A 72089-nucleotide genomic window follows, 5' to 3' on the forward strand; every position below is an offset into this window, starting at 1 on the left:
AAGAAAAATTTGAACAGAAAGCAGATGGACTATACCTTTCCGACTGCCTTCTTTCTCGAACTGATCTTCTCACACTTAGAGTTTGTGGCTCTTCATCTTTTGATCCCTCCTCTACTGTAGAGTCTGATTCTTCCTCCTTAAGCTCAAACTCTATCTTCTCAGGTTCCTTTGGTTAGACTTCACGTTTAATAAAATCTTTCACCTCTCTAAACACCACATCTCGGCTATACACAACCTTCCTTGTTACTGGGTTCCAAAGCTTATAACCCTTTAAACCATCCTTATACCCAATAAAGATGCACTTTTCAGATTTACTATCCAACTTGGTTCTTTTCTCCTTTGGAACATGTACATATGCATCACATCCAAATACCTTCAGATGTGAAAGAGAGGGTTTATTACCAGTCCATACCTCTTGTGGAGTCTTATACTACAAAGCTGATGAAGGTGATTTGTTGACCAGGTAGCATACTTTCTGCACCGCCTCTTCCCAAAATTCCTTTCCTAACCTGGCAGTAATGAGCAAGCTTCTTTCCCTTTCCATCAATGTCTTATTCATTCTTTATGCAACTGCGTCTTTCTCAGGTGTGGATGGAGTAGTCTTTTGTCATGCTATACCACACTTCTTATAGAATTCTTCAAATTCCTTGTTGCAAAACTCTCCACCATTATCTTTCCTCAACGCCTTTATCTTCTTCTCTGTGTGGTTTCCCACCAGAGACTTAAATTCTTTAAACCTATCAAAGACTTCAAATTTATTCTTAAGGAAATATATCCATGTATTCCTTGAGAAGTCATCTATAAATGATACATAGTACACAGACTTACCCAGTGATGGAACCTTCACAGGTCTAAACACATCACTATGCAAAATTTCTAATATATGTTTTGCCCTCTTACCACCAAAGGGGAAACTCACCCGATTATGCTTACCATATACACAATTTTCACATAAATAAAAATCGAGAGAGCTATTACTCATTCCTTCTACCATACCTTTACCATGAATTATTCGAAGGCCCTTCTCTCCAATATGTCCAAGCCTTTGATGCAATAGAATGGTCTTCTCTCCAGAGACCACTAGATTTTCTTCTCCTCTTTCAGGAACCATAGAATTGTTGCACCCATCAACAACAATGCTACCTTGCAACTTTTACAGAGTTCCAATTCGAACTCCCCGCATCGATACCAGTGCCCCCTGAACCATCTTGCAAGTATCCTTCTCGAACACTATTTTTACACCTGCATCATCCAGCTTGCTTACAGAAATCAGATTTCTGGCTAATGTAGGAATATGCAGAACACCCAGAAGTGTTCTAACCCTTCCACCTTGTAACTTCAACTTTACTTTTTCGCAACCAATGGTTCTAGCCTTCCCATCATTGCCCAAGAAGACATTACCACCATCATATTTCTCATACTCACAGAACCACTCTCTATGGGGAGTGAAGTGAAAGGACACACCTGAGTCAATCAACCATGCCTCATGATCTACATGTGTACTTGATGGAGCCAAGTACACATCCCCACCTTCATCTGAGATGGTTTTTTCCTCTGCATAAGGACCATCATCAGATCCCTTTCCTTTGTCAGGAGCTTTAGATTTACAGTCCCTTTTGCAGTGCCCTTCCTTTCCACATTTCCAGCACACCACCTTTACAGGTTTTCCTGGAGATTGAGATCTCCCTCTACATTTAGATCTCCCACTTGATCCCTTATTTTTGTTTTTGTTCTTGGACCGTCCTCATATAGACAAGGCATCACCATTCTACCTCTCCATATTTTTCCATCTCATCTGCTCCATCCACAAGGATGAGACTATTTCATCAAACTGCAAGGCAATTACATTGCTACCTATTGCAATAACCAGACTATGCCACAAATCTGGTAGAGAACACAACAAACTAATGCACTTATATTCATCTAAAATTTTAATGTCAATTGATAATAATTGACTTACCACAGTATTAAATGTGTTCAGATGCTTTCTCACCGAGTCTCCATATTTCATCCTCAGGTTATACAACTTTTCCCGTAGGAACAGCTTATTCACCAGAGAATTAGATTAGTACAAAGTCCATAACTTGTCCCACAAAGCCTTAGCCGTAGCTTTCCCTAATATATTCGGAAATACTAAATCTGAAACACACAATCGTATTGTATTGTTTGCCTTTTGATCAAACTTCTTCCATTCTTCATCAGACACTCCTGTTGGTTCAGTACCCAGATCTACTACGATCCACTGATCTTTGTCCACCAACAAATCCTCCATCTCGAGTTTCCACAACTCAAAACTCTGACCATCAAATTTCTCGACCCCTATCTTTCCACTACTCGCCATCTTCTTTCACCACCAGAATTGATCATGCATATCTCCCACTGAACAGGGTCTACCATAGGCCCCAGCGAAACCTCTCAGCAACAAAGGCGTCCCCTGGAAGCCAAAACAACTCTAATGCCAAATGCAGGTTTTAACCCCATACAGAAATTACCCGCACATGAATTCTAAAACAAAAAAAATAAACAATGCGAGAGAATAACACATAAAATGCATATACACAAAGATTTTCGTGTGGATCCCAAAACTGGGACTACCATCTTGATTTTTCATTATGTTCCTTTCAATGCTATAATACATATTTATACATGTCGAAGCATCAAATACCATGGACTGAAAACCATCGCGTCTGAAACCATGCACTAAAAACCATTGCGTCCAAAACCATGTGCAAAAATCATTCACTAAACCATAGGTAGGTCCACCCAAACTAATATAGGTTCCAAAAAACAAAATTTTCTGGGTGCAACGCCATAGATGGGGATTACCTACAACCCTCAAACCCCCGTGACGCCCTCGATATGCAATCGGCGCAACGAATGGGGGGCTCTGCCTCCCCTCTAACCCCCTAGTTAACTACGTGGGATAGTCATGGAAAGCATATAACACAACCCAACAAGTCTCGTCTAGAGGCTTGTAATTAGAGTGTCTCCTAGCGGGTTGCATCTAGGGACCAAAATGAAAAATCTCATTCAAAGATCTTGTGTATCTAGAAACGATGATTCTTGTTGAAATATGATATTTTTTTTCTCAATTTTTCATTTCTTGAGAAAATTGATCAACAAAGAATCTCCTAGCACAAAGTACTAACATTATTTTCCACTCGTGTTTCTTATTCTCATTCCTTTATAGATTATTTTTGCACAATCGGGCATCAAACTATTCCTTTATGTTGTAACATTATCTCCCAAAACTGTATTAAAGAGATAAAATATTTATAATCTGTGAGATTGAATACCAAATGAGATCTGTGTCTGAGAGGTAAGAATGAGATTGAGAAAGTTCGGCATGCTTAGGAAAACTATAGTATGTGGGTAGAAACCATGATGTTGGAAAATGTAACTAGGTTTGGTCTTCATTTAATGTATTTGAGTCATCATGTAATGTACTTGTCAAAGGAATAATGAAAATAATAATTATTATTATTGTGACTTATTAAATCCGAGCAGTCAGGCATTCAAGTGGAATGTAGAGCAATGGTTGTTCTCCTTAAGAAGTATATCATACGGGAACAGATACAATCAGACTTGAGATTTGAGGTATCAAGGTGACTAGAAGTCACAGATCAAGGGCATGGATTTTTTAGGTTTAAAAGATGGAAAGTGGCATTGGTGAAACAAGAGGAGACCTTTATTTCAATATGCCTATTGATTGAGGTTGTTACGTGATCGATATCTCCATATTCCATATCCCATACATCTCATTCAATTGTCACCAAGTGAAGGAGTATGGTCATTGTCTTGGCTTGTGGGTCCATATACATTTGATTTATATCCCCTTCCAGAGCCAATTTTGAGACTATCATCTTACCTAATATCTTCTCTAGGGCCTTTACACTAGATTCCCTCATTTTTTCTAGAGGTAATCCTATCTCTCTTATCTGGATCAAGTGTATGGAAACATAGGCTAGATCATGTCCTCAAAATGTGTTCCATCAGGGAAGCATTATTTTCCTTGTTCCTTATCAATAAATGTCACCAAGAAAAAGTTTTATTTGTCACCATTCTCTTCTTCATTCACCAATCCAACATATTCATCAATTGCCTCAAAGAGACACATTTTCTCAAGGTGAATATCTACCACAAAGTTTTCTGTGTATATTTCATTGGTTCCCTAGAACATGACTATAATGAAATTAATGTTTTGTTGACTGTCACACCCAGTGTCGAAGATGGACATATCATCAAATCAAAATACATAGGATAATGCATGTGTGAGAAATTTTTATTTCATCATTTGCAAAATCTGGGCTATAAGAAAATAAAAATCCACCTTATGGCATGTGTCAATTTTTATCCCCACTTAAAAAATATTAAAATAATTAGTATGTTTTCATATCCATGAATAGGGATAAATTCTTTATTTTTTTAATGTATAATACATCTTGAGTAGGCTCAAGTCTACTGGTTGAGGTTTCACTTCGATTGTTTACAATTTCTTAACTGAAATCGATTTTCAGAGGGGACAAAACCATCATGTGATAAATTGTTATCAAAAATTCCCAAATTTGTACCAAAACCATCATTTAAGGAAATTTTGTCATAAATTCTCAAATCTTTACCAAAATTACTCAATCCCTTTATGAAAATTGAATCTTGGGTCTACTCCTCAAACAAAAGACGGTTTGTATTGCGGATGAACATGGACATGGGTTGTGCAACATCTACCTTTCCTAAGAATATTTCAAGATCTATGCCGAGAACCAGAATTTGACATTGCATTGAATTTGGAAATTTTTCTTCAATTGCTTCTTCATCACTTTAAAATGGAGAACCAAAAATGATTTCTTCTTGACCTTCCATTTAACATGGAAATTTTTCTTCAATTTCTTCCTCATCACTTTCAAATGGAGGACAAGAAATTGTTTCTTCTTGACTCATTTTATAAACTTTAAGGCTAAGGGCCTTCTTCGACATGGTGAAATTTTTATTTCTTTAAACATGGGGAGACATCACTTCCTTCACGACCATCCCTTGTCAATGTTATCAAGTGAGTCCTTTGTTATAACAAACTATAATAATGAGCAGAAAATGTACAATAAGGAGCCTCAGTTATTTGGGGTTTATCAGGGTAGGGTTTCAAGGGCAATGGATACAGGTTGCTATTTTCATTTGAATGATTTTCAAGGGAATGAGGGTTTGGTCCGTATTTCATAGATTGCAAGTAGGAGAGTGGTCTTGTAAAGGAATTGTTAAGAGAGATCAAGAGGTTTGGTTCAAATTCATTTATATATCGGGAGAGAAAATGAGCCTTTCCTTGAGGGATGTTCATCAGAAAACTAGTGAGACTTGTTTCCAATGAAGAAAAGCACCGATGATGATGTCCTAAGGCTCAATCCTCTTAGTTACAATCAGCCTCCTAAAAAGAGGACCGTATTTTCGGGTATTGCCATTGTGCATAAGGAAAAAAACATTCATTCCTTAATGTCCCTGAAGAGAATGAGCTCTCCCAAGAAGAGGGAACAAAAGAAGTTAGTTGCATCCGGGGTCTTGGATGTGAGGGGACATCTTATGTATGATGAATAGGGTGATGGAATGATTTACAAAGGAAAGGGCACTACTAAGGAGAAGCTCGAGATCGAGTTGAATGAGGACGAGCATGCTTTCCTGTGGGAGGAAATGTGTTACTTGATTGATGTTTAACCTATGAATATTGTGAAGAATCCAAATAGTTTGATTCAGAGAGAAGCGATGATGCAATTAGTGCTTGCGAAGGAGTGAAGGGAGCTTTAAGATCAACAATGGAGGACCATACTGGATTGCATTTTGAAGGATTTGAATTAACTATGGGAGGATCCAATCCAAGAGACAGGTGAGAGGAATGTTACACAGGAGTTGAAAGGGAAGGGGATTTCTTCTTATGATATGCCTAAGTGGAAAAAATATTCTTTTGGAAAAGAACCAACATTGAGACATTAGTAAAAGCTTTCAATTCAAAAATTGATGAAGATCCTTCCCGTCTACAAGTTGAAGAAGTAATTGATCCATCCGGTGAATGACAACCAGGTTCTGGTTTTCATCGAGGATACTCGATCCAAAAAACCACTCAAGTGACCCAATATTTGGTAGAGGTACGCTATGCTACTAGAGGTAAGATTAGTTGTGCCCAACCTCACAGAGTGAAAACTATGTCTATAGAAAAAAAGTAGTGAAGGAATTTGGATGTCATTTAAGGGAGGAGGTTGGCTATGTCATTTGTTTCGAGGATTGTACTAGGCCAAAGACAGGGATTAAGTACAGGATTGTCGGTATGCTTCTTAGAGAGATTTTAGCTGATCAATAACTATCTCAATATTTAGTAGTCATGCTAGATGAGGCCAACGATAGGAAAATTCACATAGATGTGTTGTTTGGGCTCTTGAAGAAGTTGGTTAGACACAAACTCGATCTTTGGTTAATTGTCACTTATGCCACTATCCTTGGGAGGATTTTTCCCATAGAGATATTGTATACCAAGCAGTTGGAGAGTGACTCTTTGGATGTTTCATTGAACACTATCATGCACATTCACTTAACAAAAATGGAAGGTGATATTCTTCTCTTCTTAACGAGACATGAGGAGATTGATACTGCATGTTAGATTCTTTATGAATAAATGAATGGATTGCGAAATAATGTTCCTAAACTCATCATCTTGTGGGTATACATTTCTATTGTTAGCGAGATGAAGTCAAGAATTTTTTAGCCTGCTCCTCCAGGTAAAAGTAACATGGTTGTGGCCACCAATATCGCAGAAGTTTCTTTGATGATTGATTGAATCTAATATGTTTGTAATCATGGATTTTCAAACAAGAATTTATACAATCCAAAACTTGGTCTAGATTTGTTGATAATTACACCAATTTCTCAAGCATCAACTAAGAAATGTGTTGGATGTGTTGGTCATATAGGTCCTAGTAAGTGTTATCTTCCATACATAGAAAGTGCATATCACCATGTGAATATGCCCACCATTGTGTTAGAAATATAAATGATTAATATTTGACTCACGACACTCACAATAAAAGCCATGGCATTAAATGACCCCCTCTCCTTTGATTTTATGGATCCCTATCCTCCTCAAGCACTCATATCTGCAATTGAACAACTATATAGTTTAGGATATTTGGATGAGGAGGGTCTTCTAACTAAATTAGGGAGGAAAATGATTGAATTTCCACTGGAACCTCCTTTCTCAAATATGCTCCTTTCAAATATTGATCTTGGCTATAGTAATGAGACATAGAAAATTTTCTACAGGCCTTGAGAGAAGCAAACTTAGGCTCACCAAAAAAGGGAAAAAAAAATTCAACCAAAAGGGGGCCACTTAACATTATTAGCCATGTATGATTCCTGTAAGGAAAAAAACTTCTCAGGTCCTTGTTGTTTTGAAAATTTTGTGCAATCTCACTATTTAAGGAGAGCCTAGGATGTGAGAAATAAATTTTTTGACCATTATCGACATGTGTATTTACAAGCTTTTTGGTATTCTGTATTATTCACTTCCTATTGAAATTTCAATACAGTCCTTAGGTTATTATTCTTTCGATTGTTGTAAAATACCCAAAGATTTCTTTCCTATGGTATGCTAGAAGGGTACCTCCTTGCATACAAATCTTTGTTTCTCACATATGCCAAGTTTTCATTGTGCTTTGATATATTTCTTTTAGTGACATCTAGGGTATGCCTTTCCATGCAAGTTATCACTTGATTTTCCTTTGATTTTCAACTCCACGTATTCTTTTAAGTTTATGTTCTTTATAAACGCCTTCAATTTATGCCCCAAGCAAGATTCCTGGTTGTGTCCATGTATTAGAATTTTCTATCTCCAAATATTTAATCCATGGTATGATGTTGCTAAATCTATACGAGTCATTCCTAGGCTACAAAATCACAAGTTGTCCTCAAGGAATTGGCATAAAGACCTCATTCTGCTGGAAACATCTACTCTAAGTGCTCATGGGAAAAAAATAAGTTTATTCCTTATTGAGAAGAAGTATGAAACTTGATCTCATTAAGACTCTCATCCCATCAAGACATGAAAATGGTTATGGAGAAAGTCAAATATAGAAATGAGAATAACCACCTTACGCCTAGAATGAGATATTATTTATGTTTATCCTAATTGACTTATATATCCCTAGTGTATTGTGGCTTGACGTCTCTAGTTTTATATATTTGGAAAGAATTGAGAATATTGTTACCTATCCTTTCTTAAATATATCTAAATAAGGCAAGTGATTTTACTTCTCCTTCATGATCCCTATGATATTTACTTCTATATTTGGATGAGGGAAAAAATGGGAGTATTAATCCCCCTCTAAGAATACACGCTTCCTACAACAATTTAACTCTCTTGGAAAATACCTCAACAGGTATATAAAAGGATCTTGCTTGGAATGTTGAATATAAATACTATAAGTGTCCATTGCACTGTTGTGCAAAGTTCCTTAGAAAGATGTGTTTTGAGGGGTAATAGTTTCTTAGATCATAAATATATGGAAGCATCAATGAGCATGATTATTCCATGAACGCACTTTAAAACATGTATCAAGGCATGGATAGTTTAAATATATATGAGCGATCAATGTTATTTACTCATTTTCTCCGAAAGAAAGTAGTGCAAGAATGTTAAGCAACTATAAAATGGCAAGATATCATGAGCATATCCACATGGAGGAAGGGGAACAAGATGAAGCTCACATCCAGTCACAATACTCCCAAATTGAAAGCAACTTGAGAGGCCACTTTATTGAAGTCAGGGAGAGGATAAAGTGGAAGTTTAATACCAAATGAACCAAAGCAAAACTTGAGGTTATTTAAAATCTTAAGAAATAGATAGAATCCTCTAGTCTCCAATGCATAAGCCATCCAGACAGTGTTTCAAGGGTTGAAAGTAATGTACCCAAACAAATTCATTTGCCTGGAACAGTGAATCAGTAAGAGTATGTTGTGATAGGTCATGAGTACTAGTTGGGAAATATGCCTTCAATCTGTACAATTGTCTCACTGGTATCTAAAACACAACACAAAGTGTTGATTATTGGAATGTTGAAAAAATGTGAAACTATGCACATTGTTATCTAGTGACACAGTGGGCGCACATTGCAAGTTGTCCCAGATGTTGGAGGAGGCATCCTAAGGGACTGACTCAAATCACTTGGATAACTTCCTTAGAATTTTACTCATTCAAACCTTACAAGAGACCTAACAAATGGAGGAGGTATTATGGTGTTACATTTTTTGGTTGTTTTTCCCTTTTAAGTAAACTAGATCATTATAATACAAATAAGCAGCTTTTAACTTCAACATGCCTTGACAACTGACTCTTGATAGTGGGAAAATCATTCACTTCTTACTCAACTATCTTCAATACTTATATTGAGGTCAACAAAAGGAAAAATATTTAAATCTATATATTAGGTTAGTACAAGAACCCCATAAACAAGCTAGCAAAATAAAAACTCTGGATAGACATGTGATATGTACATTTTTTACCGTATAAAAGCAACATGTTTTGCTGGGATTATCTCTTGTTTAGAACACAAGGAATAGATGAGGAAATAAAGACACACAGTTACCAACTTACCTCATATCTATGACCTCTAGGCTATTCAGTTGTTTGGGTGTTGACTTCTTTATGGTACAGATCTGAAGCTAAAGAAATTGCAGCTAGGTGCCAATAGCATTGATAATCTGATGTTGTTTGAAAGCACTCAAAGCTTAGTGAAAGATCACTAACCATCATGTTAGGGGATGGATTTCCCTCCTCCATTCCTTCCATTGTGAATGATGCATTTATTTCTCACCTTAGCCTTTCTTGCTGCATGACCATAGTGTAAATACATATGGATTGTAGTGGCATCATGGAACATAGAAAATTATGCTAGAGAGATATAGTATAATCAATTAGAATGAGCACCAAGGATCCCTACATTTTCTACACAAGATGAGAGTTTGAGGGAAGATTATGGAATTTTCTTCACCTTCTTTAGGAAATCCATTTATGAGGGAAATAATGTCATTTATAACTTGCTTGTGGGTGATAGGCCTGACATTGAGGTGGCCATACTCCTATGGATGGAACTTCTTTCCCTTGTTATTGCTATGATTGTGTTGCTAAAATATACAAGGATGGTGAAAGCCATATTATTAGACTCGGATGAGTCAACTTAGCATAGAAGAGTCATCTTTTTATTTACCTGAGTCACCTTCACATTCATGAGTTAGATAGATATGACTTGGTCGAGTTTGTCCAGCTGATGCAGAAATGTAATTAAAAAAATAAAAAATAAAAAGGAAGAAAAAATTAGAATAATAAAACAATAAGCTCTCTATAGGTATATAAGAGGGAGAAATTTGGCTGTTAATTCCTAAATTTGATGGATATATTTATCATTACCTTATTTAAACTATATTTCAATGGTACAAGTTAAATGAATAACCCAATTCTAGGAGGTTTTCTGGTTGAACAATTTCGTAAGACCTCACATAGAGAGAATGTGGGTATATTTTTGGCTTTCAATATATATGCAAAGCAAAGCCTTGTAAACCCTAAACTCATTTTTCTGGTGATGTAATATTAGATGTACTTATAAACCTCATAAATCCTAGAATATGATGTATTTTAGATAGGCTTGGGGTCATGTAATCCACTAGAGGTGGTTGAGTCAAGTGTTGGACCTTGAGGGGAACCTCTTAAGAGGGGATCACATCTGGTGTAAACTTCGACCTAGCGGGAATTAATGAGGATTCAACATATGAAAATGATCTTGATGAGTCACGAGTCATGAATTGTGGTTTGTTGTGAAATTTTTGAGAAATATTTGATTAATTCAAATGCAAAAGTTTCACTGCAAAAGTAAACCTTGAGGTTTCATAGATTAATTTCTTGTGAAGTTTTGGCCTTAGTTTTTAGTTTGAATTTATGAAACATATAATATAGAATTATATATATTTCATTTATTTCCAACAAAATACATAGTGAAGCCCAAGAAGATAAAAATTGTACAAAATTCAAGGGAGTTATGATTCCATCCCTTAGGGCACATTCATCAAGATATAACAAATCGAAAAATAAATTACTAATAGGTTTGTTACACACACAATTTTTCCATATACTTTTTTAATCACTCAAAAAAATATTTCAACTATTTATGATAAATCAATATGCCAAGCAACATTATAAAATATTTATTCACCATGGGAAACATGCTGAAAATCAGATGTACAAGTACACAATGTTTGGAGTCTAGGAATCAAATTTTGCATAAGAATTATGTTTGATGTACATATGGACAACATATCACAAGGTAAAATATGGTTCTTAAAGCTTATCACAAGATAGGACTCTCAAGTTCCTCCAAACCCTAGCTATGGCATCCACCATTAATAACAAACCCTAACCAGCAATACAAATACCTAGCAAGGCATCCCACCAAGTTATATAGTCACACCAAAGACTCACAACAAGCTATCATCAATAATAACATGTGCATCCTTGTTCTTTCACCAAGCTTTCCTCACACAACCTTTAACCTTTGATCTTTCACCAACCTATCCTCACATAAGCTCTCCAAGCAAAGCACTCTAGTTGTTTTCTACAGGTTCTTTTCCACACACCTTTAGTCCTTCAAATTTCCTTTAGGTTTTTCGTAACATAAATAATAGTGTCTTTCTCCCTTATGTAAGACAATTCCACATGATGTAATGAACTCTTTCATGCTTACTACATGAATACTACAACTAAAGTTTATATCTTCCCAAATGTACCCGAGAAAAATAAGCATAAACACCGAATTACATAATGAGAAACCGTAAGTTTTGGATTGGATGGCCCACCTTCAAACATATGATCCTAACAAATGAGAGAGGGTACACAATGGCTGGCTCAATTGGTGGTGAAAATAATAATGTGAAATTTATTAGGTGGTTGGCAAAGGCTTCTTGATCTTCAATACATGTGTACATTGCTCCAGTGGTCCTTTTCAACATATGTACTAGGTATACATACAACTCTAAGCAATGCACCCTGAACCCTAGCTTCCTCAAGTCAAGCACTCATTCTCTTCAAGTATGCCAAATGGTCCCAATGCCCCTAGTGGGTAGAGTTAGGGTTGAATTTCAGCATACAAGATGATGGAAGCATGTTCCAAAACTAAGAAAAAATCCATGGTGTTGAAGTTGTACCATGTAATGGGCTTAGAAATAGGACACCCATTAAAAAATACCTAAATTAATCTGGGATTTGGATTTATACTAGGTTCAGTAGCCCAGCTATTGGAAAGGATTCACACTTGATATTTACAAACAAGTGCATTTGTGCAAACTACAAATCTGATATTGGATAGGAAGACCCATCCATCAAAAGGATAAAGCTCCCACAAGAGTGTAGCTTTAGCAACTCATCAAGATTATTGATCTAATGTAGGTTATGCTTCCACTTCTGGAGTAAAAATCTTGCAAGTCACCACCTCAACAATGTCATTAAGCTTTCCCTATAGATAATCACAAACATTTGTAAAAGATAAATTTTATAAAGATGGACAAACCTCCACACTTCACAACCTTTGATATTCATCCTTTAACTCAATTAGAAAATATTCAACACCCAAATGCCACTAGAAAATTTATATCAATTCCTCAATCAACAGTTCCACATGTAGTCACCCAAATATAGGCCAACATGTAGGGTAACATGATAACCACTCATCAATTTCAAGGCTCACAAGATGTATCTGTTTTAAGGAAAATAATACTAAGTTTCCATTCAACAACACTGTCTAAAATTTCTTCCTTAAATTATTCTATAGAAAGGGCAACATAGATGTAGGAATATCTCACCTACTCAACTTGAATTTTTAGTTGAACCAGTTATCAAAATTCTTTAGTTGTCTTCAAAAGAGAGTAACAGAAATAATTCCAAATCACAAATTTTGAATTCCGAATTAACATAGTTTTGGCATCATACTAGTGAGAGACTCTTAGCCTTGCATATTGCTTCAACGTATAAGAGTTTGTGTGAATTTGGAAGGTTTGAAACTTTAAACTTGCAACAGGTTCCTTCGGGGAGAAATCTTGAGCATTTGTTCCCTGGCTTAGGATTAGAACCAATAATTACCAACCACGCTATTCAGTCACACATGAAAGACGTTGAATATGTAATAACTGTGTTAACCCCAACAACTATGTCATTGCTACTGATGGAGCGCCACATTTCATATGAACACTAATTTTATTTATCTAAATTAAACATGGGATCTCCAGTTGCAATTCTTCCTAGTGAATGTAAGAAACAAGTGTCACAACTCATTCCCTTGCATGTAGATATTACTCAAGCTTGAGGGCATCTTCCCACTACAAGGTTTTGAGCTACTACTTACCAAATTAACTTCTTTTTTTGTTTTCAGTATTCTTTAAATTTATATGAATGGTGTTCTTTTTGTTTATCCCTTGTATTGTGAAATGGTTTATTTTTTTTATGAAGAATAAGCCAATGTTCATGCTACGGGAAGATGTTTTAATTATTTTTGACCATTTATTTTCAAAAATATTGTGCTAGCATGGGCACCTGCAACAAACCACTTCAAAGAAAATGCATGGTTATATTTAAGGTCTTCCTATGACTATTTTACTAGTATTTAAATATTAAAAATTAATCCTTTCAAATTTCAAGACATCATATCAATATCTTTATTCTTACTGAACTGAAATTATGCTTAACCTCACTACAAGAGAAAGATGAGATTGATAACCAAGAAGAAGGGGAAGGATCAATACCTCGAGTAAAGAGAATATTAAAGCTAACAATTCAGATAATGTATGAACTAATTCCTTGAATAATTATTGTGATTGTTCATGCAAAATAAAGTGTGGAATATAAGAATGCAACATATACTCTTGCTAGAACAACCTTGGAAGATGCATGCAAGTTAGCTTCCACCTCTAATAAAGATATGGGAAAGAAAGTTGAAAATAAAAAGTTGTATGTATGTAGTTGGCTTCACTTATAATAATCAATCAATTGTATTACAATTAGGATTTTGTTAGTTCTAGTTGTAATGTTGACCATCTCTATTAAGCTGTTTTTTCTATCTGAAAAAATGCAATTTTTCCTTTTAACATGAAGTCTTTTAAAAAATATTGTACACAATTTTTTACTTGCTTGAATTATCTATCACATAATCAAACTATATTTTTTCAGTACTAGAATAATTTTTTGAAAATAATTTAAATTCACTACTTCATTTCAAAAGGCCTCTCGGAAGCTTCAGAAACCTAAAAGATAGAACATGAATTCTATTTTAAGGATAGAAACAAATTACATGGATATAGTAAAGAATTTGAAAGATGAGTTCTCCATATAGACTTTTTCTTTGAACAAGATCACTAATTATAGTGCTTTGTCAATGTTTATCATTGTTTATCAAGCTTCAACAAAAAGCATATCCTTTTCTTATTTATTATTAATTGATGGATTTGTTATTTCTGCTTGTTTCTCTTTCTTGAAGTTTTTTTGCTAACTGGTTTGAGCTAATTGAGGATCAAACATTCTTGTTATGGTTGTAATATGTTAAATTCCTGTTTGTCTTGAATCAAGTATTTGTTTTAAAAGATCAATCAATGTGTTATATTTTTGAAATTACAAGTATGGTAAATATGTGAAAACTATTTGTGCTTTGCATGTAAATATGCAAAAAAAGATCAAAACTACTCTTATTTTATATTTTCATTATAATGATCACTGATGTCTTGAGTTTGAGTGATTGAGGATGACCTCAAGTGTTCCCTGAAATTGGAAGTTTGGTGTTGGAATCCAGTGTGGATTTTCCATTCAAGAATCATATAGCAAGTGAAATATGAAAGTTACATTCCAAAATAATCCTATTTGGGGGATTACTAGTGGCAATTAGTAGATATTTTCAATGTTGGAAATTTGCTCCAAATCATAGCTAATATATTCTACCACGTGTGAGGAACACGATGGGAAGGGAATTGTCGCTAAAATTTATCCACTTATACTATAGTGATCCATAAATATAAGCAAAACATTAATAATTTGATATAGACTTGTTGGTTTATTCATATGTGATAATGGACCCAAATAGTAGTTCTTATATGAAGAAATGCTCATCAGACATGGGAATTCTTAACATCATCAACCTCCAACCGTAGGCTTATTCACATATCCTTCCACATTATCTGATTATAGTCATGTATAAGAGGCTATCCTATTATTGTATCACTTTTACTTCGTTTCATTTTATTCTAGACTTAGCTTTGACATTTCCTAAGAGTTTGTTTTGCACTCCCACATTGTATAAGTAATATACAACTTGGTTTTTTTAGCATAAATCTTAGTTGGCCTGATTGTTCCTAAGATTTCCTTAAAGGTTCAATAATAATTTTACGAAGGTGTTATTTTCTATGGTGACATTTTATTTTCTTTGTTTATACAGTTCATCTGGCCACATAGTGTCCACTATTGCCCAATTGGTGAAAACTTGTTCGAGTTTCTTTCTTTTATGGAGAAAAATAACACTGCCAATATTGTTGATGTTGTGGTATATCATATAAATCTTTATAGAAAAGTTTAGTTGATATTCCATTGTTCATCGTCTTTCATGTCTTATACTTTGCATTGTATCTTTTCTCAGAAAAGGAACTCAATATTGATGGTAAGAAGCAAGAATTGAAGAAAGATGAGAACAATAACACTAAAGCTACGAAATGAAAATTAAAGAGAAAGAGGAGAAAATTGGTCTAGTGGTACTCGTATAGCCAATATGCCACATAAGACCACACATAGAGACTGATGATCAAGTCTTCGGAATTGATGAATTCACCTGCAATGCATTGGAAACACAATGATAATGTTTTGAAGTGATGAAACAATATTTCATGCGTTTTTTGTACTCTAAACAATAGTAAGTTCGAAACTCATATTGTAATAATTGACATTTTATATAATATAATTTATGTGGTTGAAATTATTTATAGTTTCACTTGAAATGATTTAGTATTGTAATTAACATATGTAACTTTGTGTTTTCATATTAGATGAACATGTACATTGTATGACATTTTTTTTAATTTATTTGCAAAATCATATTAATTAATTTATGTTGATTAATAATGAACACATAAAATCAATCCAAAACTACTAAATTAGTAGTTTATGTTGATTAATGTTGAACACAAATAAAATGAATATACAACTAAAGTAGTTTATTATAATGATTGTTAATAAAAGTGAATGAAAGTAATTTAAACTACTAAAGTAGTCATTTATATAATGAATATGAAACTACCAAAAAAGATAAATGACTACTGCAAATGATAAATTTGTGATTACAAATGATAACTAAATTTTGCATATATATGACTCTTAGTAGCTAATTTAAAGTATCTTATAACACGACAAAAATTTAGTCACATTTATTTAGTCATTAATTGGTTTCAAATGATGACTAAAATCTATATATATATGGCGGTTACAAGTTAATTTACATTATCTTATAACACAACCAACTTTTGGTCATATTTCTTTGGTCATTAATTAGTTTTCGTAAGCGATCATTTAGTAATATATTTTGTTGTATATTTGGTAATGATCAAATTTATGACTAAATAAGCTACTAGACAATAAATTTGAGACAATGAATTAATGACTAAGCTGCAAATGACTAAAAGTTGATCGTGTTATAATATATTGTAAATTAGCTACTATTGGTCACCCGCTGAAAAATAGTCATTTATATGTAAATTTTAGTAATTTTTTTAGTAACTAATTAGCCAATTTTTACTAGTCTGTGATCAATTTACATCTATTATATGTAATAATTTATTCAACAATTTTTTTCTTGGATAGTTTATACGTAATATGGAGAGGCATCCCATATATGCACCCTAACCGGAGGTCATGAGAGTGCGAGGAGATATGTTATACGTGGATGGGCTTGTGATAGATCATGTAGCCCACTGAGAGTGTGTGTTTGACTCATATATATTTCCTTTGATGAAATTTTGAGTGTTAGAGCCAATATTTTTGTCCCCTTTAATGATCATGCTACCTGTAGTGAACCTTCTTCACCTATTCCAGGTACAACTTCTACATTTTTCAATCCACTTTAAAATTTATGTGTTTATATCTTGAAATTGTCTTTAATTCTTAAATTGTATTCAGTTGATGTATTTGAATATAATTAATATGTTATTATGATTCTAGTTTGTTAAATATATATGTTCAATTATGTTTATGATTTTCAGACCTCAACAAGGCAAAAATGAGGATCACAGTGCAACATCGATCCCTCTGTGGGATGATTTTACAACTCATATCACATTTGAGGATGTTACAACCTAGAATATATGGATCACGTAAGAGTTGAGGAACATCCCTATTAGTTTTCCTATTATGTGTAGTTTGTCTTTGATGTTGGATATCATCAGTAGGTTGATTGCGACATGTAGAGGTTGGGCCCACTCACCATCCACCTATAGCCCATACACAGGATTAGGAGGTGTGAGGTCAAAGGTCCACATACTTGGGAGGTGGTGACTATAGCCCATACACAGGATTAGGAGGTGTGAGGTCAAAGGTCCACATACTTGGGAGGTGGTGAAAGGGGCCATCAAGAACATTGATGTTTGTGGGGAATTGTTTGATATCCCTCCAGATCGCCCTACTAAGCATAAAGTTCTTATTTCACTGGAATATTTCAAGAATTATGATGCATCCCATTTTTGTCTAACCTATTGATTGGAATTTGGTATTGGTTTGCCACGATGACCAGGTTGTCGTCTATTTTTCAAAAGAGTATATATGTAGAGTTCATGCTACATATGAGGATAGTTTACACTGATACAAAATCTTGTTATTATGGAGCCATCTTGGGACATACATATGGCTATGATTGGGCTCTTAGGGTCTCTAGGAATGTACCACCACCTTTGAGATTCTTGCCACTATTGTCTCAAAGCATGGCATTTCCAATAGAGCTAGAGGAGTCACTACAACTCAGTTAGAAGACCATGGATACCATTGTAGATATAATGTAGATATTGTTCGTCAGTGTGCGAGTTGCGTTGAACGGAGAGATTAGAATACCACCACCATTTTCTTGTGACCCACCAATTTGATTATATGATGATTCATTTCTTGCGATTTTACCCTCTGGCCAACTTTTTTCATATCTATGTATGTATCATGATGCCATCTGTGACACTTGGAGGGTGCCCAACCCATGTTACACACATAAACACACACACACACACACACACATATATATATTGAATCTTATTGTCAAATTATGCATAATTATTTATATTAATTTCTAGTTCGTATTAGATTACATTTATATTAATAATTTCATGATAACATGTAGACACCACCCAACTACATGGATGAGATTTTGAGGTCATCCAAGTGGGTAGTTGATTGGCCAGGCCATTCTCCATGAGAGCACGTTTCCATGGATCCTCCGCCACCTCATAACACTCATGTGGAGGAGAATCACTATATACAGTTAGATGGAACAAAAGTTGAGGTAAATTTTTTTCTTCCTAACATTTCAAATTTTTATTTTTTGAAGTTACACATATATGCTAATTAACTTGTAGACTAATTATAATTTGTCCTTGTCATTGTTTACAGAGGCCCATATGCATAGTGCCATTAATGTCACAGTTATATGTGCACATGAGTGGGATGCTAGGTATAGAGGCATTGAAGATGAAATTTAATTTATACAAGCCGCAATCATTTAGCCATATGCATGGGAGCACCAAACCTGGATTCATCAAACATCGATCGTATTTGACTTTCATTTGGACTTGATCAAGCTTAGTATATTCATATATTTAATTAAAAAGTGTGGTTTACAATCATTTATTTCCATATTGTTTATTTTGTACAAATAGTGATCTAATTAGTTTGAATTTGAATATGTTATATTGTAGTACCATCTTATGAACACTTACTTTATGCAGGGAAACTCACATAAGAGTTCTTGTTTTACTTAGAGTGGAGAGTGTGTCTAATTCTAGGCCCATTTCATAGGGAACACTCACATGTGATACAAACCTTGTATATGTTCATACATGTACAATTTATGGATGTACATGAAGATTATTTCAGTTGATGGATGCTTATTATTTCAATTTATGGTTGTTCCTATGAAATTTATAATTTGTATATATTTTCATATGGATAGATAATTCGTACATTTATTATTTCAGTGTATGGATTTGTATTAATCTTATTTATGGATGTTCATTAATTTTTTAGGTTTATGGATCTGTTAAAATTATCTTTTTGGTTTAAAATTTTTCCTATATACTATAACTTTTATTAAAAAATATAACAATTTTGATTTCTAGTTTCATATACTAAGAAAATAATTACAATCTTAAGTTTTGATGCAAGTGAATTTAATACTTAAAATGAACTAGAGTATATGATGGTTAAATTAAAAAACACAAATAGGATTGAAATAAGTTTTAAATTCAATTTTAAGAGCTGTTTGGTAAACAACAAATAATGTTTATTCAATTTTATTTATTTTGAGGTCATCTACAAGAACTTAGTCATAATATAAGTACAATCTTACTATGATGCAAGTCACATTGATACTTAAAATGAACTAAAATATATAATGTATCAATTCAATATTAAACATGGAAAGAATTAAAATCATGCTTCATATTGGCTTGCAACAAGTGTATTTTAGTGCAATCAACATGTATGCTATTATAATTCAATTTTAAAAATAAATTATTTGAATTCTGAAGTCACTCATATTATAATACAATATATATATGAAAAAATTTGTAAGTCACTCATTTACCATTTCATGTTCATCTTTCTTAAGTCTTTCAATCAATTTCTTATCTGAAGGTTCAAATGAAAAACACAAATACTATTTAAATAAGTTTTATTAAATTTTAAAAGATGTAATGTACACAATAAATAAGATTTATTCAATATTATTTCTTTTGAGATTATCTACAAGAGCTTAGTCATGACACGATATTAGTGAATTGTATTGAAATTTAATATATATGTCAAAAAACAATAGATGACAACATATCTATAATTTTATATAATGTTATTAACTTTCCTAAATTTACTTAGCTATCCAAGTCTTTCAATCAATTCCTTATGATTGAAATAAGTTTTATTCAACTTTAAAAAACCCAAATATAATTGAAATAATTTCTATTCAATTTTAAAATATGTGGAGATGTAAAAGTTATAAATACAAGTTTTATTCAATTTTATTTCATTTGAGATTATCGACAAGAGCTTAGTCATAATGCACATTGTGAATAATATTTTTGTGCTACACTGAAATAAGCATAATGTTAATTTAATTAACTTACTTTTTAATGTACACCACATATATATTACCTTGAAATTAATGTACGCCATATATATCAATACATTAAATCAGAAATCAACATCTTCATTGAAATCAATGCATCTAATGCAGGCAATCAAATAGGATGATAAATCAACATGTACAATAAAATCAATGCAAATAATTAAATAAGACTAGAAATCAACATCTACATTGAATCCAATGCATCTAATGCAAGCAATCAAATATGGTTAGAAATCAACATCTACATTGAAATCAATGAATCTAGTGCTAACAATCAAATAGGATTAGTAATCAACATCTGCAATGAAATCAATGCATCTAATAAAGGATTGAAATAGAATTAGAAATCAACAACTACATAGAAATCGATCTATCTAATGAAATAGGATTAGAAAAAAAAACATTTGTGTACTGAAATCAATGCATCTACTGTAAGAAATTCTCTTCCCTTTCTCTTCCCCCTCCATCAATAGTGATATCTCCCTCCATCTCTCCTTCTTTGTCTACCTATCTCAGCCCCCCAAATGCACACAAACTCTCTATTCATGTCTATCTATTTCTCCCTATCTTGCTTTGCTTTTGTCTCTCCTCCTTCAATTTATATTTATATCTCCCTTTGTCTCTCCTTCTTCACATCTCTCTATCACTCCATAAACATATTCTTTCTCCATATCTATCTATTTCTCCATCCCTCTCCCTCTCCCTTTTTATCTCCCTCTCCCTCTCTTCCCCTTCTCTCCCTCTCCCTCTCTTTCTTCCCCTTCGCTCCATCTATCTCCACAACTGTGTTGACTATCTCCCTCCTCCCCTCATTATCTCTCTCCCTTCTCTCCATCTCTCCTTAATTGTCTTTCTATCTCAGCCCCAAAAATACACACTCTCTCACTCTCTCCCTTGTCACTAACTCCCTCTCTCCACCTCTCTCTCTCTATATATATTTGTTGAACTTCTTCCCTCCCTATATTTTCCTCCAAATCCATCTTTAGATCTCCCTCACTTACTCCTCCACTCTATCCTCCTCCCCCTCTCTCCATATTTGTGTCCCCCTTTCTCTCTCTTACCCTTCTCTCCCTCTCTCTCTCCTCTCCTTTGTTTCTTCACTACTCTTCACTCTCCCTCACTATATCTCCATCTCTCTGTTGTCACTCCCTCTATGTCTCCATGTCTATCACTCTAGGTCTTTATTCTTCCGTCACATATATATTTGGAACTTAAATCCTAATATATTAATTATGACATATGTGAGGTCTATATTTGAATTGGGCTTGAGGAATTTTGATTTTCAAATAAATGAGTGGACAAGATTTGATTTCAAGAGAATACTCTTCGTCTAATACATCATCCAACACATCATATGAAAATAATTTGAAATGCTTTATAGTTTCAAATGAAAAAATATCATATTTAATTTAAATATCATTTTTATCATTGCTTGTCACATTGGAATCAAATGGTTTCCTTTGGTTAATAGTGAGTCACAACAACCATAGAGGAAATTGATTCCACTTCTTTGCAACATACTTAAACAAGACACCACGAACAAATGATTGAAGAAAATCGCAAAATTTAGCACCTTGATTTAACCAACCTCCACCTCTCATTTGAATGTGTCGACACTCTTACCTCGCTCATGATTATATATTTATATTAATGTATCTCATAAAGAGTTGATAATTGACATTGAAATTTTAATTAAATTTATGTTAGTGCTTAATTTTTATATTAATGATTAAGAACATGTGTGTCTTTTATTTAAATTAAATAGATGATGTAAGTATATTTCTAAACATTTAAAGGATTAAATTATATAATGAAAACTTATTTCAATTTTTCTTTTAATATTTTGACAATAAAATATTATGTTTAAATAAAAAAAATGTATTTGATGGTGTACAAAAATTTAATTTTTTATATAATACATATTTCTAATGCAAAATTTCAAATGTGTGTTGTGCATTTAGAGGGAAAATGATATTTTTCTCATGAAAATATTATCTAAATTTTTCCAAAATATTAATGTCCTCACTACTTCCATTAGAGATCCATACAGTGTTTCATTACCTCCAATTGAAACTATTTAGGTTTTATTTCTTTGGGTAGATTTAGGTTACGATTACTTTAGGATTTTAAAAATATTATATTTTATTCTTTTAGAATTATGAAAAAAATAGGTTAAATAAAATTAACATATTTAGTCAACTTGTATAACACTTTTAGTGTTAATCTCTTTTCTGACACCTATAACGTATATCAACCACATTTATTAATGTGGTTTTGCTCGTATATATTATAGTATAACAAATTTTATATTATATTAAAAGTAATATTCTATTAATCCAAAATTAATAAATTTAATAATACTAGTTTGTTAAAGTATATTAATGTTAGGTCCCTATAATACTAGTGATTCCCCCATTACTATTGTCATTGTATCCCTGATTGTTATTATTGTGCCCCTATTGTCCCCATATTGTTATTAGTGTGCCCCATAGAAACCCAATATTGTTATTGTTGTGCCCTTATGTTATTACTATTAGGTCGACTTGATTATATTGTGACCCCTTAGACTCTTATATATAGAAGGGAGGTTTAGTCATTTGTATCATCCAAGAATTGTTCATTTTTGTAATGTAAAGGAGGTTTCCACCTTGAAGAGGCTAAACTCTCAGGCGTTGATCTATCTTTTCTATATTTTTGTGAGATGATTTCCTAACATTTGGTATTAGAGCTTTGGATTCTAGGGTTTCATGCTCCAAACAGGTCATCGTGGAATGTTAGATACAATGTTTTTTCTGCGATGTTTTAGAAGCTAAACAAAAGGCCCATTTGATCCGAAATTGTTCTGAACTTCGGGTCAGAATTTTAGAGTTTGTCTCACTACATGTTCAGAGATATGATCTGAGGAATTTAGGCTTTTTGCAGACTCCTGAATTACATTCCAAACAAGTGACCTGGGGAAAATTATCATACATTTTGTTCTGAGCATCAAATTGAAATTTCATAATAATTTTTAGAAAGAGGATGGCTTGTAGTTTTTGGTATATTGGTTTTAGGTACTAAGGTCAAAACAGTGACATGTGGAACTTCGTACAACTTCACTCAACCAAACTAGTCTATAATTAGGTCACCGTGGGAGATTTGGCATAACCCTTTCTTGGAGAATCCAATCTTGATCAGACATGTGACATTAGAAAGATGACTCAAAGGGCTACTGTAGGACGTGATTTCAGATATTCAAGATCCGCAGTTACAGGGATACAATAGATTCAATATCAAGCTCTTACAAAGAGAAAAGACAAGGTGTGTAGTTTTTTTAACTTTTGCATAAGATTGGTTTGAAAAATTAATTTGAAGGAATTCAAAGGTAATAGTGAAGAATTATCAGCATTAATTGATGCCCCGAAGAAAGAAAATGGAAACACATAGTAAGAAACCTAAAATCTCTAGCATGACTTGTGAAGAAGAGGAAGAAATGCAACATGATATATCAAAATTACAAGACCAAGTACAAAAAAATTCACTCTCGCAAAAGGTAACTGAATCCAAGATGGATGGCATGGAAGATAATATGAATGGCATGAAAGTTAAGATGAATGGCATGAAAGTTAAGATGAATGGCATGGACGCTAAGATGAATGGCATGGACACTAAGATGGAAGAATTGAAGATAAATTTGAATAAGTTGCTACAAAAAATCGTTGCTAATGGTGAAAGGGTAGTAAGGGAAACTCATGATGAGGACAAAAGAAATGTTAATCATGATTTCATACGCTTTAATGTTGTATTGAAGACCCACCATGTTCCAAAAATTGATATGAGGAAGTTTGATGGCAAGGATCCCGAAACATGGATACTACAGATGGAGTAATTTTTCGATCTCAATAATGTGCAAAACACACAAAAGGTATGTATCTCAACTTTATATTTGGAACCAAATCAGTGTGTATGGTATTCATGGCTTTGCTCTTGTAAACAAATTGTCACTTGGGTAATTTTTAGGAAAGAAATGATAGCACATTATGAGGATACAAAAAGAAACACCTTTTTTAGCCAATTGATAAATCTCGAACAAAGGGTTCAATGATGGAGCACATTCAGGACTTCCTAAAATTGAACATAAGGGTAAGAGATATTCTAGAGGAGCATAGGATTGATGTGTTCATAGGGACTTTAAAGGATAATATCCAACATGAGGTTTTCCTTTGGGAACCTGATTCATTGGAGAAGGCATTTAGGTTAGCAAGAAAAATGGAAGGCAAAATTATGGAAACCAGGAAGCCTACCACTCACAACTATAAAGATGGAAGTGTTTTTGCCCCTAGCCCTCCACAACCTACAAGGTTGACACCACAACAACTAGAAGAAAAAAGAGAAAAAGGGCTTTGTTACAGTTGTGATAGAAAATACACTAAAGTTCATAAGTGTGCTGAGAAGAAATTATTCTACATAAATTTTGACGAGGAGGAACAAAAGGAACAAGAAATTTCAAAAGAAGAGGATATACTCCAGGAACAAACCCTAGATAAAGAAGAAATGAATCCGACCATATCTTGTAATGCATTGGCTGGAATTACCACTCCTCAAACTATCAAGATATGATGACATATCAAGAAGAAAAAGGTAATAGTGTTGATTGATTCAGGAAGTACCCATAATTTTATTCATTGTAAGATAGCCAAGGAATTGAATTGCTTCCTATATCCAACACGAGAGTGTCAAGTGATGGTTATAAGTGGAGGAACCATACATTTCATTGGAAAGTGCCATAATATCAAGCTATCCATGGGAGAATATGTATTGAATAGCCTAATGCTTTCCATTCTAATGGGTGATGTTGATGTTGTACTAGGAGTCCAATGGCTACAATCATTGGGTACAGTAGCTTTTACTTTTCCAGAACCTTTCATGAAATTTTGTGAGAAAGGAAAGGAAGCTGAATTAAGGGGTATTGCAGGAAAATCGGGAAATATAATCATCTCTAATGGTATGAGAAAACTTCTAAAGAAGGAAAAACGAGGCGTAATTACACAATTATATTCGCTAGAGTTTCCCACATCGAAATCATCTATTTCTCCATATCTCCAAAAAGTCTTGGACAATCATTCCAAGGTATTTGAGACTCCCAAATGCCTCCCACCTATTCGTGATCATGTTCATTCTATTCATTTAATTCGAGGAAGTGTCCCTCCAAACATCAGGCCGTAAAGATATCCTTATGCCCAAAAGAGTGAAATTGAATGTATAGTTGTAGAAATGCTATAGGCTGGTATAATTAAACCTAGTAAAAGTTCTTTCTCTGCTCCAGTAGTGTTGGTGCACAAGAAGGATGGATCATGGTGCATGTGTCTGGATAATAGGGAGCTCAACAAGCTCACTATTAAAGATAAATTTCCAATTCCTGTCATTGATGAATTATTAGATGAATTGCATGGATCAATTTACTTCACCAAATTGGATCTTCATTCAAGATATCATCAAATCAAAAGGATCATGTTGAACATGTTGAAAGGGTGCTCAAACTATTGAAGGAGAAATAATTATATGCAAAAAGCTCCAAATGTTTCTTTGGAGTACAAGAGGTGGAATATCTGGGACTTATTGTATCTCATGAAGGTGTTAAGGTAGACCCTGTCAAAATTAAATCCATTAAGGAATGGAAAATCCCCACACCCATAAAGCATCTACGACGATTTCTGGGGTTGACAGGGTATTATCGCAAGTTTGTTAAGAATTATGGGAGAATAGAAGCACCTCTAACAACATTATTGGAGAAAGATGCAATTTCATGGACTCCCGAAGAAACAACGACCTTCGAACATCTTAAAGAGGTAATGTGCCAAGCAACGGTCTTAGCTATGCCAGACTTCACAAAAACCTTTATTGTGGAATGTGATGCTTCAGGAAATGGAATTGGTGTTTTTTAATGAAAGATGAAAGACCCATTGCTTTCGAAAGTCATCCAATCAAAGGAATGTATTTACACAAAGCTATTTATGAGAAGGAAATGTTGGCAATAGTACATGCACTTAAGAAATGGTGACCCTACCTAATGGGAAGACACCGCAAGGTAAAAATGGATCATGATAGTCTTAAATACCTTTTAGAACAAATATTATCCTCTGAAGAGCAACAAAAATGGGTCACAAATATTTTGGGTTATGACTTTGAAATCATCTACAAAAAATGGAAACAAAATGTTGTGGAAGGTGCACTCTCAAGAAAGGATGAGGATGTGGAAGCATTTTTGTGCACCATTTCTATTATCCAACCAGATTGGATAAACAAAGCAAGGGATGAATGGAAGAATGAAAAAGAAGTGTGGGCACTCATTCAAAAGTTACAAGAAGATCCCAGTACATCTAATACATTTAGCTTAAAACATGATTCGTTATGGTAGAAAGATCGCTTATACCTATGTAAGAATTCCCATCTCAAACAAAATATTCTTATGGAATTTCACACTTCTCCCTTAGGAGGGCACTCAAGATTTTTAAAAACATACCACAAGGTTAAGAAGGAATTTTTTTGGGATGGCCTTAATTTGGATATTCAAAAGTTTGTGGTGGAATGCTTGGATTGACAACAAAATAAAGTTGAAAAAATTAAGACCCCAAGTCTATTACAACCTTTATCCATTCCAAGCCAACGTTGGGAGGAGGTTTCAATAGATTTTATCATAGGTTTACCCAAGTCCAAAGGAAAGAGTGTCATCATGGTGGTAGTTGACAGAATTACCTAGTATGCACAATTTTGTGCATTATCGCATCCATTTAAAGCCAGTACAGTTTCTACTGCATTTATTGAAGCAATTCAAAAGCTACATGGAAACCCAAAGATTATTGTAGATGACAGAGATCACATTTTCGCTCAAAATTTTTGGACATAATTATTTTCTTGTCTCAGTACTCAGCTACCTCTTATCTCATCTTATCATCCTCAATCTGATTGGCAAATTGAGATAGTAATAAAATGTTTGGAAGGATATCTTCATTGTTTTATATATAATAAATAGACATGATGTGTCAAGTTGCTGCCTCTAGCTGAATGGTGCTATAACACTTCCTTCCATACTGCAACAAAAATGACCCCATTTATGGCACTTTATGGATACAATCCACCATCCATCACATCATATTTAAGAGAAAATTCTAACGCTCAAGTAGTGTAACATCACATCGAGCATCAACAATAACTTCTCCAACTCTTAAAGGATAACCTCACATTCACACAGAATAGAATGAAACAATAGGCATATCAACATCGCAGAAAAAGAAGTTTTGATGTAGGTGACTTGGTATTCCTACGGCTACAACCACATAAACAAATGTCCCTCAAGAAAGCTAAGAAGGATAATAAATTATCACTGAAGTATTATGCTTTGTACAAGGTGTTGCAAAGGATTGGTACTATGGCATACAAATTGGAGATTCCTGCAGCTTCCTGAGTGCACCTCGTTTTCCATGTTTCATGTTTAAAGAAGGTTATAAGTGACAAGTTCCCAGTTCAAACAATATTGTTAGAACTTGATGAGGAAGGAAAAATCATATTGGAACTGGAAGTAGTCACAGAAACAAGAACTCGACAGCTATGGAATCGATCATTAGAGTATCTCATCAAGTGGAAGAGCTTACCCGCTGAAGATTCCACATGAGAGGGTGAAAATTTTATGCAGAAGCATCCAGAACTGCTCAAGCATTGAGGACAACACTTTTCAGAAGGAGAGGGGCATGATAGGTCCCCATAATACTAGTGATCCCCCCATTACTATTGTCATTGTATCCCTTATTGTTATTATTGCACCCCGATTGTTGCCATATTGTCATTAGTGTGCCCCGTAGAAACCCACTATTGTTGTTGTTGTGCCCTTATGTTATTACTGTTAGGTCGGCTTGATTATATTATGACCCCTCAGACTCCTATATGTAGAAGGGAGGTTTATTCATTTGTATTATCCAAGAATTGTTCATTTGTGTAATGTAAAGGAGGTTGCCCCGTCAAAGAGGCTAAATTCTAAGGAATTGATCTATCATTTCTATATTTTTGTGTGATGGTTTCCTAATAATTAATGTTAAATTTTTATTATTAATATCATATTTCGTAATTGAGTTTAATAATAATAATTATAATTTTCTAATATTAATATTAAATTTAATAAGTTTTCTACATGGCATCATAACAAAAATTATAATAAAATTTAGAATGTTAATGAAGTAAAAACTTTTGCAAAAGGTATATTTATGATCCACTCAAATTCAAGGTATATCACAAGGTATATTTTGAGCATGAAAAAACATACTTACGCATTTCCCTAATATAGGGTTGTATAATGTCCATCTTAGTGCAATAACATTAAAATTTTCCAATGTTGTTCATAACCTAGATCTAGTTGAATTTTCATCTTTAATATCATATCAACTTCATTAAATTATTGATGGATTAAATTTTAGATATTTATTAATTCTAAAATCAGAATTATGGTATCCATGATTTTTTAATAGAGGCTTGATCGAGCTACATAGCTCGATGGGACATATAGGTCGATCAAACACCTGGCTAACCACATAAATGGACCGATCAAGGGTTTATGAAATCCTCAATTGAGATATTTGAATTCAAAATTTAAGCACTTGATTAAGTGCTTAAAATGATTTATCAAGCTCCCAAGGTCCTAAAATTTAGCATCCCTTCTCCAAAATTTTCGGCAACACCATTTTGTACCCTAGTGGACTTAGGGAAAAATATTTCCTTAGGTAGCGGAGTTGATCGTGTTGGATTCATGAAGGAATCTTCTATCCAATCTCATATGAGTTTGACAATTTCAAATTCATATGATATTTTTCATATAATTTATTTTAAACATAAATAAAAAATTGATAACATAAAAAATACACAATGAAAATTTCAAAAATTACCACTATATTCCCTTACAATTCCTCTTCAAAACTCTTAGTTTCTCAGTTTCTTTAAATTGTTGAAAAAAAATTACATGAACACATGTCTCAAGAATGTTATTGAAATATTACTTTTTCAACTTCGAAAAATAATACAAAATATAATTTTACATCAAAAAATAAAGTTTTAATATGAAAAACTTAGTTCTCTCCATGTAGATAAGGTTAATATATATATTATATTTTAAAAATTACACATATTAGACTAAGTTATGCTATGTAACCACACACATACCTCTAAAAATGTATGGAAATTTGTAAGGGAAACCATTTTCTTTAATGGAAAATTGGCATTTGACACTAAATGTTTTTGAAAAATATATTATTCGAACAACAACATAATTCTCTACAAATTTTCCTTTTACTCCAAATTAAAATTCACAACAGTTATATGAATTTTGAGGGATTCAATTTAATAGAGTAAATTTTTGAAATTTCATTGCCACATTTGGCCCAAAAGTGTAACCCATCTTCATGCATTCACCCACACATTTTCACATTTTTGGATCTTGCGCATGTGCCTGCATTCCTACAAAATAGAGGAAGGGTTTGGAACTTAAAATAAAAGAATGTATATTTGTTGGATACATAAATGATGTGGAGGGATAAAAACTACTAAATCTTTCAAGAGAAAGCTCTTCATTGAGAGGAGAGTCTTCTTTGAAGAAACTCTTGCGGCATGCTTCTAAGGAACAACACGCAGAACATTTTTATTAAGAACTAGGATAATACTAATAGGAGGGGTGAATGAATTAGATGTACGTTTTAATAATATTTACTTATTTAAACTGTAATCAATAATATCATCACATCACCATTCATAAAAGAATAGATACACATGAGAGACACATATTTACATGGAAACCCAAAAAGGAAAAAGCCACAAATTTTATTTGTGTTCATAATTCAGTCTTCAAATTTATGTTAAATGAAATTTACCAACACTAAATAGAAAGAAGCACGAAATCCCTATTTTGCAAAAGCCAACTTGCAAAGGGCACCAATCCTAAATATTTGCACAAGCACCAAGTTGTTGACAACACTCACTCCAATTATTTGTAAAAACTAGCCTACAGTAAGCACCAACCTCCTTGAACTTTACAATCACCAAGGTGACAGAGACTTGGAAACCATTCACTTGTAAGAACCTACTTTTATTACCCTTCAAATCACTCTTTCATCAATTTTCAATCTCATATCTACAGCTATATGATTGAAATATTGTTGATACAATTTGTCAAATTTTTTTTCTATCTTTTCATGCTTTATATTTAAGTTTTTTCTTTGATTCTTTGATTTAATTGAATAAAATCGATCTCTAATATGTTATTTTATAAGTTTTTTTTTTCAACTTGAATTTAAAGTGTTTAGATCCATGATCCATTCCTCTGTAAATGACTACCATTTCTTCAATATATTGATTCAATTAAATCTCTCATAGGATATTCTTTGTAGGTCAAACATTCCTTAAGTTTCTTTTATGCTTCCTAAGTTTTATACTCCATATATAGACTTTTTTGTCTCAACAAAACCTCATAACTTTTACCATTCCTCTATTTACTTGTTTACACAATGAACTCTAATTTGCATGCTTTTAATCACCTTATTATATTTTTCTCTATAAATGCTTCCTTGAACTAGTATCATCCTCTTCTATTCAACCTATATAGCATTGCAATACATGTGAAATATCCACTCTCTTAATCTTTAAAACCCATAATTAATTCACATCAAATCCTCATTATTATATACCTAGGTTCAACTTTTATGAACAGCCTAGATCCATGTTTTCCATTGTTCTTAACTCACATGTACTTTGTCATTATCAATTTTCATATGCTTGGGATTGTTCCTTAACTGGTTTTCCACAGTCTAAGGGTTAACTCTAGGACTTAAACTCCCCTGAATACTTCTTTGCATGAGTAGTAGTCAATTTTAATTGTATATAGATAAATTCTACATGTGAAGCTACGTCATCGCTCTGAACTTGCCATGGGTGATCATCTAAAAGTGCCAAATCACTATTTAGTCAAGGTTGTTGTCTCATACCATATGAGCAGCCTTGTTGGTATAGGAAGTCCATATAAGGTGAATTTTTCCCATTAAAACTTGATCATGTAGAGAGAATGACATTGAATAGAGCCATCTAATCTATATGTTTGTGATTATTTGATAATATCACATGCATAGTTGCATGTTAACTTTCATGTTTCTTTGTGTTTGATGTTAAATCTGAACCAATGAAATACACTAATCTTTGTTGTTAGATTAGATTTGATTTTTTATTGTCACTTATCCCTCATGCATGTTGAGATTCAACATTATAATTAGACCACCAATGAAAAAAAATATATCCATCAAATTTTGTTACATGTTGGAATGAGAGTTAACCTCTACATAGACCAAATATTAATATTGAACCTAAGCCATTGATTTAACTCTTTCTCTATTGTTTGATCACATCATGCTATGTTATGCACAATATTACTTATGCATGTTGGCATTCAATATTACTCCTCAACATGTAGAAATTATGCTCTCTACACATCTTGTAGAGAAACTGTAGATTAAACTGATTATGCAATGTACTAAAGCAAAATACTTAATCTACTTCTATAATCAAACTTGTGGAAGCTTAATCGATTTTAAGCAAGATCAAACAGAACACATATAACAAAGAAGAAGATTCAATCACACATGAAACAAAGAAGAATACTCTGGGGAAAGCCTTAGCTTTGAAACCCCACTATATGTATTATCATACAAGTCGAAATATCTAAGGGTTACACAAAGCCTTAGCTCTCAAGATATCCAGCTCTCAGTACAATCCCTCACTGCTGCTCATGGAAAGAATAGACAACACATATGCCTTCCTTCAGTCCTCCAAGCCTCCTATTTCCTTGCATTGTTTCTCCTGGCTCCTCCAACTGTAACCTATGTGATTCTCACCTCACACACTCCTGCTAAGCTTTGAAATAATTGCGCAATCCTGAAAGAGTGAATTCCTTCTGCATGGATGAGTTTTCTTTATAGGGAAAATCCTCCAACTGACAGTACAATGTTCCTGTGTTTAATCTCAATTGCATCTTTGTCTGAACTGACATGCATTGGTTATTTATGAGATAATATTAAGTTATCTAGAGAACACTAGTTGCATGCAATGCATGCATTAACTAACTGAACTCACAATTTGTTCCTCAAACTATTTGGAACTAATTTAATTGGACTTAACTCAGTTAACTCAGCTAACTAATTAAAACTCAAAAGCAACTCATTCTTATCTCCTTAATTAAGGGATAACTTCCTTAATCAAAGGGATAACTGTTGCATGTCTTCACAAAGACTTCATGTTTGAATTTCTCCAACTAGTTAACTGAAGATGAATTAATTAATTATTTTTCAAACAGCTAGTGAGAATAAATTCGAATTTAAATTCAAGGACAAATTTAAATTGGAATATATCATGAAATGCTATTTATAGCAATGTTATTTTTAGCATTTCTATTTTTTTCTATTTTCAACAGAGTTGGAGTATATCCTGAAATTCTATTTATAACAATGTTATTTTTAGCATTTCTATTTTTAGCATTTCTTGTTGATATTTTCAACACTCCCTCTCAGAAAGAAAGGGATTATCTGTCACCCCGATCCCATATTTGTGGAACTCGAATTTACACTTTGGCAATGCCTTAGTCAAAATGTCAGTATCTTGCTCCTCGGTCGAAACATACCACAACAACTTCATCCTCCTCGCCACACAGTCTCTGAGATGATGATACCGAATGTCTCTATGCTTGGACCTATCATGAAATATTGGATTCTCAAAGAGTTTGATACAACTCTAATTATCACAATAGATCACAGTTGGATCCATCCTCTGATCAAACAACCCGACTAGAATTTTCCGCATCCAAATGGCCTCGCATGCTGCCTGACTTGCAGCCATGTATTCAGCCTATGCTGAGCTAAGTGCAACTAACCTCTATTTCCTGCTGTACCAAGAAACTGCAGTTGAACCAAGGTTGAAAATTCCTCCTGATGTGCTCTTCTAGTCTGATCGACTCCTTGTCAAATCTGCATCTGTGAAGCCTTGTAGCTTCACTCCCTCTAACCGTCTGTACCATAATCCAAACTAAGACGTGCCTCTGAGGTATCTCAAAACATGCTTCACTGCCTTCCAAAACAGCTTGGTAGGCTGAACCATAGCTTGACTCAGTTGGTTCACCATAAAGCACAAATATGGTCATGTGTTCACTAAGTACATTAGTGAACCCACAAGTTGGTGATACAGAGTAGCCTCTACTACCTCACCTAAAGTAGCATCCTCCTTCCTCTAGTTACCTGCTAGATGAGTCTGCATGGGTTTGTACTTCTCCATGTGGAATCTCCTGAGTATCTCATTGGCATACTTGCCTTGAGATACAAACACTTCCCCATCCTTCTCCCACACTTCCATGCCTAGAAAGTAGTGCATGAGACCCATGTCTTTCATCTCGAACTCTCTTGCAAGGTCCTCCTTGCAAGACATGATCAACTGATCATCACCCCTCAATATCAGATCATCAACATAAACAACAATGATCAACTTCTTACCTTCCACCATGATGTGGTACAAGTTCACATCCACTTCACTCTTTGTCAAGCCCAACCCAATGAAGTAGTTTTCAATCCTGGTGTACCAAGCACGGGGTGCTCACTTCAACTCTTACAAATATCTCTTAAGTTGGCATACATGCAACTCACGATCGAAGGTACCAAATCCTTCCAGCTACTCTATGTACACCTCTTCCTCAATCTTGCCATTGAGGAATGCAGTCTTCACATCCATCTAATGGATCTTCCAACCCATCTGTGTTGATAGTGCCAACATCAATCTGATAGATGAGTACCTTGCTACAGGAGAAAAATTCTCATCATAATCAATCCCCTCAACCTGTGAGAAACCACGGTCAACAAACCTTGCCTTTTGTTTCTCCACACTACCATCAGCAACATGCTTTACCTTTTAAAGCCAACAGGAACTCATAATTGACTTGTTCTCTGATCTTGAAACCACATCCCAAACATTGTTCCGAACTATGGAGTCATACTCCTCCACCATAGCATAAACCCAAATCCGTTGTTGCACTACTTCCTCAAAGGAAGATGGCTCGGTCTCAACACATTCCCCAACAAGGGCCATGTATCTAGTGTACCTCTCAGGTGACCTCGTGTGTCTGCACTGAGAAGATGGTTCTCCTGCATTCTCGCTCGCATCTAACAACAATCTGTCAACTTCTCTCATATGCTTCCACCCATCTCTAGAAGACTCTGCATGAGTGGATGTCTCCACTCTTGGAACCTCTGCATGTGGCTGCTCCACATCAGTCTAAGGCTCCTCCTCCTTAGGAATAGATAGTTCCTCTACAGCTTATAGTTTGAGTTCCCTCTCAAGGGAAACTCACATGGCCTTATGGTCATCAAACTTAAGATCTCTGTGAACCATTGTCCTCCAACTGGTAGGCAAGTACACTCTATAGTTTTGGGGTGTATCAGTGTACCCCACAAGTATCCCCAACTCTGTTGTCATCTCTAGCATCTTCCAGGCATCCTTGGTCACATGGCAATAAACTAATGAGCCAAAGATCTTGACGTGACTCACATCTAGTCTCTTCCCAGAGAAATCTTCCTCTGGTGTCTTCATCCCAAGTATGCGATGTGGGTTTCTATTCTGCAAGTAAACCATTGTGTTGCAAGCCTCAGCCCACAAATTAAGTGGTAGGCCTTGGTCATGCATCATTGCCCGAGCTTCTCCCACAATCGTTATGTTCTTCCTTTCAGCCACCCCATTCTACGGTGGGTTATGGGGTGTCGTCAACTACCATTTAATTCCTTCTGTAGCACAAAAGTCCTTAAACTCTTGAGAGACATACTCTCCACCATTGTCACTTTGCAAGGCCCTGATATCCTTTTCTAATTCTTTCTCAACCAAGGCTTTGGACTCACAAAACCTTGAGAAGGTTTAATCCTTCTTCTGCATGAAATAGATCTAGCATCTACGAGAAAAATCATCAATGAAAATAATATAGTACCTTTGTTTAGCGGTGGAGGCTATGGAGAATGGTCCACACACATCTGTATGAACTTGCTCCAAGATTGCTTTAGCTCGACTATCTTGATCCTAAATGGAAAATTTTGCATACTTACCCAAGGTACAACCTTTGCATGTGTCCACTTTCTCAAGTTTACCTTTGGGAAGTCTGGTAGAAATCTGCTGCATTATCTTCAAGGCCACATGAAGCAAGTGGCCCAACCTTCTATGCCATAACTCGCCAATATCTTGGCTTTGCAGCAATTTTTCTTTGGAACTCAATGCAGCATAGTCATCTACCTCTAGCTTGTTCAGATTCTTCACTCAAATCCCAATCCTCTTGGTCTGACCCGTGGCTATGTGTCTCAGGAATGCCTTTCCTTTACTAAAGAAAACATCGTAGCCTTTGCCCTCCAACATCATGACTGACACCGAGTTCTTTTTCAGTCTTGGCACATACTTCACATTAGTTAGGGTGAAAGGAGCTCCATGCTCCCTCTAAAACACAATCGCACCTTCACCTGAAACATGGTACTTTCCATCATCATCCATCTGTATGTGCATCTGGAGGTCCTTCTCCTCCAAGGTACTAAATAAACTTTTATCACTGGTCATGTGGTATGAGGCTCTCATACCATGTAGAAATTCTGCTCTCTACACATCTTGTAGAGAAACTGTAGATTAAACTAATTATGCAATGTACTAAAGAAAAATACTTAATCTACTTATACAATAAAATTTGTGGAAGCTTAATCAATTTTGAGCAAGATCAAACAAAACATATATAATAGAGAAGAAGATTCAACGACACATGAAACACAGAATAATAGTCTGGGGAAAGCCTCATCTAAAAAACCCCGCTATTTGTATTATCATACAAGTGGAAATATCTCAGAATTACACAAAGATTTAACTCTCAAGCTATCCAGCTCTCAGTACAATCCATCACTGCTACTCATGGACAGAATAGAAAACAAATATGCCTTCCTACAGTTCTCCAATCCTCCTATTTCCTTGCATAGTTTCTCCTGGGTCCTCTAGTTGTAACCTACGTGATTCTCAGCTCACACACTCCTGCTAACCTCTAAAATAACTGCGCAACCCTGAAGGAGTGAATTCCTTCTACATGGATGAGTTTCCTTTATAGGAGAAATCCTCCAACTGATAGTACAATGTCCCTATATTTAATCTCAATTGGGTCTTTGTTTGAACTGGCATGGATTGGTTATTTATGAGAGAATATTCAGTTATCTGGAGAACACTAGTTGCATGCATGCATGCACTAACTAGCTGAAGTCACAATTAGTTCTTCAAACTGTTTGGAACTAATTTAACTGGACTTAACTCTGTTAACCGAGCTAACTAATTACAACTCAAATAAAACTCATCCTTATCTCCTTTATTAAGGGATAACTTCCTTAATCAAAGGGATAACTGTTGCATATATTCACAAAGACATCATGTTTGAATTTCTCCAACTAATTAACTCAAGATGAATTAATTAATTATTTTTTCAAACAGTTGGTGAGACTAAATTTGAATTTTAGTTCTCAATTTTAATTGAAGGACAAATTAAAATTGGAATATATCCTGGAATGCTATTTATATCAATGTTATTTTTATCATTTCTATTTTTTGCTATTTTCAACAGAGTTAGAGTATATCCTAAAATTCTATTTATAGCAATGCTATTTTTAGCATTTCTTGTTGCTATTTTCAACACAACCATAAAATAAAATTTACCCCCACCATGGGATCTCATCATGCACAATATTTATTATATCCTGTTAACATGTCATATGCCCAAAACAAATCAAAACCATTAATCTAACTTATAAATGTGGTTCTTAGTTATCGATCTCCATTTTGAATTTGTTTTTCCAAATACCTTGGAATTTTTTTGTACTCATTCTTCTTGAACTAATGAAATTTACCAAGTGACGTATCATTACACTACTCTCAGAAAATGCTTTCAATCCAAACATGAATCTTTTATATTCATACTAAAAAAAAGGCAGCACGATTTCCTGCAAAGATATTATCTACAATATTGTATACGACTATTCCAATACAAATACGACAATGCTAACATGACCACCATATGTACATCTTATTCTAGCTTGATACTATCCCCCTTGAACTTAATACTACTTAACAATCATACTTTTCTTATCATCAATGACTTAGCTAAGATCTTGAAAACAATGAATTTTTTTTTCAACACTTATGCGACTCCTCTTATACCTGATCTAAGAGATAACTAATCATGTCATTTAGATTATATTTCTAATATGAGTTCTAAAGATGATTCCAAACATCCTGAGTATGCATGTGAGGATTCATATTTTCAACCACTTTCAACACAAAAGTGCTGCCACATGAGTGGCCTCTTGGGTGATACTGCCTCAAGATCTCAATTTGAGGAAGCACCTCATGCATTGGAAACTATAGAACTTGTTATGCCCATGCATTGCTACATGGTTTTAGCTTTTGACCATCAAAATTATGTATAAGCTCTAGGGAATGCTTTCAGGGAATCATCCATGGACAAGGAGTGCAACTACCTCACTAAAACCAAAAATTGGGACTCTGTTCCACGTCACTTAGACCATAATCTTGTTAAATGCATGTGGTTTTAAGGGAAAATTCTTTAAGGATGGACCGATGAATAGATATAAAGCACGATTGGTGGTCAAAATCTTTCAATGGCTTCATGGCATTGATTATAATGAAACAATTGATCTAGTGGCCAAAATAGATTCTATTTACTTGGCTATTTCTATTGTAGTAGCAAGAAAGTGGGAGATTCACCAATGGATGTGGAGAATTCATTTATTCTGAGCAATCTCAAAGAGAAAATTTACATGGTGCATCTGCAAGGGTATGTAGAGAATTTATATTTAATTTTACAACCCAATAAATCTCTCTATGTTGTCAAGAAAACACTTTAGCAATGGTATTTTAAATTGGATTCCTATTTACACTCTCAACATTTTTTTCAATGCATATATAATCCAAATTTTGATATTCTAAGAATGCATGACTCTTTGTTTATCATAGTGGTCTATGTTGATGATCTCATTATCACAGGTAGATCAACCTCAAGAATTTCTATAGTCAAAACCTCTTTGCATGATAGGTTCTCCATGATGAGTGTGGGTCTATTACACTTCTTCCCTGGACTATAAATCATTTATAAATGTGAGAGATAACTTAGTTTTCTTGTAGATTACCAAATACAAGCCAAAAACTAAACCTCTCTTATTGAGGGTACACCTTGAGGATAGAAAGAATACAACATTTGGTGATTGCATCGTGTATAGTTAGCTTTTGGGAGTGTTCATTATCTCATTGTCTTCATATCTCATATGTAGTAGTTGTAGTTTTCATATACATGCAGGAGTAGCATGAGTTGCATTGGAAAGATTCCAAGAACAAACTCATATATGTCCAAGGAACCATCAATTATTGGATTTATTATGCAACATGATGTACTTTTGAACTCACTGATCGCATCAATTTAGGTTAGTTGGTTATAACATTTATCACAATTTCACTTTAGGGTATATTCTCATTTGTTGTTACAGCCCCATTTGTTGGTCTAACAAAAAGTAATCCATGATTACTTTATCATCAACAAAGGATGAATATAAAGGTGCAATCAGCATTAACAGTTAATCCATTTAGCTGCAAAACTTCCTCAGTGAACTTGGTATTATTTTTCACCACCTAATTGTCATTTGGTGTGATAATGAAAGTACACTAAAGCTTGTAGAGATCTAGTGTAGAAAAAACAAGGAAAACACATATGGATCCACATGCACTACATCCAAGGATTGGTACATGATGGGGTAATTGATTTGTATGATTGCCCCCCTTTTGAACAAACTATCAACATGGTCACTAAGACTTTCATTGAGAATAAGTTTCAATCCCTCTTAGATCACCTTAATGTGCCCTACATAGCTTCCTAAAAGTGATATTTATTTTTTATTAGTTTATTTTTTGGGAGGGTTGTTCCCATTTGGTTTTCTCTTTTTCATCATCTTGGAACAATTATATCTTAGTTAGATGCATTGTAAAATGGGTACCTCAGATGGCTTCTTTCCAGGGCCCATTCATTTTGTTCTCTATAGTAGTGGTTTAGGTAAGGGAGGGAGTATTGGAGATAACATACACTTAATTATACTTTGTTTAGACTAGTGAGTGGAGTCATGGATGGCAAGCATGTTATTTTCACCAAGAGGGCACTCCACATTACATGCATGAGCTTCACTAATCTCCACTTACATGAGATAGTTAATTGATGACTACATGGCCAATTAACTAGGACTACGTGTCACTCTTCTTCAATGCATGTTCACATCTCTCTAAATTCACAACTATATTAGTTCAACCATGTATAATATAGTGTATTGAATTGTGTTATCTCATAATTTTCTTTTTTGTGCATGGATAGAATTCATTAATTTTTTCTTTCTCAAATTTATTTATTCCATTTTACTTGCCTATTTTATTCATTGCTATCTATCTAGATTCATTTTGTACATGTTTAGCTACAATTTCTCATACAACATATCAAATTCCAAATTTTCATTCCAAACAAGTTTCAAATCTGTATGTTTCCAAAACTAAATGGATAATTGCTTGATATCCTCCTCATCCAACACTCCCACAAAGAATATCTTTTCTCGATGATGATGATGATGATGATGATGATGATGATGACCATAATAATAATAATAATAATAATAATAGTAGTTGTAATAATAATAATAATAATAATAATAATAATAATAATAATAATAATATCTACCTCCACCCACCCACTTCCAGTTTCTTTCTGTTATCTATGTGTATCGCTAGTGGAGAAAAAACAAAGTTCAAACCATAACCTATGGAAGACAATCAATAATGGACGCATCGCCACCCCTTAATGTTTCCTTTCACTATTGTTGGTGATTCCATCAAACGAAAAATTACTATACGGAATAATCAAAATTAAAAAGGAAATTGAATGTCATTGACTTCCTTGCTACTTTTCCTTACCAAGGATCCACCAAGCATACCTCTCCACTTTGCCTTTCCAAGGATGCACCAAGGATACTATCGGGTGCCTATAACATTTATTATCATGTAATTTCATTATAATGGTATTTTCATGTATTTTGATTATGATCGCGATATATATATATATATATATATATATATATATATATATATATATATATATATTCCTATTTGAAATTTAAATTATAAATTTAGATAATGTAATAACGGAATAATAATAATAAAAAATTATCTTTTAATAAAAATAACAAAAGATTCCAAATTTGAACTTTACATTTATTAAGATGAATCATTTTATAGCCCATTACGAAAGAGATGTAGAAGTATGTCCATCTTCAACTTGCAGTTGACACGTGGCTCTTATATATATATATATATATATATATATATATATATGCGTGGGTGTGTGTTGGAGCGTAATAATTTAATTATTAGTGTTCTAGAAATAGTAAAAATATTTCATTCTCGCTCTCAATCATAAATAAAATATTTCCATATTTATATGAAACAACATAATCTTATATCAAATTTATAGAGAAATAAAATAGTTAGAAGTTATATATATATATATATATATATATATAGATATATTATTGTTAGAGCATTTTAAACAATCTCAATATTTTATGTGTAAGTAAATTTTGATCAATTTTATACGTTTCTTTTTTTTGTGGGTAAGCACCTAGGGGCGATTTGAACCAGTGACTTATCGCAAGGAATGCCTTAAGAATGCACCCATTCACCGTCATTCCAAAGCCTCATGGGCAATCAACTTTATACGTTAAAAAATACAACATAAACAATAAAAAATTACAAATAATCTCTCTCACAAAATATATATATATGATCAAATTTGTTGAGATACAAACATTTTATTCAAAATTAAATGTTAAAACAAATTTTCCCAACAACAAATTTAATTCCTGTTATCTCGAATTACATCCATTATTTCATTTCATTCAATAAAGTGGAGGATTTTCTATTTCCCACACATAAAAGAGACCTGACAGAGATGTTGTAAGTAATTAAGATAAATCTTTTTCTGTCAGAGATGTTGTAAGCAATTAAGATAAATCTTTTTCTGTCATGTGTATTACGGTCATTCGGTAAAAAATATCGGTAGCATCTTGAGAGTCTTATCAGTGGTGTTGGCAAGTCCACCGTCCGTCCGAGGTAAGGGAATTTCATGACCAACATTTTGTAATATAAAAAAACGACATGCCTCATCAGCTTTTTCTTAAAGAAAATGGTAAAGCGATCCTAAGATATTATTGGCGGTGAAGAGTCCTTTTCCCATTATTAAAGAGAGACTGCGGTTTCACGAGGGCTTTAGCTTTCCCCATAGGTGGGGACCCACGCAGGGCCTCGCACGTTAAACTTATAAACGCTTTTACTTTTAAAGATGGTCGGAAAATATACAATTAATTAAGGTTGTTTTCGAATATTGAATATCATATCTGTTACGATTTGTGTTTTATATAAACAATAAATTATTAACAGCTATATTAGTAAATTAATATGGCTCTATTTAACACATTACATTTTTACTATTCTCTATATCTGTATTAAATATATGTTTATTTATATATTCAAATGCATTAATATCGTTAATGTTGCTATAAATTAGCCAAAAATAGGTTCAAACAAACCATGTTGAATATAAACTTTAGCTGTTAATACAAATTTTAGTTATTAGCCATAATTATATGGTGAGTCATTTTTAACAGTAAATTTTATTAATATAAATATCATACTACAATGTTACAACATTAAATTAAACATAAATTATAATAACTAAATTCTGAGTGGGAATAATATTAATAGAGAGAGTATAATGTTATTATATCTATTTAAACATAACTTATAATAATGATGATGATTAACATCAACTAAAACTGTTGTGGTTTATTGGACTTTAAGAAAATAAGAGATTAATTGAGACTTTAATATTTTATTTCTATGTTAAAAAAGAAGGGAAAGAAGCATTCGTAAATCACCATAGTTTTGTTAACTTAACAAGTCAAGAAGGTTAGTAAGATGGACATGGAGAGGGAGGGAGAGGGAAATAAGAAGAAAGACATAGAGAGAGAAAGGTGGAGAGAGAGAGCGGGGGAGTGATAAGGAAGATGTAGAGAGAGGGAGAGAGGATAGCAATAGGGAAAAAAGATAGAAGCAGGGGAGAGGGAGAGAAGGGGAAGAGAGAAAGAGAGGAAGACGAGCAGGGAGTGATATATAGATATATTGGAGAAAGAGAGTGTATTTTTTGGGGGTTATATAGAGAGACCGAGGGAGATGGAGATATATATTGGAGGTGAAGAAAAAGAAGGGAGGGATGGAGATAGGGAGGGAGGGACAGAGAGAGGTGATAGATATGGAGTGAGAGAGCGTGTGTGTTTGGGGGGTGAGATAAAGAGACAGTAAAGGAGAGATGGAGGGCGATATAGATATAGATGGAGGGGAGGAGGGTGAATATTTATTGCACTAGATATATTGATTTCAGTGTAGATGGTGATTTCTAATCCGATTTGACTTCTTGCACTAGATGCATGGATTTTAGTGTATATGTTGATTTCTAACGATATTTGATTACTTTCACTGGATGCATTTATTTTAACATAGATGATTTCTAGTCCTATTTGATTGTTTGCACTAAATGCATTGATTTCAATGTAGATTGTGATTTCTAATCCTATTTGATTTCTTGCACTAAATGCATTGATTTTAGTGTTGTTGGTGATTTAAATCCTATTTGATTTCTTAGACTAGATGGATTAAGTTCAATGTAGATGTTTATTTCTAATTATATTTGATTTATTGCACAAGATGCATTGATTTCAACGTAGATGATTTCTAATTCTATTTGATTTCTTGCACTCAATGCATTGATTTCATTGTAGATGGTGATTTCTAATAATATTTTATTCCTTGCACTAGATGCATTGATTTCATTGTAGATGTTGGCTTCTAATCTTATTTTCTTACTTGCACCAGATGCATTGATTTGAGTGTAGATGCTGATTTCTAATCCTATTTAATTCCTTGAATTAGATGCATTCATTTTAGTGTAGATGTTGTTTTCTAATCCTATTTGATTTCTTGCATTACATGCATTGATTTTAGTGTATATGTTGATTTTTTATTTGATATAATTAGATGTATGATGGTAGATTAATTTCAAAGTGATTGGATTAATAGTGTGCATTGATTTGAGTGTAAGCACAAAAAATTATTGACAATGTACATTGATTTTTGTGTTATAGTAATTCAACCTATTAATATTGGAGAAAAAGAGAGACAAGGTATGATGTTTACTACAACAGCTAGAGCCAAATATTTAAATGGTTTACGATTTCAAATGTCCTTTCATATAATCGATATGAAAATATGACAAAACTATCAAGGATGACTATATGAATAGTAGAAGAAAATAGTTTGAGATTGATCACAATGAAGACTATTTGTAATTGACTATATTTTTATTATTCACATTTTCTATCATTCAACACTATTACATAGTCACTTTGCATTCAAAATTTTTATTTCATCACTAAAGTTATTGGCAATATTTCTCATCTCAATTTACTTATGTAACTAAGAAAATTTAAAATTAAAATGACCAGATAAATATCAGACATATTTAGCATGTTTAAAATGGTTACGTTAATACTAGATGTATTTAAATATTATTGATAAAATTAATAATTGATATATGTCTTTCAGATTAATCGCATCGTTAGGATTTGGTCGACATTTCGAACCAACTAATGTGGTTCATCCTCAGGACAAGGTGAGAAATCAGTCCATTTGAGGGAATAAATAGCAAGGACACATCACTCCTCAGAGTTAGCAGTTGGAAATTAGTCGTTATGTAATTTGTTAAATTGTTTAATAATTTAGTTGTCATGTAATAAATAAATGTTATGTTTCGATATTATAAATTGATTTGAGGGAATAAATAGCAAGGACACATCACTCCTCAGAGTTAGCAGTTGGAAATTAGTCGTTATGTAATTTGTTAAATTGTTTAATAATTTAGTTGTCATGTAATAAATAAATGTTATGTTTCGATATTATAAATTGATAATATTAAATTTAGGTGGAAAATAGTTGTTGTGTGATAAATAAATATTATATCTCGATATTATAAATGGAATAATAATTTTAATATTATATTAAATATTGTAATAATATCTTTAGTTAAGATTTGACCCATAATATTAGAAACTAGATGTTATGAAGAAATCATAAGCTAAATCATCTTTAACTAATTGATAAAATAATGTAATTTATTAATAATTTAATACTATTAATTCCTGGAATAATATTAAATCTTATCAATAATGCATTGATGATATTCTTATTATTATTATAATTATAGGTATTCATAATATTACAATTATTAGTTCATAACTATTATTATAATATCTTAAATAAACTTGTTGATTTCTATAATAATAAAATATAATAATTTTAATCCATTATTTTAATATTTATAAGGATAAAAAGATTGTAATTAGAATCTGGTAATTTGTTAAATAATGTATTGATGGTATTCATATTAAAATTATTGATTTAGAATTACTATTATAATATTTTTTATTCAATTATAATTCAATATATACATAAAGTATAATAATCATAATCTATTATTTTAATATCTATAAAGTTAAAAAGACTAGAATTGGAATATGGTATTTTTATTATTTTAAATTCAATATATTAATTATTTTGATATCTGTAAAAACAAAAACGGTAAACGGAAGTAGGAAAACTAATCGTTTAAAAAAAGGGGGAAGGAAGGCTGATGATAATTGAGGATAAAAAAAAAAACCTCCACCACCAAACAGAGAAAAATAACTCTGGATCACGAGGGATAAAGCCTTAAGACGAGAAGGAGATTCTAGCTCTCTCCTCTTGACCCTTCTTCCCCTCCCTCTCCTCTCCCCTTTACGTTATTGTTGGGTCTCCCTTCTCACCTTCGAGCTTTATCCCCTTGATCCAGTGTTACTTTTTTTTGTTTGGTGGCAGAGTTTTTTTTTTTTTTTCCTTTCCAATTATCTTATATTTAACATCTCGAATAAATGTAACTATGTACCACCATTAAGTAAATATATATTATAAACTAAAAAAGCTAATTCCTTTTTCTAACCAGTTTGCAATGCACAAAAATATTTAATAATTATGAAAATTAAAAACCAAAAATTATTATAATAAATAATTATTTTTATAATAAAAACAACTTATTTTTTAAATTTTGAAAAAAAAAAATGTGCCACCGTTAAATTAATATATTTCTTATGGACTAAAAGGGGGCCATCCTTTTTCTAAGCAGTTTGCATTGCCCATAAATATTTAATAATTATAAAAAAATAAAATCCAAAAAACATTATAATAAATATTTATATTTATATTATAAACAACTTATTCTTTAAATTTTGGAAAAAAAAAAACAAACAAACACAGCCCTAACACTTCACTTACCATAAAATCGATTATTTTCCTTAAAAGGATGCTGATTTTCTTTAAATATTCAAACGCCGAAAGACAAAAGGAGCCTTTAAATCCATGGCCGACACAAACCGATCCAAAGAGCTCACATAACCGAAATCAACCTGCCCTTTACGTGCTTCAATGATTAAAGCCACTGTATCACATGAATTTAATGAAGAGCTACACAACAAATATGGCTCGTTTTCGCACATAGAAGAGTTAGCATGCTTCAGCTTTATAAATTTTACGTTTTAAGCTAAAATTTTGATGGAAATAAAAGCATGTTTTATATAATTGAATGTACGTCAAACATTAGTTTACTTTACAAGATATATCAAAATATTTATTAAATAATAATGTTAGAAATATTTTAAAATATTTTTTAGAAATTAAAATATTTTTGTTGTGTAATAATTATTATTGATAATTAAATTAAAGGTATAAAATAGTATTCCCAAATGAATTATCAATATAGTAATTCTGAAAAAAAATGTGTAAACTAAATAAAGTCACCCTCTAAAAAATAATTATTATTGGGAGTTAAATTAAAATCTTGAGAATACTATTTCAAAATGAAGACATATATGAACATAATGTAAATTGAATGAGGTCACCACCACACAAGTGTAGGAAAATATTGTATCTCTTTAGTTTACATTATACAGATTACCAATTACATAGTAAGTGTTCCCCTCTAAGAAGAACTTCGCTAGTTGTCACTTTGCATCGGTCTACACCGTTGGATTGATTGTTAGACGATTGGAGAATAGTGTACCGTTAGATTAATATAGTTTCAACTGAATGACATTTGATAATCTCTCAACCTAATGGTTTTAACCTAATTGGTGGTCTTTCACTACTTGAGAGAGAGGTGTAACCATAGCCCTAGTTCTAGCTCTGAGAACGTTGTCATATGCACAACTTTGACTGATGTCTCACTTGAAGGCTATTAGGGACGAGCGTCCAGAGGTACAATTTTTATGTTAATTGTCATCACATTTCCTCTTTTTGATGATCTTTCTTCTAATTTTGGATATATGTATGCATTTTTAAGATTTTCGATTGTGTTTGAAACAATGTGTTTGTTTTCATGTTTTTTTGGGAACTGGGTCCTTTTTTTATGGTATTATTTGAATTGCGTCTTTGTCTTTGTGGTATTCTGTGAATTGGGTATTTTCCTTTTTTCTTTTTACGAATTTTGTGTTTCTTTTATTGTATTGCGATGATTTTTTGTTTTTAGGCTATCTTGTGTTAAACTTCAAGTGGTTTTGGTCACTTAAGGTTGTAGTGCAAGTCCTCATTCTGAAGCAAAACTCTTTCGATGGAGCACTACCATCTTTGGTCCTAATGAGACCCCTGGGAAGGTAAAATTCAGTCTTCCTGTGTATACTACAACCCGTTCAAAGCCTGGTCATTTTCTTGTTTTTAATTGTAGTGTAGACATTGCTGGATTGAGATTCTATGGGGAGACTGCTAAGACGAAGAAGCAAGTTGAGAAGAATGCTGCAATGGCTACCTAGTCGGCCCTTAAACAATTATCATAGTTGAGTGGATTGTCCTCTTCTTCCTATGACAATGAGAGCAGTGAAGAGAAAGAATTACCATTGCTAGAGTTTTGGAAAATATCTGTAAGGATGAGATAGGTAGGGTTTCCCAACAATAGAGGAGGAAGCTTCCTGCTCAAAGGGATGAAACTATTGTTGTTTCGACATATTATTAGCAGTATGTGGAGTCAGAATTAGTGTTGATATTTCAGTCCCATCAGCCCCCTACTCCACCTCCTACTTCCAAATTCTTTCCATTCATACATTTGATATTTCATTCAATTTTAATACTTATTAACGAAAGGATTTAGTTTCATTAAACTACCACTGAGAAAAAGGAAATCAAGTTTCACAACTATGGTTGTGTGAACCTTTCTTGTATGTGATGATCACTGTAAATTGTTGCAAGAAGGGAATCTAGTTGAAATGATGTCTTTGTTGCACCTTGGAGTGGATTTGAAGGAATCACAAAGGCTTATGAGCTAAAAGGATAATTGTCTCTTGTCCCAATAATTAAAGTTGTTGATGCTTCACTGCTTGGACTATAGCATACAATTCTTTGTCATCCATTGATTAATTTGTCACTGCATCAACTAAAGTTTCTGAGTAGTAGGTTATTGGTCTCCCTTGTTGTAACAATATTGCAATGATTTCTCTTTGATTTCAAAAGGTAACTAGAGGGTTGGTAGACCTGGAACTCTTGTATTACAAATTCTCTTCTTCAAGGGTTCAAATGCCCCAGAGAAATGGTCTACTGAAATGCTCTACCTCCCTTTATTAATGCATCAAAAGGAATTGCATCATCAGAGAAGTGTGGAAAAATTTTATTAGATGATTTGATAATCCCACAAATCCTCTTAGCTTAAGGTTCTTGTGGCCTAGACTCTACCCTATTTAGAATGACTTTGGCTTTTTTTGGCTCTATGCAGATTTCATCTTGTTAATTTTTAGGCCATGGTAAGAAGATTCTGCACTCAAAGAATAATTATATAACCCTGGGTAACTTTAAATCTTGAAACCTATTAAAATAAAAAAATTTGAATAATAGAATCTACAAACACATACTACAGAATATAATAACATAAAATACATGGAAAAACTGAACTCTGTAATCCGCATCACTATTTTTATTTAATCTAGAAAAATAGAAAACTATCATGCTATAACTGAAAACTCAATCTCACTAACAAATATAGTGCTACACCCTGTCATTCTTTTATAGAGTAAGAGATTGCTAGGGTTTATAAAATTTTGTCCTAATCTTTGTAAAGTGTTGTAGGTAGGAGGCCCCAACTCTAATCCTAATCTAGCTTAGAGAGGTATGCATGATTGATTGTCTTCAATTAGAGTGCCTACTAGGAGTTCATTGCTTGCATTAAAGAATGCAAAGTCTCCTAGGGATTTGTGACTCTCAACCAATGTGATTTATCCTAAAACTGGAAAACCAAACTGATTATCGAAAACCATATATTTCTAAATGAGAAACTAAATATGGAACTGCAGTGGTAAAACTAGAAATATACTAAGATTGGTTCATGCACATTGAAAGCATGCATGCACCCTCTTGTTGATCACTTTTACCTCATAGAAGAAAGGATCAACATTGAGGGGAATCCTTAGGGGAATCAAGGAGTTCCCTCCTTTGTTTTTATAGACGTGTTACTCTATCAATTGATAGTTTTTCTTTTATGCCTATTAAATAGAGTAGGGAGAGTGCTATGCAGTAAACCCACACATGATCTTCGACTTCAAAGAAAAAAAATGAGGATCTTTTAATAACCAGATAGCTTTTATGCACACAATTGAAGGTTCTCTCAATAACCAGTTGTTTTCTTTTTAAGCACATTGCTGCCTGAGAAAGGACGGGCAGATTCAAACACTTTAGAATACAGAAATGAAGGAAGAACATATTCTGTCACAAAATGGATTTTCCCACAACATAGATGATTTGTACTCTCACACAAAATATAACCAAATGAAATAGCCTACATTTACTAGATGAAGTTAAAATTAAAAGAAATGGTCAACTACAAACAAGTTAGAACTTTCCAAGGCATTTTTCTTTGTTGGTAAATCAAGAAACGAGAGAACATTTTCCATAGATGTATAATCAATAGTGATGATTGTATAAAGGGCATATCCAAGGCTTGACTTTCCAGTATGCACAAAGAAACAATTAGAAATCGATAAATGAACTTTTGAAATATGCACACCAATCCATATTTTAATTTAAGTGTCTTTATGTTGCATAGTGTTAATAGAAATGTTGTTGTCAAATTTATGAGTCCCCCTATGTATGTGTTTTTTTTTTTGCATTCTTCCAAGTTATTGCTCTGTTCTCTATTTTAAAAATAAATTCACAACCCTTGTTGTGTGTTTGATTTTCAATTCCCAATATAGTTGCAACATGAAAATCCTTGCTACCCATGTTGTGGTCAACCTCAAGTACTAACGCACTTTTTCTTGTTCTTTACCTATGCCAAGTCTTTCTAGGGCAGTGCTCAGTTGTTTTGTAGCCAATTTTCAGTGTTTTCTATTTCCTTAAACATTACTATCCTTGGAGACAAACTTCTCTCAGTTGTAAAATCTATGAGTTCCCCTTTGCATTTGCTTGTTTATTTTTAATTTGTGTACGCATGGTTCCAAGTTATTTTTGTGTGCTTTGTTTTAAATATAAATTCACATCCTTAATTGTGTGTTTTATTTTAAATTCCCAATATAGTTGCACCATCAAAAACCTTGCTACCCATGGTGTGGTTGGCCTTAAGTACTAAAGCATTTTCTAGTTTTGTCCCCTTTCCATGACTGTCTAGGGAAATGTTGGGTGGTTCTGTAACAAAGTTTCAATCTCTTCTATTTCCTAATACATTCCTATCCTAGTAGACAAATTACTTTTAGTTGTAGAATTCTAGGCCTCATTGAAATGATTTCTCTTGAAAAGAAAAAATTCATAAGGAAGAAGAGGAATGAAGTGTTATTTACTAAGAAAGTACCTGCAAGAATATCTCCATTGTTTGATAACTCCTAATACATGAAGGTACTTGCAAATCATATATAGAAATAAAGATAGGTATAGGAAACTTTCATCAATTATTATCCTTCTTGGGGAATGTGTACCTTCCCCTATGAGAAGAAAGCCATCCGGTGTCAACCAAATCAGCTCATTCCTACCAACCAATAAGATCTTAGGGTTGGTTGCAGCATCAATCTAGCAGGGTTATCGAGGAGACGAGAAAAAGGATGCATAATTGGCCTCATCTTCCATGAAGAATAATTCTTGCGTGATGTTGTCCACACAGATACCCACTTCTTCCATGAAGCAATTTATGATATATATATTCAATTAAAATGACATAGATTCAATTCTCCTTCAATTCCTCCCATTAAGACTTGCACTAGTCATAACAAAAATCTTCCAATGCAATGAGCCACGCCATTTTCTTTTGTTTTGGATAATGAAGATCATCATATTGCAGCTTGCTGCAAGAATTTCTCAGACATTGAAGAAGCCATCAGATTTTTTGCTTCTCTTTCCATCTATACCCTTCCTCAACAATGGCTTCCATGTCTATAATGTGGGAGCTCTTCATGTTGAGTATGATGAATATGCAGAGCAAAGGATGATTAAGCATGAATCCTAATTGGAAAACCTTTTTGTTGATTGATAAATGTTAGATATCAGTACAATATCAATCGAAGAAGGGCCTACTTGTGTTGGCATCTCGATTCTTCCTATGGTGCATCATGATTGCACAAGGATGTTGATTAGAGTTTTAGAGTGTGGAGATGAATAAGCTCAGGGTACCAGAATTGTTGTAGTAGAAGCTTTTGAGACCTACTTGGATGGCTCCGAAGTGGGCACTTTAGTTGAAATAGTTGCATACGACACATATTTAGAGGTGGAATGGTTGTTAGAATATTTTCTTGATCCTTTGTGTCTCTCATGAATCCTGGGGTATCTAAATGATTATGAATATTGGAGAGAAGATATACAAAATCTCCATGGACTCAAAGGCTCACCATTGTTGCATATTGGGTGTTATATCCCTATACTACTAGTCTAACCCCCTATTTTTATTAGTGCAACCCCCTTACTATATTATTGTGCCTATATAGTCACCATGTTGTTATTATTATGCCCCATAGAAGCCCACAATTGTTATTGTTGTGCCCCTACAATATTATTGTTATGTAGGCTGTGATTGTATTGGGACCCCTTAGAGTCCTATATACAGAAAGGAGGTCTTGTCATTTGTATCATCCAATAATTATTCATTTATGTAATATAAAGGAGGTTTCCCCCTCGAAGAGGCTAATTTTGAAGTCGTTGATCTATCTTTTCTATCTTTTTGTGAGATGGTTTCATAAAATTTCGTATGAGAGCTTTGGATTCTAGGGTTTCATTGCTCCAAATAGGTCATCATGGAAATTTCACAATAATATTTTCTATGATGTTTCCAAAGCTGAAATTAAAACCCATTTGAGCCGAAATCTTGATAAACCATCGGTCCAAATTTTAGATCTTGTCTCATTATGTTTTCGTAGATATGATCCAAGGAAGTTATGGCTTTTGTAGGCTCCTGAATTAGAAACCAAACAAGTGACCTTGGGAAAAGCATCATAACTTTCTCTCTGACCATGATATTGAAATTTCGTTAGAATTTATAGAAAGAGGGTGGACTGTAGTTTTCTGTGTATTGTTTTTAGGTCCGAAGGTTGAAACAGGGACACATGGAACTTCATAAAAGTTTTCTCTACTAAAATAGTATATAGTTAGGTCATATTGGGAGATTGGATATAACGCTTTCATGGAAAATCCATTTTTTATCAAACTGGTGGCACTGGAAAGATGATGTAGAGGGATACCATAGGTTTCAGTTTCATACCACATCAGAAATAATTTCAGAGATACAACAGATTCAAGATCGAGCTCCTAAAAGAAAGAAAACAAATGACTCGAATAAAGAAAATAGAAACACCTAGTAAGCAAAATTGGAAGGATGATTTGAAAAATGTGATCAAAGATATTATTAGTAAGATAAATGGTATAAAAGAAAAATTGAATGTAAAAATGGAATATTTGAAGAAAAACATAGAAGGTTTGAAGGAAGGTGGGACAAAGTCACTATAAGAAAGGCTTCCTAATTCTGAAAAGGTAGTAGAGGAAACCCATGATGTGAACAAAAGAAAAGTTAATCATGAATTCATAGACTCTAATGTTGGATTTAAGAACCATGATATTCCAAATATAGATATGTGGAAATTTAATGGCAAGGATTTGGTAACTTGGATACCATAGATGGAGCAATATTTTGATCTACATGATGTGCAATCTGCACAAAACGTAAGTATTTCATCTTTATATTTAGGACCGAATTAGTTTGTATGGTATAGAGGGTTTTGTTCTCGTAAACCACTTGTCACCTGGTAAATTTTCACGAAGGAAATGATATAACATTATGATAATACAAAGAGGAACACCTTCTTTAGCCAATTGATAACTCTCAAACAAAAGGGTTGAATGGTAGAGCACATTGAGGACTTCCAAAAATTGAATATAAGGGTAAAGCATATTTTAGAGAAGCATAGGATTGAAGTCTTCATAGGGACTTTAAATGATAACATCCAACATGAGGTCTGCCTTCGGGAATTTGATTCATTGGAGAAGGCATACAAGTTTGCAAGAAAAATTGAAAGAAAAATTATGGCAACAAGGAAGCTTTCCACACAAAACTATAAAGTGGATGTGTTGTTGCTCCTAGCCTTTCACTACCTACAAGTTTGAAACCACAACAATTGGAATTAAAAGTAGCAAAAGGAATTTTTTACAATTGTGATATAAAATACACTAAAGGTCATAAGTGTGCTGAGAAGAAATTAATTTATATAGATGGGGAAGTGGAGCAAGAAAAGGAACAAGAAATGTCAAAAGAAGAGAATATACACTAGGAACCAATCCCACAGAAAGAATAAATGGATATGACCATATCTTGTAATGCATTAACAGGAATGAAAACTCCTCAAACTCTCAAGATAGAAGGGCATATCAAGAAGAAAATGGTGTTGATTGATTCGGGTAGTACCCATAATTTTATTCATTGCAAGATAGCCAACGAATTGAATTGCTTCCTATATCCAACACTAGAATGTCAAGTAATGGTTGCAAATGGAGGAACCATAAATTTCTCTGGAAACTGTCGTAATATCAAGCTATCCATGGGAGAATATGTAATGAGTATTTCAATGCTTTCAATTCCAATGGGTGGTGTTGATGTTGTATTAGGATTCCAATCACTACAATCTTTGGGTATGACAGCTTTTAATTCTCAAGAACATTTGTTCAATTTTTTTTAGGAACGAAAGGAAGTTGAATTAAGGGGTATCACAGGGAAATTAGGAAATATAGTCAGCTCTAACAACATGAAAAATCTTCTAAAGAAACAACAACATGTCGTATTTGAAAAATTATGTTCACTAGAGGTTCCCACATAGAAATCATCTATTTCTCCAGATCTCTAAAAAGTTTTGGACAATCATTCAAAGGCATTTGAGACTTCCAAAGGCCTCCTACCTATTCGTGATCATGATAATGCTACTCATTTCATTCAGTTTTCCCCCAAACATCAGGCCTTACATATATCTATATTCCAAAAGCATGAAATTGAATGTATGGTTACAGAAATGTTAGACATTGGTATGATTCCACATAGTCAAAGTTCTTTCTCTCCTCCAACGGTATTGGTACATAATAAGGATGGATCATGGCACATGTTTCCTGATTATAGGGAGCTCAACAAGCTTACTATTAAAGATAAATTTCCCATTCCTTTCATTGATGAATTATTGGATGAATTACATGGAGCAATTTACTTCACCAAGTTGGACCTTCGTTCAAGATATCATCAAATCAGAATGAAAACTGAAGACATTCCAAAAACAACATTTATAGCTCATGAAGGTAATTATGAATTTTTGGTCATGCCTTTGGGCCTTACCAATGCACCTTCTCAATTTCAAGGTTTGATGAATTCCATTTTCAAACCCTTCCTTAGAAGATTTGTGTTAGTATTTTTTGATGATATACGAAGCTACAACAAGTCTTGGAAGGATCATGTTCAACATGTTGAGAGGGTTCTCAAACTATTGGAGGAGGTTTTAATGGATTTTATCACATGTTTACCCAAGTTTGAAGGAAAGAGTGTCATAATGGTGGTAATTGATATACTTACCAAGTATGCACACTTTTGTGAACTATCTCATACATTTAAAGCTAGTACAATTTCTATCATATTTATGGAAACAATTCAAATGCTACATGGAAACGCAAAGATTATTGTAAGTGAAAAAGATCACATTTACACTCAAAATTTTTGGATAGAATTATTTTCTTGTCTGGGTACTTAGTTAGATCATAGCTCATCTTATCATCCTCAATCTGATGGAAAAAATAAGATAGTTAAAAAATGTTTTGAAGGATATATTTGTTGCTTTGTATCTAATAGACAAACACAATGGTTCAAGTGGTTGCCTCTCGCTAAATGGTGTTATAACACTTCCTTCCATACTACAACAAAAATGACCCCATTTATGGCATTTTATGGATATCATCCACCATCCATCACATCGTATTTAAAATAAAATTCTAAGGTTCCAGCAGTGGAAGATCACATCGAGCATCAACAAAAAGTTCTAAAACTCTTAAAGGATAACCTCACTTTGGCAGATAATAGAATGAAGCAATAGACATATCAACATCACAACGAAACAAGTTTTGATGTAGGTGACTGGGTAGTTCTACGACTACAACCATGCAAACAAATGTCCCTAACAATGTAAACTTTGAAACGGGAACTGATACTGTTACCCGTTTCGTAGAGATAGCAAAAAAGTGACCTGATTTTGAAAAGGGGTGATGCAGAACGAACATGTTTTTTTTAGAGCATACTTTTTGGCACTTTAATTTTTTTATGTACATTACGTTTTAGAATCGTTTTAGAATGGTAGTGATTTTCATGCTGATTTAAAAAAGCGAGTATTCTGCATCACCACCTTTTTTTAAAAGACCTGTGTTTTGGCTTTAAATTTTCTAATGTATAAAATGTAAATAATTATTTTGTAAATTTGATCATTTTTGAAGTGGCCGTTTTCTTCACATTTTCTTGTTTTTTATTTTAATTTTAACTTTTTTTTAGTGAGGTTTTTATTGTTTTGCATTTTTAAATTAGGAGGTCGATATTTAGAATTTTCGATATTCTACATATTTATACATCCTTAATTAATTTTTGAAACCACATGAAATAATTGTTTCTAAAAAACAATATTTTTTAACAATGGACATAAAAATAACCATTTTTAACATAAATATAACAAAAAATTACATGTTTTGATAATTTTTTGCTAAAATTGACATGTCAAAATCACAATTTTTATACGATAATTTTAACCAAAAACAGTTAAATAATAGCTTTTTTTATGAATTTCATGTCAAAAAAATAATAATAATCACTTTTTTTTTTCAAAAAATAATGATTAACTTAAAAATCAATGCGAAAATCACATATTATAAATATTGAACGTATAACAACCCTAATTGATTGTTTATTATTCTCATAAAATGTCAAAGTCAAAACATTGCAAAGCTTGATTTGCAAGCATAAATTAAATTTAATCAACAATGTCACGTAATCCAAACTCTTCGTCCTTTAGAGTTTCATCATTGTCTTCTTCCACAATATTTTCTGTTTCCTTTTGCTCACTTTCCTCTTCTAATGGGTCTTTGATGTCTGCGAATCTCCCAATGTATGTCTTTCCAAACATTCCATGTAATGGTGGTTGGGGTTCCTTTGCCTTTTTTGCCACACGTGATTCACTAAAGTCCCCTTTATTCAACCCAATTTCTTGCATTGCATATGGAAGAAATTGAAGAACATTAATTCTTTGCTGAATGAAATTGCACTGTACTGGATCTTTTTCAATTGCAATGCAATTTCTTCCTTTTTGAAGGCAACATGCTAGTGTTGTACCTAATTATCGAGCACAAATGAAATAATGAACTAAATTAGTACAATGACATATTAATTAAAAAATAACATATTGAAATTCAATTCCATATAATAAAACTTACCTGAGCCAGAAAATAAATCCAGAACCCAATCTCCTTCATCTGACAAATGTCTATAAGATAGTTAATCAATAATTGTGGTTTTTGATAAATGTTAACTATCTCTCCTTTTGCTTTTGATTCCGGGAATCAACCAGCCACCAGCCGGGCGGGCCGCTGGTGGCTGGGTGATTCCCACCAGCCGAGCGGGCGGCTGGTGGCTGGTTCATTCCCAGAATCACCCAGCCACCAGCAGGGCGGGCGGCTGGTGGCTGGGTGATTCCGGGAATCAACCAGCCACCAGCCGGCCACTGGTTGATTCCGGGAATCAACCAGCCACCAGCCAGCCGGGAATCAACCACCCACCAGCCGCCCACTCGGCTGGTGGCTGGTTGATTCCCGGAATCACCCAGCCACCAGTCGGGCGGGCGGCTGGTGGCTGGGTGATTCCGGGAATCAACCAGCCACCAGCCGAGCAGCCAGCTGGTGGTTGGTTGATTCCCAGAATCAACTAGCCACCAGCCGCCTGGCTGGTGGCTGGGTAATTCTGGGAATCAACCAGCCACCAGCCCGGTGGCCGGCTAGTGGCTGGTTGATTCCGGAAATCAACCAGCGACCAGCCGCCCACCCGGCTGGTAGCTGGGTGATTCCGGGAATCAACCAGCCACCAGCCGGGCGGCCAGCTGGTGGCTGGTTTATTCGGGAATCAACCAGCCACCACCACCAGCTGGCCACTCAACTGTTGGCTGGTTGAATCCCAGAATCAACCAGCCACCAGCCGGTCGGCCGGCTAGTGGCTGGTTGATTCCGGGAATCAACCAGCCACCAGCTGGCCATCCGGCTGGTGGCTGGGTGATTCCTGGAATCACCTAGCCACCAGCGAGGGGGGAATCACCCAGCCACCAACCGAGTTGATGGCTGGTTGATTCCTAGAATCAACCAACCACTAGTTGGTCGCCCGGCTAGTGGCAGGTTGATTCCGGGAATCAACCAGCCACCAGCTGGGCGGAGCCACCTGCCGGGCGGGCGGCGGGTGGCCGGTTGATTCCCGGAATCAACCAGCCACAAGCGGGGCAGCCAGCTGGTGGCTGGTTGATTCCCAGAATCAACAAGCCACCAGCGGGGCGGCCAACTGGTGGCTAGTTTATTCCCGGAATCAACCTCCCACTAGCGGGGCGGCCAACTGGTGGCTTGATGAATCCCGGAATCAACCAACCACCAACCGGGTGATCGGTTGGTAGCTGGTTGATTCCGAGAATCAACCAGCCATAAACCGGCCGGCCGGTTGGTGGCTGGTTGATTCCGGGAATCAACCAGCCAACACCCGGGCGGATGGCTGGTGGCTTGTTGATTCCGGGAATCAACGAGCTACCAGCTGGATGCCCGGCTAGTGCCTAGTTGATTTCGGGAATCAACGAGCCACCAGCTGCTCGCCCAGCTGGTGGCTGGTTGTTTCCGGGAATCACCCAGCCACCAGCCGGGCGGGCGGCTGGTGGCTAGTGGCTGATTGATTCCGGGAATCAACGAGCCACCGGCTAGTCGCCCGGCTGGTGGCTGGTTGATTCCGGGAATCAACGAGCCACCAGCCACTGGCCGGGCGGGCGGCTGGTGGCTCGTTGATTCCCGGAATCAACCAGCCACCAGCTGGGCGGCCAGTTGGTGGCTCGTTGATTCCCGGAATCAACAAGCCACCAGCCACCAGCCGCCCGCCCGGCTGGTGGCTGGGTGATTCCCGGAATCAACCAGCCACCGGCTGGGCGAGCGGCTGGTGGCTCGTTGATTCCCGGAATCAACAAGCCACCAGCCGGGCGTCTAGCTAGTGGCTCGTTGATTCCCGAAATCAACCAGCCACCAGCCACCCTCCCGGCTGGTGGCTGGTTGATTCCCGGAATCAACCAGCCACCAACGAGCCACCAACTGGCCGCCCGATTGGTGGCTGGTTGATTCCGGGAATCAATCAGCCACCAACCACCAGCCAGGCGGGCGGCTGGTGGCTCGTTGATTCCTGGAATCAACCAGCCACCAGCCGCCCACCCCACTAGTGGCTGGGTGATTCCCGGAATCAACCAACCACCAGCCGGGCGGGCGGCTGGTGGACCAGCCGGCCAGCCAGCTGGTGGCTGGTTGTTTCCTGGAATCAACCAGGCACGAGCCGGGCGGTGAGCTGGTGGCTGGTTGATTCCCGGTATCAACCAGCCACCAACGGGGCGACTGATTGACTCCCCCGCCCGGCTGGTGGCTGGATGATTCCGGGAATCAACGAGCCACCGGTCGGGTGGGAGACTGGTGGCTGGTTGATTCCAGGAATCAACCAGCCACCTTATTTATTCCAGGAATCAACCACCTGTGGCTGTTGATTCCCGGAAACAACTAGCCACCAAACGCCCGCCCGGCTGGTGGCTGGTTGATTCGCGAAATCAGCCGGACACCAACCGACCACCCGGTTCATGGCTTGTTGATTCCTGGAATCAACCAGACACTAACCGGTTGGTGGCTGGTTGATTCCGGGAATCAACCAACCACCAGCTGGCCGCCCAGCTAGTGGCAGGTTGATTCCGGGAATCAACCAGCCACCAGCCGGGCGGGCGGCTGGTGCCTGGTTGATTCCAGGAATCAACCAGCCACCAGCCGCCCGCCTGGCTGGTGGCTTGTTGACTCCGGGAATCAACCGACCACCAACCTGGCGGCCAGCCTGTGGCTGGTTGATTCCCAGAATCAACCAGCCACTAGCCGCCCACCCAGCTGGTCGCTCTGCACGGCTGGTGGCTGGTTGATTCCCGGAATCAACGTGCCACTAGTTGGGCGGCTAGCTGGTGGCTGGTTGAATCTCGGAATCAACCAGCCACCAACCGGGCGACCGGTTGCTGGCTGGTTGATTCTAGGAATCAACCATCCACCAGTCGGGCGTGTGGTTGGTGGCTGGTTGATTCCGGGAATCAACAAGCCACCTGTTGGCCGCCCGGTTGGTGGCTGGTTGCCGGTTGGTGGCTGGTTGATTCCAGGATTCAACCAGCCACCGGCTAGCCGCCCAGCTAGTGGCAGGTTGATTCCGAGAATCATCCTGCCACTAGCTGAGCGGGCGGGCAGGCCGTCGGGGTGGCACAGCTTGGGCTGGCGCCACGCCGATGGCCCGCCTGCCCACCTGGCTCGTGGCTTGGTGATTTCAGGAATTGCGCGGCCACCAGCGACTCGCCCGGCTGGTGGATGGGTGATTCCGGGAATTACCCAGCCACTGGGCAGACGGGTCGCCCGGGTGGAGCGGCCTGGGCTCGCGCCACACCGGCTACTCACCAGCCTGCCCGGCTGGTGGCTCGGGGATTTCGGGAATCACGCAGTCACGAGCTGTGCTACCCCGGCGGCCTGCCCGCACGCCTAGCTAGTGGTTGGTCGATTCCAGGAATTGCCCAGCCACCAACAAGGTTGGTAGGTTGGCCGCTGGGGTGGCGCGGCTGGGGTGGCGCCACCCCAGCGGCCCCCCCGTCCACCCGGCTTGTGGCTGGGCAATTCTTGGAATCATTTTTCTTTTGTATCTAGCATGTTATGGTTGAAAACATGTTGAATTTATACTTAGGAAAGAAAAATGATATCCTACCAAAAACATTAATGTTTTTTTTTCCTCATAAACAACTTTGTTTGGCACATAAAAATTTTCTTTTACTAGCATTTTTTAAAAATTTTGATAATTGACCCTAAAAAAAGAAGTCATTGTTCCAGTATCATCACTTTCATTTTTAATCTATATTTTGCATGAAAATTTCGTAGTAAATTTCGTAGTCACTGCCATTTTTAAAACATGTTCAAAGTTGACCCCTAAAAAATAAAATCATCGTTCCAGTATACACACTTTTAATTTTTAGCACTGTTTTTGATGTTTTTTCGGGCTTTTTTGGCCAGAGTTCCCGTTTTGAGTTTATAGTTCCCGTTTCAAAGTTTACATTATTCCCTCAAGAATGATAAGAAGGATAATAAATTATCACCAAAGTAGTATGGTCTGTACAAGGTGTTACAAAATATTGGTACTATGGCATACAAATTGGAGCTTCCTGCATCTTCCCGAGTGCACCTAGCTTTCCATGTTTCATTCTTAAATAAGGTTATATATGAGAAGATCCCAGTTCAACCAATATTGGCAGAACTTGACGAGGAAGGGAAAATCATGTTGGAACCTGAAGGAGTCATAGAAACGGGAAATTGACGGCTACGAAATCAATCAATTTCATATTATCTCATCAAGTGGAAGAACTTACCCGCTGAAGATTCCACATGGGAGGATGAGAATTTTATACAGAAGCTTCCAAAACTACTCAAGCATGAAGGACAACACTTTTTGAAGGAAACAGGCATGTTATATCCCTATACTACTAGTGTAACCCCCTATTTTTATTAGTGCAACCCACTTATTGTAGTATTGTGCCCATATAGTCCCCATGTTGTTATTATTGCGCCCCATAGAAGCCCACTATTGTTATTGTTGTGCCACGACAATATTATTTTTATGTAAGATATGATTGTATTGGGACCCCTTAGACTCCTATATATATAGAAGGGAGGTCTTGTCATTTGTATCATCCAAGAATTGTTCATTTTTGTAATGTAAAGGAGATTTCCCCGTCAAAGAGGCTGATTTTGAAGTCATTGATCTATCTTTTATATATTTTTGTGACCTAGTTGCATAACATTGTGTCCATTTATTGTTGTTCTTTGAAAACATAATGTTGTCCACAAGGATAACAAAATGAAAAAAATACATCATTTCCTTGTATTTTCTTGAAGATGAAGGTTTTAATTGGTATGAAAATATTGTTGGAAATTAAATATCATCACTTTCATAATTATTCAAGGTATTTCTAAACATTAGGTTTATCTCTATGAGGACAAGTGTGAAGTAATTATTGTAGTTGTGGGGCAACATGTGAATTTTATTTATACATGTTTTTATAGCCTTGTGTTATGGGTGACTCTAATGATAAACATGTTGAGGATAGGCTGCCACATGCACTCTCCTCAGACATTATTCCATCCACCTTCAACATAACATTGACTTGGCATATGCTAGATCATGTTATCATATTTCAATTTTGTATTCGCTACCATGCCCATGTTGTAATTTCTTGTTGTACCCTTCATATCATCAAGATTCCAGTATATTTATATTTGGTGTTTGACATTTCCTTGTTTTAGGAAGAAATGTTTATGTAAATAAAGAGCTATTATTTCTCCATTGGTTGCATGGTTTCACCTAGCTCTTATACTTTTTTACGTTATAGTAGGTGGAAGAATAAGCTCTCTATCATGAGCACTAGCTCTTTTCATGTAGATTGGCACTAATGGCATATGTCTTTTCTATTTTGCAAAGCTATGTTTTATGTAATAAACTCTACAAAATTTATTTCTGGTGTTTAGGGATGTGATGTAGATCCATCCTGCCACAATTAATTGGAAGATTTTTTTTGTAGGTACACAAGAGATTATGGGGTCCCATGCACTCTTCTCTAGAGTACATGTCCCCAAGTTGACATTACTTGTTAGCCTTCAAATTATGTGAGGGTTAACAAATGTTCTTTTCCTCACCCATATGGATGATATTCATTAATAATGTTTTTTTCTTTTGAAATGGTGCATCATGGTGATGCATAGGTATGACACATTGTTTCTTTGGTTTGTATGGTAGATTGTCTAGTGCCTATTGATTTTCATGGCTACTTGGATATGATGACATCTCCCTCGATGTGACAAGAAGATATTTATTGATGGCTTATATATTGATTAGTCACACCTATGGGTCAACTCAACATATGATGGTGTTAGTTCCTTGCATGATATTATATGTGATTTTGGGATGGAGTGACAATGTATTGTAATATGTCTACCATACTCCTTTAATGATATCTTCTATGATAGACAATCAATTTTCTGGAGCGCTGATCTTATTTTATCATTTTGAGTTCCATAATGCTAAATTTTGCAACTAGGGACAAACATCACTTTTTCTATCTCTTATGAGGTAGCTTATATTTTTCTTCGATTCCTCCTTCTCAGAGATGTACAATTTATCTAAAGATCGTCCCATTCTGACATGTACAAATGATGTTATGAATTTATTTTGATTATGGACAAATTGTCGAGGTTGACTAGCCATCAAATTAGCCTCCTCCCGCCTTCAACATTGCATATAAATACAAGGTGGCTCCTCGACATTTTGGTACCTCATCTCATTCATATTTCTCTCTCTCATCTTGATTGGGTATGGATTTTTGGGACTCTCTCTTTCCACCGTGTGAAAGGAAGACTATCGTTTGTAGCTAATTATACATTGACCAGATTTGACAGAAATTTTTGGAGGCCAAAATTTCACGACAACGAAATTTCAATGTTGAAAATAACAACAAGAAATGCTAAAAATAGAAGTGATAAAAATAGCACTGGTATAAATAGCATTTCGGGATACATTCCAATTTTAGTTAGTCCCTGAACTAAAATTGAGAATTAAAATTAGAATTTGATTTTAGGAGCTATTTGTAAAATAATTAATTAATTCATCTTGAGTTAATTAGTTGTAGAAAATCAAACAGGTAGTCTATGTGAAGACATGAAACAGTTTCCCCTTTGATTAAGGAATTTATCCCTTGATTGAGGAGATCAGGATGAGTTGTACTTTGAGTTGTAATTAGTTAGCTTTAAAGGATAATATCTTACTTTGAGTTGAAAGGGTCTTTAAAGGATAATATCCAACATGATGTTCGCCTTTGGGAACCTGATTCATTAGAGAAGGCATTCAGGTTAGCAAGAAAAATGGAAAGTAAAATTATGGCAACCAAGAAGCATACCACTCACAACTATAAAGATGGAAGTGTTGTTGCCCCTAGTCTTCCACAACCTATAAGGTTGACACCACAACAATTGGAAGAAAAAATAGCAAAAGGGCTTTGTTACAGTTGTGATAGCAAATACACTAAAGGTCATAAGTGTGATGAGAAGAAATTATTCTACATAGATTGTGAAGAGGAAGAAGAAAAGCAGCAAGAAAGGTCAAAGGAAGAGGATATACTCCAAGAATAAAGCCTAGATGAAGAAAAAATAAATCCTACCATATCTTGTAATGCATTGGTGGGAATTACCACTCCTCAGACCATCAAGATAGAAGGACAAATCAAGAAGAAAAAGGTAATAGTGTTGATTGATTCAGGAAGCACCCACAATTTTTTTCATTGTAAGGTATCAAAAGAATTGAATTGCTTCCTATATCCAACACCAGAGTGTCAAGTGATGATTGCAAATGGAAGAACAATAAATTTCTCTCGAAAGTGCCATAATATCAAGCTATCCATGGGAGAATATGTATTGACTAGCCCAATGATTTCCATTCCAATGGGAGGTGCTGATGTTGTAGTAGGAGTCCAATGGCTACAATCCCTGGGTACAATAGCTTTTAATTTTCGATAACTTTTCATCAAATTTTCTACGGAAGGAAAGGAAGTTCAATTAAGGGGTATTGCAGGGAAACCAGGAAAGATAATCAGCTCTAATAGTATGACAAAGCTTCTACAAAAGGAGCAAGGAGGTGTAATTGCACAATTATGCTAGCTAGATGTTTCCACATCAGAATCATCTATTTCTCAATATCTCCAAAAAGTCCTGGAAAATCATTCCAAGGTATTTGAGACTCCCAAAGGTCTCCCACCTATGCGTGATCATGATCATGCTATTCATCTGATTCCAGGAAGTGTTCCTCCAAACATGAGGCCGTACAGATATCCCTATGTCCAAAAGAGTGAAATTGAACGTATGGTTGGAGAAATGCTAGAGGCTAGTATAATTCAACCGAGTCAAAGTTCTTTCTTTGCTCCAGTAGTATTGGTGCACAAGAAGGATGGATCATGGCGCATGTGTCCGGATTATAGGGAGCTCAACAAGCTCACTATTAAAGATAAGTTCCCCATTCCTGTCATTGATGAATTACTGCATGAATTGCATGGATCAATTTACTTCACCAAGTTGGATCTTCCTTCAGGATATCGTCAAATCAGAACGAAGACTGAAGACATTCCGAAAACAACATTTAGAACTCCTGAGGGTCATTATGAATTTTTGATCATGCCTTTTGGCCTTACCAATGCACCTTCAACATTTCAAGGTTTGATGAATTCAATTTTCAAACCATTCCTTAGAAAATTTGTGTTAGTATTTTTTGATGATATACTAATCTACAGTAGGTCTTGGAAGGATCATGTTGAACATGTTGACAAGGTGCTACAACTATTAAAGGAGAAACAATTATATGCAAAAAGATCCAAATGTTTCTTTGGAGTCCAGGAGGTGGAATATTTGGGTCATATTGTATCTCATAAAGGAGTTAAGGTAGACCCTAGCAAAATTAAAGCCATTAAGGAATGGAAAATCCCCACATCCATAAAGCATCTGCGAGGATTTCTCGGGTTGACAGGGTATTATAGCAAGTTTGTTAAGAATTATGGGAGAATAGCAACACCTCTAACAACATTATTGAAGAAAGATGCATTTTCATGGACAACAAAAGCAACAAAGGCCTTTGAACATCTTAAAGAGGCAATGTGCCAAGCACCGGCCTTAGCTACACCGGACTTCACAAAAACCTTTATTGTGGAATATGATGCTTCAGGAAATGGAAATGGTGCTGTTCTAATGCAAGATGGAAGACCCATTGCTTTTGAAAGTCGTCCAATCAAGGGAAAGTTTTTAAGCAAAGCTATTTATGAGAAGGAAATGTTGGCAATACTCCATGCACTTAAGAAATGGCGAACCTACCTAATGGGTAGACACTTCAAGGTAAAAACGGATCATGATAGCCTTAAATAATTTTTAGAACAAAGATTATCCTCTGAAGAGCAACAAAAGTGGGTCACAAAGATGTTGGGTTATGACTTTGAAATCATCTACAAAAAAGGAAAGCAAAATGTGGTGGCAGATGCACTCTCAAGAAAGGATGAGGATGTGGAAGCATTGTTGTACACCATTTCTATTATCCAATCAGATTGGATAAATGAAGCAAGGGAGGAATGGAAGAATCACGAATAAGTGTGGGAACTTATTCGAAAGTTACAACAAGATTCCAGTACGTCTGGTACATTTAGCTGGCAAAATGATTCGTTATGGTACAAAGATCTCTTATACCTCTGTAAGAATTCCCAGCTAAAACAAAATATTCTTATGGAATTGCACACTTCTCCCTTAGGAGGGCACTCAGGATTTTTAAAAACTTACCACAGGGTTAAGAAGGAATTTTTTTCAGATGGCCTTAAATCAGATATTCAAAAGTTTGTGGCTGAATGTTTGGTTTGCCAAAAAAATAAAGTTGAAACAATTAAGACACCCGGTCTATTACAACCTCTATCTCAATGGATTTTATCATAGGTTTACCCAAGTCTGAGGGAAAGAGTGTCATCATGGTGGTAGTTGACAGACTTACCAACTATGCACACGTTTGTGCATTGTCACATCCATTTAAAGCCAGTACAGTTTCTACTGCATTTATGGAAACAATTCAAAAGCTACATGGAAACCGAAAGATTATTGTAAGTGACAGAGATCCCATTTTCACTGGAAATTTTTGGACAAAATTATTTTCTTGTCTTGGTACTCAGTTAGCTCATAGCTCATCTTATCATCCTCAATCTGATGGGAAAACTGAGATAGTAAACAAATTTTTGGAAGGATATCTTCATTGCTTTGTATCTAATAAACAGACACAATGGGTCAAATGGTTTCCTCTGGCTGAATGGTGGTATAACACTTCCTTCCATACAACAACGAAAATGACCCCATTTATGGCACTTTATGGTTATAAACCACCATCCATCACATCATATTTAAGAGAAAATTCTAAGGTTCAGGCAGTGGAACATCACATCGAACATCAACAACAAGTGCTCCAACTCTTAAAGGATAACCTCGTGTTGGCACAGAATAGAATGAAACAACAGGCAGATAAACATCGCAGTGAAAGAAGTTTTGATGTAGGTGATTGGGTATTCCTACGGCTACAACCATATAAGAAAATGTCCCTCAAGAAAGCTAAGAAGGATAATAAATTATCACCAAAGTACTATGGTCCGTACAAGGTGTTCCAAAAGATTGGTACTATGGCATACAAATTGGAGCTTCCTGCAGCTTCTCGATTGCACCCAGTTTTCCATGTTTCATGTTTAAAGAAGGTTATAGGCGACAAGCTCCCAGTTCAAACAATATTGCCAGAACTTGATGAGGAAGGAAAAATTATATTGGAACCGGAAGCAGTCACAGAAACAAGAACTCGACAGCTACGAAATCGTTCAATTTCAGAGTATCTTATCAAGTGGAAGTACTTATCCGCTGAAGATTCCACATGGGAGGATGAGAATTTTATGCAGAAGTATCCAGAACTACTCAAGCGTTGAGGACAACACTTTTTTGAAGGAGAGGGGCATGTTGGGTCCCTATAATACTAGTGATTACCCCATTACTATTGTAGTTATACCCCTTATTAATATTCTTGTGCCCCTATTGCCCCCATATTGTTATTACTGTGTCCCATAGAATCCCTCTATTGTTACTTTTGTGGCTTTATATTATTATTGTTAGTTCGGCTGGATTATATTGTGACTCCTTAGACTCCTATAAATAGAAAGGAGGTTTTGTCATTTGAATTATCCAAGAATTGTTCATTTATGTAATGTAAAGGAGGTTGCCCTCTCGAAGAGGCTGAATTCTAAGGCGTTGATTTATCTTTTCTATCTTTTCTTGAGCTGGTTTCATAACATTTTAGTTGAGGCTTTCCCTAGAGTATTCTTCTTTGTTCATCTGTGATTGATTTCTCTTTCTCTGTTATATGTGTTATATTTGATCTTTCTCAAAATCAATTAAGATTATGTAAGTTTGTTTGTAGAAGTAGATCAAGTATTTTGATTTAGTATATTGCATTATCTGGTGATCTATAGTAGGAATTTCTACATTTAGGAGGTTGACTTTAACCAAAATTGATCCTGTTTGACTTTACTTTTTTAGGAAGACTTCTGTTTCGGCAGGACATTATTCTGGGTAGAAAAACTGACATAGTTTAACCCCCATTTTGACCAATGTTAACTGCCCTAATTCAGGTTGTTGCATTGACTTTTGTGGAGAATATTTGACTAGAGTTATTTTCAGATTGTTTAAGGCTGCATTATCTTGTTGTTAGAGGTCAATTTGACCAAGGTTGATCAAGTTGTTTTGGAGGTCAATTTCATCCCTGTTGACCATCGTTGAGTTTTTGGTTAGGGCTTTTTGTTTCTACTTTTTTGAATGATCATTTTGGCCAGGTGAATATTTTAAATTGTACTCTCTCTCTCTCTACTGAAATTTTGAAGAATTATAAGAATAATTGATGAAGGATTTCCCCACATTGGGATTTGTCTATCGTTGGTGCCATATCTTGTGTCCTCTTGTGTTGGCTTGTCTTCTACTATCATTTTTTATATTCTATCTGCATTTTACTATCATGTTGATGTGATTTCTATACTAGATATGATATTGGGCTGATAAATAAAATTGAATTAAAATTTATCTAAGCATAGAACATACCACTATTATCCTAGAATTAACATGGTATCGGAGCTGAGGTGAAGACAAAGCCCAAGCAAGAGTGAAGAGAGATCACTAAGAGGAGAAATCATTTATCAAGAAAAAATCTCAATGGCCTCCAAATCCTACCTCAAGTCTGATGATAAGCTTCATGATAAGTTTGATTATCACGCATAGAAGATGTCTCCTTATTTGACTTTAGAAGAGCGAGATGTCATGGATTATGTGGAGGAAAAGATTCTAGAACCTCCTTCAAATGAACGAGCTGCTCATAAGACTAAGTACAAGAGGAGTGAAGTCAAAGACAAGAATATCATTATAGATTATATTCATAAGAACTTAGTTGCTTACATCGCCAATTTGAATACATCAATGGAGATATATGACAGGTTGGTTGGCATGTTCAAATTTAGAAATGCAAATCAAATTATTTTCCTAAAGAACAAATTGAAGCATATAATGAACGGAAAAGGTGAGGATATTCAATTCTACCTCAATATCATTACCGAGATCAAAAATGATCTTCTATCGATTGGTGAAGCTATTGCTGACAGGGAGCTCACTCTCATTTCCCTCGGAGGTCTTCCTTTCGAATGAGATCGGTTAAACACTACTATTCTCAATAGCGATAGAATTCTAGGTTTTGAAGAATTGATGACTAGCTGTTCTCAAGAAGAATCAAGAATGATGGAATTGGAGATGCCTTAGAATAGGAATAATCCTACCGCATTCTCTTCTCATGCCAAGAGGAAGAACAATTCAGGTTCAAAGAAGAAAAGTCAAGGAAGAATGGGATTCAAGAATGGAAGGAAGGGAAGATACTTTGTTTGAAAAAAATTTGGACACTATGTGAGGGAGTGTCCAAATAGAAAGGACACGTCTCATGATTATCATCACAATCATTCAAGGGGCAACAACAATAATCAAAGAAATGGCAGGTTCAACAAGCAAGGGAAAAGGAATGCTTTCGCTACTCAAATTGGAAATGATCAAGCTTCTAAAAGAATAAGAAACATGAGGTATGATGAGTCTAATTTTGTAAATTCTAAGAAAGATGAATTTTATATTATATTTCTCCTCTCTACTACCTCTCCTTTGGATACTTTGGGAAATTGGTTTATTGATAGTGGTGCCTCAAGGCACTTCACTAGGTACAAGGAAGCTCTTTCAAATCTAATAGAGAAGGATATAAATTTGGAAATTATCCTTGGAGACAAGGTCCCCTATCCTGTGAAGGGAGTTTGGAATTTTACCCTTCAATTGAATCAAGGTAACACTATTCATCTTCAAGAAATAGTATATGTACCTGATCTAAAGGATAATCTAGTGTCTATCTCAGCGATGGAAGACAAAGGATTCAAGGTGGCATTCATCAATGGAAAGGTATGTGTGTCGAAAAGAATTTTCAAAGAAGCATTTACTCTTAGATTCATGGTTGACAATTTATATGAAGTTGGAGGAAGTACACTGGGAGCCATGCCTTGTGACACATGTCTTCAATCGGAACTATGGCATCAAACGTTTGCTACTCTTCACTATAAGATTCTACTGGATGCAAGGAAGATGGTTACAAGTATGCCTGAATTGAAAATAGAGCCTGAAGATGTATGCTAGGGATGTGCTGAGGTAAAACATACAAGGGGAACATTCCCCTCAAGTAACAACAAGACCACAAACATTTTGCAATTGGTTCATTCTGATGTATCTAGTATGTTTCATGTGACATCATTTGGAGGATATTTATATTATGCTCTATTTTTGGATGACTTCTCTCAAAAAACTTGGATATATTTCTTCAAGAAGAAGGACGAAATATTCTCATGGTTCCATGCCTTCAAAGCCTTGGTGGAAAATCAAACAGGGAAGAATATCAAGATATTCAAGAAAGATAATGGAACCCAGTATGAGTCAAATGAATTCAATGACTATTGCAACGAACTTTGCATTAAGAGGGAGACTACTATTGCATATAATCCTAAGAAAAATTGTGTTTTTGAAACGAATAATCATTCCATTAGAGAAGCCACTTGTACCATGCTTCATGATCAAGGACTTCCAAAATTCCTATGGGGAGAAGGTGCAAACACTATTGTGTACATTAAAAATCAATGCCCTAATCAAGAATTGGACTCAAAAACTCTTGAAGAAGTTTTCACCGATAAGAAACTTGATGTTTCTCATTTTAGAATTTTTGGTAGTCCCATATACTTTCATGTGTATAAAGAAAAGAGAACTAAATTGGAGGCATTTGGGAAGAAAGGAAATTTTGTGGGCTACAGTGAAACTTCTAAGGCATATATAATCTATGTGCATGGTCAAAGAGAAGTATAGCTAATTCACGATGACAAATTTGATGAGGATGCTTCCCTAAGGAAGATTAGCAACCTTCCTATTCCAAGGAAGGAAAAAGAATTAGATGCAGGAAATCATGGATATTCGTAGGATGAGCTGATGATCGATGTTGAAGAACCAAAGGATCCCATTAATCCTCCTCTTCATGAGCCCTCCTCATCCAAAAGGAGACCCTAATGGGTGAGGGAAACTCTTGAAGATGTTGACAGACATGTTGTATCGAGGGGGACATTTCATGAAGGAAAGAAGCCTGCTAGGTACCTAGGGTAGTTAGCTGCTATGAGCACCATTATTTAGTTTGAACCTTTCTCATTCGAAGAATATTTGAAGCAACAAATATGGAAGGACGCTACAAACGAAGAGTACAAGTCAATTATGAAGAATGATGTCTGGGATGTGGTCCCTAGACCCTAGAACAAATGGCACTACAAGGTCGAGCATAGTGTTGATGGAAGTGTTGAGAAGTTCAAGGACATATTTGTTGCTCGAGGCTCCTCTCAAAAGGAAGGTGTAGATTATGATGATATATTTGCAACCATTACTCTCTACATTACCATTCGCTTAACTATAGCCCTCTCTACCTTTTGCAAGGATGGAATCTACACCAGATGGATGTCAAGACTTCCTTCTTGCATGGTTCACTTAAGGTGGAAGTTTCTGTGGAACAACCTAACGGGTTTGATGTTGAAGATCATGAGATGTATGTAGATTGAAAAAAGCCCTCTATCAGTTGAAGCAAGCACCCAAGGCTTGGTATGAGAGGATCGATAGTTATCTGATGAAGCTAGGATTTACAAGAAGTGAAGTTTATCTGAACCTTTAATTTAAGGATGATAATGATAGACCTCTCATCTCGGTACTCTTTGTGGATGATATTTTCCTGAGAGGTGTAGACCCTCTTATTCATCAATGAAAGTGAAAGTTGGCTTCCAAATTTGATATGAACAAACTAGGATTGATGCATTACTTACTAGGGTTGGAGGTATGGAAAAAGCCTTGGGATATTTTCCTTTCTCAAAGAAAATATGTTGTGAAGCTACTTGAAAGATTTGGGATGGTGGACTACAAGTCCGTGAATACTCTGATGGAACTTAACTTCAAGAATTTATGCGGAAGTGTTGTCTGGTCCGATTTGGGAAATCATTCTATCGCCAAATCATAGAGGGCTTTTTTTTCTTGGTGAACTCCCATCCGAACATATTTTTTGTAGTGAACACATTCAGACAGTTTATGGTGAAGCCTCATCATATACATTAGATTGCTCCCAAGAATCTCTTGAGATATCTCTAGGTCACAATCACTTATGGATTGAGATACACTGCTAGGAATGTGAGGCTACATGGTTACTCTGATGCAGACATTGGCTGGCAGTGTGGTGGATCACAAAATCACAGCAGGATGTTCCTTCTCTCTAGGTCCTGCTTCAATATCATGGATGAGAAGGAAGCACAAGTAGGTTATTTTAAGCACTATTGAGGTTGAATACATTATTTCTAGTTTGGCTTCCTGTGAGTTGTC

General features: G+C 35.1%; 1 pseudogene; it reads left to right on the forward strand.

The window, feature by feature from the left end:
- The first annotated feature begins 4998 nt into the window (after positions 1-4998).
- On the forward strand, positions 4999-60179 carry LOC149235334 (putative pre-mRNA-splicing factor ATP-dependent RNA helicase DEAH5 pseudogene; annotated as a pseudogene).
- Positions 60180-72089: the final 11910 nt, after the last annotated feature.

The sequence above is a fragment of the Pinus tabuliformis genome, chromosome 8 (genome assembly GCF_031772625.1).
Source record: "Pinus tabuliformis cultivar Carrire ecotype Pingquan chromosome 8, CPIR1, whole genome shotgun sequence".
NCBI classification, from domain to species: domain Eukaryota; kingdom Viridiplantae; phylum Streptophyta; class Pinopsida; order Pinales; family Pinaceae; genus Pinus; species Pinus tabuliformis.